This window comes from Suricata suricatta, chromosome 8 (assembly GCF_006229205.1).
Source record: "Suricata suricatta isolate VVHF042 chromosome 8, meerkat_22Aug2017_6uvM2_HiC, whole genome shotgun sequence".
In the NCBI taxonomy this organism is placed as follows: Eukaryota; Metazoa; Chordata; class Mammalia; order Carnivora; family Herpestidae; genus Suricata; species Suricata suricatta.
The window spans coordinates 62,528,182-62,600,270 of NC_043707.1; the positions used below are offsets into that span (position 1 = coordinate 62,528,182).

Here is a 72,089-nt window from a genome sequence, read left to right on the forward strand (position 1 = left end):
TGTTATTCAATAATAATATCATAGTAGTCATTAAAATTCTTTAGAAGTTTTATAATTCTTATTCATGTAGTCATTGTATTTCCTTTTCTAATGATTTTCAAATACACAAGAAATAAACAAGAGGTTGCATTTTTTTTAAAGTCTCCAAGTAAAGTACATGTAGCCTAATACTTAAGTATGATCAGAACATGCAGGAAAGTGTGCTTCCCTAGAAAATGGACTGTCTTAGGAGAGGTCTGCATTTTAGTGTTCACGTGGTCAAGGAAAGCAATTTAATAACAAATAAAGCTTGCTGAATTTTGCATCTCTGCTTTTTAGACAGCAACTCTTAACTTTCAGACATGCAAGCTATGAAGACTTTCCAAACTCTGGGGCTGGAATTTATTTTATTTAACACATTTTTAAATGACCCAGAAAAAGGGTAATATTCTGCAGTGATCATTCAACTTAAGCAAATATGGAAGGATAGGCTTGCTAATAAACTTTGGAAAGACCTATTGAAGCTGTGTGACAGAGTGTTTCATTTGTCAGTAGAGACACAGGAGGGAATATTATAAGATAATATATCCACATTAAAAAAAATTGAAATCAGGTGCTTGGGTGGCTCAGTTGATTGAGCAATTGACTCTTGATTTCGACTCATGTCATGATCTCAAGATCATGAGATTGAGCCTCTTGTCAGGCTCTGCGCTAGGTGTGGGGCCGGTTTGGTTTCCCTCTCTCCCTCCTCCTCTGCCCCTCCTCTGCTCTCATGCTAGTGGGTGCACATGCTCTATCTCTCAAAAAAAAATCTGAAATCGTTCATTTTTGGTTCAAAATTTCTCTGAATTCTAGGAAAGAAGTAATTCTAGAGTGACTCCTGAAATCAATTAAAAAAGTAAAAACAAATTAGAAGGCGTAAGAGTGGCTGAGAAGAATGGCAGTCAAGTAAATGTGGATCACACCCAGGGAGAACTGAAGCCACGGAAAGACCAAGAGAATATGTACAGAATGAAGAGCAAATAGCAGTGCAGACATTAAGGTAATGTAGTGTGTCAGAGTTGCCAAGACAGGAAAGAATGTAAAGAAATAGAGTACGCTCAACAATGTCATATGTGGCAGAGAAATAAAAAGAACGATCCCTGGAAAGGGCTAATGTCTTGATATTTGTCAGGTCATCAGTGACAGTGACTATAAAATATATTAAATAAATAGAACATCTCAGTCCAAAGGTGAGAGAGGTTTTAATCAAAATTTATTAGATGAAAGATCCAAAAAGGGTAACTCTCACGGACTTGTTCATTGCCTCCTGTAGAACTGGAACGGGGGGCATCCTTTGGGATTTAAAAGAAGAAAAATGTGAAACAAGTAAATGGTACTAGAACTTTACATAACGGATATTGAAATTATGGAAATGTATTACTTCAAGATTCAATATAGGTTGAAATAAGAATGTATTTTAAAAGGTTTAGCTACATGCTTGGATGATAGATTTCTGATGAGTTCTCGAGGAAAACGTCTTGGCATTCTGCTGTTAACATAATGGAGAGCAAACATGCCCTCCCACAAACCATTTGTTTACACCGTTTTTAGAGACAGAATTCTCCAGCCAGTAAAGCTGAAATGTGTACCAGTACGACATTTCTTATTAGTTTGTGTGAATAATTGCATATTTTTAAAAGTATGAAAAAAATTACAAATCTCTTACACCAAAAATAGCAGTTGCTTAGATCCCTTGGGAAAATGCCACCTGATAAATTAAAGATGAATCGATGATTAAGGCCAAAGAAAGAACTGCAATAACAACAGAAAACTGTCCTTTCTAATCTGGAGGGGAAGGAAACAAGGTTTCACTTTCTAATTTATTTTCTTTCTAAATGAAAAAGGTTTTAAAAATGTACACAATGAGCAGAACTGCCAGGAATTATTGGTGTGTTTCATTACAGATATTTTAAATTAATCAAACTTTTCTTAAATTAGAGAGGATTGTCAGAGAGCTTTAATTCTAAGGAATTCAGTGTATTTTATAGACATCAAAACCTAATTACTGGTAAGTTTCTTAGCAAAATCTTATGTGAAAAGAAATCACATTTCTGTTTTACAAATTGAGAAATTGAAAAATCGATAGCTTGTTCTGAATTACCTCCTGACTGCCCCCGCTCAAATTTTATTTAGTTGGAGGAAGCAGAGAGAGTGGGATGAAACCCTTTAACAGAGGGATTTAGAAGATTTAAGTGGCATTCAGTCTAACCATGGGTTCCATGGTAACCATATGGGCTATGCAAGCTGTTCAAAGAATAGCCAAAACATTTAGGTGGACAGGGTGTCAAGCCAACCAACGTTGAAATTTGAACACTGTGATTCTCCTGGCCTGAAAGCCAAGCTTGCAGCACAAGTACTAGGTGGTGGAGTCTTTTTTTTTTTTTTTTTTTTTTTTTTTTTTTTTTTTTTTTGGCTATTCTAGCCAATGTGAATCATTTAAAAACTAAAGTATCAGAAAATTGTCCCCTCTAGTAAAAACCCATTCCAGTTCTGGAAAGTTGGTCTTGCTTCAACTCTGTTCTTGGATAAAATTTGGGAGGGCAGCTGGCACGTTTTCCTTCCCTTGGTCAGCTAAAACAATCAAGCCAGGGGCAATTTGCTGTGCTCCGAAACTGGGGAAACTGAGGTGCAAGCGAAATGCCACTGAGATGTAGACAGGCTACAAATAAGACTGAGATCCATCTCATTGAGCAGAATCATCTGTACCCATGTAGTTCTGCGTGCCTTCAAATCAGTCATCTCTAGTCAATGGTTATTGTGAGTCTACGCAAGGACGTGTGTTATAATGTGTCTATGGGGCTGAAGGGTTGGGGAAAGCATTGTTCAAAGGATAAGTATAATTCGAAGAGCTCATGTTCCAACTGGGGAAGAATAGAAGGGGAGAGAAACACTACAATATAATATAATGAATACTTTGGGAGAAGTGAGTACAAATTGCCAGAGGAGCACTGAACAGAGAGTCACTTTATGTTTGGGCAATCTGGGGAAGATTTCAAAGAGAACGGGAATTTTGAAAAATGAGTTGGAGTTTCTGTGCCAGAGAAGTGGGGATGAGTGGTGGAGTTGGGGTGTCTAAAGGTCTTGCCAGACCAAGAAAAATACAGATAATTTTACCCTCTATATCTGCTCTTTCCTGTTTTAGATAACAAGTATTTTGAAGGCAAAGACCATAATTAAAGCACCTTTCTATCCCCTACCATATCTAGTCTAGGGCATTAGAACTAGTAAGTTTCTAGTAAATGGATATATTTTTCAATAATTGTGGTTTAGATGATTTCCGAATCTACCACTTTCACAAATGTGAATATTTTCCCCATTACTAATAGGATAACACATTTTAGGTGACTAATACTTTTTGTTCAGTTGGGTCTTAGAGATTAATGGCTCTGATCCTGTGTGAGAGTCTCTTTATCAGCACAAGGCTTTTGTTACATTTCTAACTTGAAATAAATTACCTGAAATTTCAATTTGTCTTGAATTCTGTGGAGGTCACGTTCTGTCACCCTTGAATAGCAGCAGCTTTGATGGTACCTGTCTCAATAAGGAAAAGGTGGGGCAGTCAGTGAGATATGAGCATCAGCCAGAACCTAATCCTTGGGGCCCTCGTCACACTCATCACACAGGGAGAAACAATGCCGTCTCATTTCACGGAGCCCTCCCAAGGCAAGTCCTGCCCCCCACCTCCCAGCCATCATACAGTAGCAATACTAAGAATAAAAGAAATATGGACATGTATAAACAGGCATATGTCAAAGGACTCCTAATTAGAAGAGGTTTCATAACTTTTCATCAAAGAAATATATCCAAATCATCCAGTTTTTGTCATTGGAAATGGGCTGATTTAGTAAATAATTTCAGACTACTGTATAGGTAGTCAGTTAAATCCATCTGATTTACAGATAACTGCATTTCAAGATATCTTTCTCTGATTATATTTGAAAAATTGTATGATTAGGTACATAAAAAGACACTGTACTGTGCGGATACATATACAAACTTCTGTATGTTAAGACGTTTTGACATCCTAAAAGTAATCTTTCTGGCTGAGGGCAGGGACTGCCTCTCCCAGGGCTAGCCAGTCGTGAAAGGGGCTCAGTGAGGAATATGCCTTTGAGATATAAACTACCCAGCGTAGAGCTGCACCTCCTCTGCGTGGTCTCTTCATCCCAGGAAACAATACTCCCCTGCCTTAATCATTCAGGGCTAGGTACCAGACAACTAGGAACTGCCCCTTTAGTTTAGAGCCCCCCGAAATTATTCAAACTAGCCAGTCTTAAGCTGTTTACCCGCCTTATCTTGCCTTTCCTATGGAAACAGCACGAAAGGCTCTAGTCTCAACTACGTCTTGCCCCTGTCTTCTGTCTCCTGACCACTCTGTGTCCGTCCATGTGTCCCTGCACGCCATGCCTCCCACCTCTTGGTCCTGTGACCAGAATAAGCTTCATTTTCCTGAGCTTCTCCTTTGTCTCCTTTCATGGCCATACCCGACTGACCATCTCATAAAAGAATACAAAACACCTGACAAAGAGGAAGGTTTAAAATTTAGGATACAAAATAGTATCTGTTATGTGACAAATTTTAAATTAATTCTTTTGGAAAAGCAGTTACCGTTGCTATTTGAGATTGAAGCAATATATTCTAGTGAAGATTAAATTAAGTGACAGTGTCAACCAACATCAAGGGACATTGTTTGAGTCCTTAGGCTCCCAGTTACTCTTTGACAAATTCTACTCAGAAACTTGTGCGCACAGGCAAATGTTTGTTACTGTTCACCTGTCAAATGTCTCCCCACTCCTAGTCAGTTCAGCCAGTACTGGGAGCGTCACTTGGAGCTGATTATTTCTTTTTTCACTTTAATTGTATCTACCTTGATTTTCTTTTTTGCCACCTTCATTTCATAAGCAATATTGGGAAATGGAAAGCATGTGAAGTTTGAAGTTAGATACCCTTGAGTCTGAATCCTAATATATTCATTCATTTATCCATTCATGGTTTTTGAAGTCAGAGGTACAGTGGTTCATGCACTGGCTTTGTTACATATTAGGTGAGGATTATGGAAAAGTTTCATAACTTCTATGAGAATTTATTTTCTTGTCTATAAAATGGGGATGTAAATCTCAGTTGACATTTATTGAGTGTTGTCAGATGTCAAACATTGTATATACATTATCTCATTTTATACTCACAGCAACCCTATGAAGTAGTTACTGTTTTCCCCCCTGCTTGGAAAAAAGTGAGTCTTATCAAAGTTAAATAATTTCACCAAGGCTATACAAATAATAAGGGAGATGAGGATTAGAATCCAGGTCCATTTTTCCAAAGTATTTGTTTTTATGCATTCTCCTTTTATTTAGCAACAGTGGCTTTTAACCTTCTGAACCTTGTAGATCAGAATTACCTAAGGAGGTGTTTTTTTTAAAAATCATAGCTGATTTGGGGAACTGTAAGCTATCTAAGTAGGCCTGGTTAGGTACTGCAAATTAATTGTTTTTAAGTTTCATTGATGATTCTAATGTGTATCTAAGATTGAGAAACATTGCCTTAAAAGAATGACATATTTTATGTGTAATGGAAAGGAGAATTTGAAATGCAGAAGTGATATTTATGCTTTGACAGTATTTTTATTGACTAGTCTAGTGAGTCCAAGGTATCTACCTGCCTTGGAAATGGTGTCAGAACAGAAATGCAGAGAGGAATGCTTAGTATTCAGCCCTATTACCCAAATAGGATTTGTCAGAGGACAAAGCTTTAAGAACCAGGCTATGTCAGGACAGACATCAATGGACAAAGCACAGCATTTTCAAAACTGTCACATCTCAGTATGGGACCCTGTCACCAGCTTTCTGTTTTACGTGAATGACCACAATGTTGAAGGCCTGATAGCTTTGCAGAAATATGCTTCTGGTCACAATGTGGAACAGAGATATAAGGCATGGATAGAATATGGAAAAAAGTTGTAGTAAACATCTCTATAAAAAACACAGATTATTACAATTTGGGATATGCTATTACATTCATTTTCTAAAAATTTTGTTACCACAGAATAATTTTAGAATGCTACCAGTTAAAGCAAAGCAAGGGGAAATGTTGGCTAATCATCATATTTTTATCTTTTTATAATAATAAATGTTAATGAAGTTCCTTATTTAGCTATTATCTAATGCACTTTAAATAAGTGGTAATTACTTTATTATTAGCCAACCTTAGCTCTTTGGTTAATCAATTCAAATGGCATGCCAAGGAAGAGATATTTAAAAATTCAGCACTGAACATATAAGCAAGTTAATTTGGTAACATTATAGTCAAGCTAAAAAGTTCTTTTGATCATATGGCGTAAAATAATGAGTAAATGGCTATTTAATAATTAGTTTGAATTTTACCTGTTAACAATAAAATGTTTAAAATTTCTTTTGAGTAAATGCAGAGTTTGACTGCCCCTCTCAAGTCTTGACAATGTGTCTTTTCCTGAACGTTTTACAAAGGCATCTATATAATTAAAACAAACGGAATTGAATTTTTGTGGGTGGGATATGATTTTCCAAAGATTTGATACAAAAAGGATTTCTCAGAGTGTGTTTACTTACAGATATAAAACTGTGAAAAAGCCTTTGAAATTCATATACAAAATCGTCTGATACACTTGTTTAAGACTTCAATACAATGGGTGGATGCAAGTCTCTTGAATAGATTAGGTGTCGAAATATGCCAAAACCATAGTATTGGCAGCTTTCATCCCTTTTAATATGTTAGAGAATGAAAATATTTCTGATGCTTCTGTCAGAAGCTTTCTTGAATCTTGACCTAATCTGTTGGGATGATTTAAGAATTTAAAACTTGCTGTTTCTGTCTCTGGCTAGTTAACTTCATCATTTAGCTCTCTCCAAGGCTAAAGACACATAGCAAAAATAGCTCTTACATATCAACATTTAAATGAAAACAGCCTCTATATCATGCAGAGTAGAATATTTGCTAATCAAATGTTCGCTGTGGCAATACTTATAGAACTGTAGCGGAGAACATCTGACCAAGTGTTAATGCTTTGCAGGAAAAGAAATGATGTTATTTGCTTTGGATATAAAGTCATTTCTTTTTAAAAATTAGCCTATTTAATGCATGGGAGATTGCCATATTCCTTCATTTAATGTTGCATTCTCTATAATGATTTCTGATTACCAAAATGCATAGTACAAATGCTAATCAGGACCCTTTTCACAACAAGTGCGGATGCTGAGTGCCTCCTACGAGTTTAATCACAGTGTGTGATTCACACAGTAATGGGTCATAATTGCCCCCCACCACGCTGTCTTGAGGGTCCCGCTTCATTTTATTACCAGTGGACCTTATCAACCGCTGAAATCTACTGCTATTGCTTTGAAGGTTGCAACCAATCACTACATGCATAATTATTCCCAAATAAGGATGCCCAAGAAGGGTGAAGGATTGTATTTGTTCTCTCCCCAGTTTTATAATAGATTAAAAAATGAATAGCAGTATTTATATAATTTTCTATTACCTTTAATTTTTTCTTACCTAGAGAGACAGTCTGATTGCCATCCAGGTAATTGAATTAAATCTAGTTGGTAGCTAATGTACAGATGCATTAGGACTTTTTTTTTTTTATCCCTGTTAGCTTCAGACATCTTAAGGTTCATTTTCTCTTTAATACCTAGTGAGCTATACATATAAATCACTATCACTTTAGAGACTAGCAGCCTTCGTAATTTTTTTTCTAAATGAAACTTGGAGGATTCCAAACTTTGTAACTCATTTTTGTAAGTTGTTAGGAGTAAACTGGCCAGCTGTATGGCCTGGGGAACTGTGGTGTCCACTTGACAAACTAGTGTGTGCATCGAGTAAGTGGCTGTCCAGGTTAGTAGTATCTCAGCGTTCCCTTTCTCCTTAAGTAACTACCTTTCATCTACACACACACACACACACACACACACACACACACACACACACGATGGTTTGTTGATTACTAAAGCTATTTTAACAAGCACAAGCGATTTGGGTTTCATAATTAGAGAAATCAGGCAATAAATATTTATTGAGCACCTTCTATGTGCCAGTCATTGTCTAAGATGCTGGTAAAAGAGTAAAGAGCAAGAAAAATGATTTGGGGGTGTAATTATAGAGTGTAAAATTATTTTAGAAATAGAGAAGGAGCATTGTAAATGTACTAGTTTACAATTCAGTAAATTGTTTCCAACTGTTCCTTATTTAAAATTTTTTAAATGTTTATTTATTTTTGAGAGAGAGAGAGAGGGAGAGAGAGAGAGAGTGCAAGTGAGAGAGGACCAGAGAAAGAGGAAGACACAGAATTCTAATCAGGGTCCAGGCTCTGAGCTGTCAGCACAGAGCGTGACGTGGGGCTTGAACTCATACCTGGAGATCATGACCTGAGCCAACGTTGGAGGCTTAACTGATTGAGACCCTCAGGCACCCCCGAATTGCTCGTTATTTAAAGTTAATGATTAATTTTACATTATATAAATTTCACTTCAACAATAAAAAAAGAGACATCCCTGCCCTCTAGGATCTTATAAACTAGTAAGGGTAGAGGGAATACACAAAAGTAATAAGGTAGTTTAAATTCACAATAATATATAAATGACAGCAAGGTTGGATGGGGGTAGGGCTGGGGGGCAGCAAAGGACTACTAAAGTTGGAATGAATAAATAACAGAAAGCTTTAGAAAGAACAAATATCCAGGAGAAGGTGACTCCAGAACAATTGCCTACTTAAATTGTATCTCAGACTCACTCTGCTTTTTCTTCTTTATATTTGGGCAATAGCAGAATTTTAGCTAGGTTTTAAGATTTTGACTTTGTAATTTAAAAAAGTCTTAATTATCAAGAGTATTGCTGGTAGTTCCTCAAATATTAAAACACAGGATTATCATATGACCCAACAAAACTACAGGTAAGTATACATTCTATAAAATTGAAAACAGGCACTCAACTCCATGTACACGTGTGTTCCTAGTGGTTTTATTCACAGCAGCCAAAAGAAAGAATTTGTCCAAATGTTCATCAGTGGGTAAATAGGTAAAGAAATTGTGGTATATATACACACATTAGAGTATTATTCAGCTATGAAAAGGAATATGTATACATAACACAGTAAAAACACACTCAAAACACGCTAAGTAAAAGAAACCAGAAGCAAAATATCACATATTATGTTTGTATTTATGAAATACATATAATATCTAAATCTATAGAGATAGAAAACACATTTGTCACTGCCAGAGGCTGGGGATTGGAGGAAGAGGACTGGGGAATAACTGTGTAATCAGTATAGGTTTTTCTTTTGGGGTGTAAAATTATTTGGGAACTAGAGAAGGTGGTTGCACAATGTTATAAATGTACTAATTTATAATTCAGTGAATTGTTTGGAATCGTTCACTTTTGAAGGTGATGATTAATTTTGTTGTGTTAATTTCACTTTGATAATAAAAAAAGTATTGCAAGATGTTACAGGTAAGGTAGCTGTGCAAATATGGAATGTTGTGGGGTACCCTCATTTACTTATTGATTCATTCATTTATTTAACACATACTCATTGTGTGCATACTATTTGCCAAGTACTGTACTAGGTGTACTATGCATCTGGATGTGTCCATCAAGGTAGACTTAGTTGGTGTCTTCTTAGTTCACTGTGTAGGTGGGATATAGACAAATCCAAGTATTTTATATGGAGCATCGAAATTTTCCTTCTTGGAATGCCCACCTCATGCTTTACAAGTTAACTATAAGTTTTCTAGTTATAAATAGCAGTTTTTTTTCTCTTTAGTGCATAGACGTTTGTTTAGGTACCAATTTTCAAAGCTAGATGCCACAATCACTTCTTAAAATTCAGCACTGAACCCACCATGTTAGTAAACAAAATGGATATTTGGGTCACTAAGGATGTGTCTACACAGCACAAATTTCTGCAGATGTAAATTCCAACCCCCATTCAATCAAAATCTATAGCACTGCATTTCCCCCCCAAATACTTTCCACAGAGAACTCACTTAGCAAGTTTTATAGTCAAGAGAGGGAAATACTCCATATAATATTCTCATGTTCTGTATTGTAGAGCCCCAGTATAAATTAGTATTCCATACCCTCTGAAGAGCTGTACAGAAATACATTTATTTTACCTTACTTAAGCCAAGATTTCTTAAAGTTACTTCACCATAGGATTTCTTTTTTTGTTTGTTTTTGCACAAATACCTATAATTATCTGAAAGAACTGGTATTATGTGGGTCACAGACTGTGAAATGCAGGTTTAGTCCTCTAAAGCTCTTCCATAAGTTGGCCCTTCCATTACAGCCAAATAATTTACTTAGCACTGTCACAGAGTAGGCTAATGCTCCCATCCGCTGAGTTGGCTTTCTTGCTCTACACTGCACTTATCACTGCTGAGATTATATTACTTACTGTTTTGTGTAATCACGGTTGCTTTATCTAGAGCATAAACACTACAAATGTAGCAACTTCCTATGTTTTGCTCACTGCTATATCTCAAGTTTCTAGAACAAAGCCTGGCACCTAGTAGGTGATAAATATACCTTTGTGGAATGAATGAATGGAGGAGGTGCTAAAAAATACAGGTTTATTTATTGGTTAATTCTTAATACATGAATCTTGTAAATATTACGTTCTTGTTCTGCTAAGAGGAGATTTGAGCAGATACGTAGTATAATCAGAATGGTTTAATAGGATTCTGAAAACAGCAATTTCACTTACCAGTTGGTCAGTAATTTCCTTTTCTTGATACTATGATTATAACAGATAATAATATTAACATTAATAAAAATAATGTAAGGATGTGAACTGCCAAGAACATCTTGGGGAGTACATGAAACAGGATTGGATTTATTGTCTGTCGGTGACTTTATTTTGCTTTATGACTAAAGAGTTGGAGAGAGCCTGGGTAAACTGACATTTTCTCCAACGTGACAGTGAAAGCAGCCATGACTAAGCATTAGATGACCCCAGTCCAGGTCCAACTCTGCCATTAGCCGCTGGGTAAATCATCGTGTAACTCATGTTTCTGGGCTTCTCTTTTGTCATTTGTAAAATAACAGGACTAGACTAGCGTGTCTTTCAGGGACCTTCTATATTCTACATTCCAGGATTCCCACAGTTCTGGATCAATTACTTTTCTCCTTTATAAATCAACCTAACTGCTTACTTTTATCACACTGTTTTGAATTCTTTCTCTGTGGCTACATTTGTGGTCTCTTAGGAACTGACTTCAATAGGCCATTATCTGGGTTCACTGGGTCCTTGTTGTTATTCTGAGGTCAGCTTCGGCCCACTCATTTGCCATCCATCACCAGTCTCCAGACCTCCCAAACAAAACCTCTTGAACAAATCATCACTTTCAAGGGTCAGGCTGAGGGTCAAACATCCCTAAAAGCACATTTCCCACCAACTAGCATTTGGTGTACAGACTCTCATCACTCAGAGTCCCAAATCAACTGAGTCCTGGGGGTTCCACTTGGGAAATCAGTCACATTGTCAGCTCTGTCATTTCATTCCTGCCCATTCAGTTTATGGAGAGGATCTGTGTGGCGCATATAGATTAAACCAGGCCGCCTTCTCTGCCTCTTCCTTCGAGGACGAGGCCGGGTCAGTCTTGTCTCCCCACGGGAAATTCCGTCCTGTCCTGTTTTGCTTTAAGAGCCCCAGGATCTCTGACCAGGGGTCTCACGCCTCTGTTTTCTGTTTCTGTTTTTCTCTGATGGGGATCTTCCAGGGCCAGCTCCGCTGAGGTCATTCAACCTCAGACTTGAGCTTTTTTTTTTTTTTGAGCAGCGTCCAAGTGGGAGGGGAAGAAGACAGCACGGAGCAGGGGAAGCTCTGTGAATGGATATTTTGTAGCCACATTATCTTTGTTGTCTCTCAATTGCAAAGGTCCTTGTGACAAAATGGCTTCTTTGTGTTGGCTTATGTGGAGGAAGCCTCCTGTGTTCAGTTGTCGGCACTAATGTTGAATCAAATGTTAATGTGAAAGCAGTATGTTAAAATAAGAACTATTCTAAATCTATGAGAGGGAAGACCATGAAGCAGTGAATACCCCTTTAAAATAGTGTCTTCTTGTTAAATACCAAAAATTAGTACCACTTTGCTGGTTCTAAACATCGAGTCTAAAGCGAAAACCATTTTGAGAGTCCCACAATGGATTTTTCGGAGTTCTTAAAAGCATTATCATAAAACTTCCATATATTCTAAAATAATTAAACACAAGTTCTTCGAGATTTCTTGCCAAGGTCATTTGGAGATTATTCCCTGAGCTACTTTGTTTGAAATAAAAAAAACTGTAATGTGAATTGTAATTACTTAGAACATTGTAGAAGAAAGCTACAGTAAATTCCTTCACAGTTGAACTAAACTGTTTAACACATGGAATGTCTAATTGACAATTCTGTACCAAAGTGTAAATTTGTCAAGGAAGGATACACAACAAGTTTTTTTTAACATCTCAGTGAGTGCTGTTGTGATTTGGATCTATTACTTCTGAATATTGCATGAAGCTGACAAGCACTTGTCATTTAAAGACCACATGGAGGCATTTAGTTTTCCATTTAGACATAATAACACATTATGCAAATAAGCTTGCAAAGGAAAGCTGGAGGCTGACATGAAATAAACTGTCAAACACAAGTTGCTAATAAATGAACATTTCTTTATAGATTGTCTTAATTTGGGGAGTTGAAAAATACATTTGGCTGCGGTGAATCAGGGACCTTACTATCGTGTACTTCGCTGAGGAAGCAATTTTTGACTTTACAACAACATTCCTTCCCTCCAATTATAAAACAAGAGGTTTTCGCTTAAAGAAAACTCCCCAAACTTAAATGAGAAAAAATACATTTAAAAGTAATTGTGTTTCCACACTTTCATGGTATAGAGATACCTTAGCTTGATTTATTCTCACGTGATTATTTGCTTCTCAATTTTGTGCTGTCTCTAATAGGTTTGACGCTTTTAATTTGGCCCAGATAGCAGGTTATTGGAATTCAGAGGAATTTTGACACTTGTGATTTTGATCAGACAGGGAATACATCAAGATCTCCTAGAAACCATCTTGACTTTGGATTATTTCTGGGAGCCTCTTTAAAAATGTGTATTCCTGGGTCCCGACTAAGACTGACCTAGTCAGAATTTCACAGAGTGGGGCCTAGGAATTTGCATTCTAAAAAAACAGCATAGTCATTCAATAGATATTGAGAATCTCTGGATCAGACGGTCCCTGAATGTCCATGACAAGTACCATTTCAAGATTGCTAGCACTGGAATTTGTATTGCAAATCATGTGTGACATGCAGTTGGGGATTGAGTTGTTCAGAGTGAGTCTGGCTCAAGACGGAGCATCTGCAGCTCAGGGAGGCTTTGTTCTCCGTTTGTCCTCATGAATCAGTCACTCCCAGGAAGAAATACGAGAACTACAACAAGGCTGAGCTCTTTCTCAGGGGTAATGGCGCATCAGGGCAGACCTGGTGGGGGATGGATTGATCCAACCGGAGAGCATAGCCAGGAAAAGGGGAAGGTCTACACCCCAGCTACAGGTGTAGCTTCCTCTCACCACCTGGAGTCTCTGTCCAGAGATAACCTTGAGGGCTTTTGGTTATTTGTTTTTACACATAGAATAGATAGTAAAAAGTTTCTTCAGTAGCCTTCAGACCTCTTCGAGAACCGATAAACCATCAGAACCAAGAACAGTTTTTAGATCCCTGGCTCTGCTGTGCTATTGGCTATTTGAGCAGTGGGGTCCAACTTTAATGCATTCATTTCTGCATCCTTCTATTTGACTTTTGAATTAGTCCCACTTTTTGTCCCTTGTTCAGATGCCTGAAGGAAGTCTCCCTTTGCAGGCAGCGTCTCTAACTCTGAAGTGCACTTGTTGCTTCTTCCAGTTGCAATCTCTTGTTTGCTTTAGTGTCTCAACCTCCATATTAACCAGACATTAGTCAGACTCCTTGGAGTCCTCTTCTCCACAAGGCTTCAACCTCAACCCTGTCCTTGCTGGGCCTCCATAGCCCAGTTGTAGCAAGAATCGTGCTAAGTCAGTTTAGTGAGAATCCTCCACCCTGGATGATATCTGATCAAATTCCTCACCCCCCAGGATCTGATCACCCTGCTATCCTCTCAGCAAGAATCGTACTAAGTCTGTTTAGCAACAGCCTGCTCTGCCCTTGATGTCTTGTTTTAGTAATATTTTGTTCACTGACCCCCCTCCTTCTCTTGGTTAGCTATCATCCCCAGCTGCCTTTGCTGTATTTGAGTGGAGTTGGGTACCATATCTCTCTCCTATTGTGATAACACTGAATAAAGACTTCTTCACTATTTTTACAAGTGTCAGAATAATTTTCTCCTTAATATTATGTGCACAGAGGATCCAAATTCCCATAAATAGAGGTTAAGAAACATCTAACCTAACCTTTTGTTTTACAAACAAAAATGGTGCCCAGAAAAACTGAGTTATTTAAAGATATTTTCTTCTTTTTGCAATGTAAGCCAGTTCCTTTTTGTACTACAGTGAATCATATCAGAAAAGCTGCTAACTTTCCCGGATTCACGTACTGTACTTTAAAGCCATGAATGTTCTGGTCATCCTGTTCTTTCTGTTTAATAGGTTGGAGAAAAAACAGCCATTTATCAAACTTATGAAGCTCAAACTATATAGTTAGGCAGAATTTCCAAAGAAGGTTTATGTATCTTCTATATATGAAATAGTATCCTGAAGCCAGAATTCTTCCATTAAAAAAAAATTCTCTCAACTCCTTTCTTTTTGATTGTATTGCTCTTTAGCAGAAGTTACCCAATAAAAGGCCTGAAGAGTAAACATATGGCAAGCAATTGTGATCACTCTTCCTTGCCCTGGCCAAAAGCTTATTAGATTATATTGATTTATCAGCTCTTTCCTTGCAGAAATAGCCTAATTAAATGCTTAGTATAGCCTTTGAAGATGAGTTCGGCTCAATAGATATCTTGGGTTCTAATTTTAGAAGCCCTCCCTTCCATGATTATATTTTGGATAATGAGAATTAAATGTTGAGGTCTTAAATTGACACACTTCTCATTCTTTAACATTTTATTTCCTAGAGCAGAAATGTTGTTGGAAGTCCAAGTTTAAATTGGGTCCAATCATAGAATATTTTTACCTTGAGTGCAAAGATTATTCTCTTGTTTACTGGGAGGTATATATGACTATTCTAATGTTCCTTCTTTCTCAAAAAGTTACTTGGGAAAATTTTCAAAGGCATTCTCTCTTAAGCTTTAGAGTGTGTATTTGCTGCATTCAGAACACACTATCTCCTTTTTTAGTAATGGATCAGTCTTTTTTTTAATGGACATTTTGTCTTTATAAAGACAAAGATAATATTGAGGACTTTTTTGTTTTGTTGTAAAGCCATGAGAGCTAATTTGTGGGCAAGTCTGACTTGGGCAGGGTAAAAGATAGGCTTGTAGGGTTGCTGTTAGGAAAAGGTAGGATATATATGGGTTTAGAGTAGTTGTGACTTTTTCTCTTTTCCTTCCCTTTCAGGAATAACAGGACTCAATTCTGTGGTAGTAAAGGTTTGGCAAATCCATATGGCACAATCAATCTTTAATCTAAGATAGTCTAAACCTTCAGGTTTTTGTGGGTTTTTTTTTTTTTTTTTTTTTTTGGCAGATAGTTTATCCCAGAGTAAATGTGAACACTGTTTTAAAAGTAAACTAAGCATCCCAAATACCTACCTTCTCATGGTTAAAAAAGTCTTGACGAGCCTTTGGTTCACAATGGTTCCTTGTTTTAAATTGTCCATTTGAGAGGTCTCTGTTAGAAATAGTTTTCTATGCTTACTTTCCCAATGGACAGTCGATTATATTTTAATCTCCTGGGAGATGACTGTGAGAGATGTAACTGCATTTGTACAACTGAAAACCAACAACAACGAAGAGAGGTTTTATTCTCTCCCTTTGGTTCCTGTGAAATTAAGGGCATCATCAACACTCCAGGGCATTTGAAAACAAATTTCCTTTTTGGAGGCTTTGATGGCCAGTAAATGGGCTGCGGATTTACCACGCTTCATAGAGCTGAAGGAACCTTGCTTCAGCTCCTCTTGCTAGACATTCACACATGGTATAATGCTGCCTCCACTTTCAGTTCAAAGCAAGCGTCGTCTCCTGGGTTTTCACTTAGCTTCTATTGCTGCTTCTCATTTATTTTGAGATAACAGTTCACTTCAAACTAGATAATCTTCTGATCAGAAAAAAAAAAACTCGTTCTTTTCCTTCATAAAATAACCTTTTCTTTGAAGACACAGTTCAGTAAATCCAATAAATTTTGAGGCAGCATGACTTTTCATTGGCTGAGTACTACGATAAAATATGAAAAACAAAGTCTTTTAAAGACGCTTTTGGCAAAAGACTTTCTTTTGCTAAGTTTAGAAAACCCATTTTATACATAAAATGGTTTGATAACATTAGCCCCCAAGTATTTTAGTTGTATCTGAGCAGTTTCAGCTTTTGAACTTTGTATGTGGAACAATGGAAGAGAAAGCAAGACATAACGCATGTGGTTTGTTATCGAGAAGGATAAAGGAAGTTCAAACATGTATTCAAAATGCTGTTTATTAAACAGCAGATCCTCAGAAATTCATTTTAGAAGTTGAAAAAAAATATCAAGATCCACTTTAAAAGTGCAACTTGAATCCATGGTCTAGAGGATGACTCAGCTGCTTGAGCCTGAGAATGAGTGTTACTGATGGCTGTTTGGGGGTGTCATCCACTGTGACTGTCCGCGAACCAATGATTTCTTTCAGAGGTTAGCAAATAAAGTCCACTGAAAACAATCCTAGGTGTGCTTGGGAATAACAAAATCCACACTAAAAACAACCGTGTGCTTTCTGCATGGGAAGCCTGAACATGAAGCTCGTTAAAAAAGTTGTTTTGAGAGTCACAACTTTGGATTCTGCCCAGTCTCCTGCAAATGAGAATGTAAATAAACATCTATTGGTAATATGTATGCAAAATTCTGGGCAACATAGTTTGAGATTCATTGCAAAGTCCCTGAACATGCTGATAAATGATCTGACTGCATGCAACTAGAATCATAATTAAAGTTAAAGTTTAAATTTATACTAATGCTTTGTGAACTCCTGGCTGATAAAAAAAAATACCAGTGAATATTCAGTTGGAGTTTCCGTTTATGGAATGATTCTTCATTCATCATGATATGATTTCTGTAAGGTTCTGTGAAATAGATAAGGCAGGTTATATAATCTCTGCTGTGAAGAGAGGGTAAATAATAGCCAAGATTTATTGAGGATCAACTATGAGCTATACATTGTTTGAATATTTTGCATATATTAACTCATTTGTTTCTTTTCACGGCCCTAAGAAATAGATGCTCTTATTGTGCTATTTTGCAGGTGAAGAAATGAATACACAAGGAGATTGAGCAGTTTATCCAAGGTTGTATGGCCAAAAATGGTGGAGCTGGGATTTAAGTTAAGGACCAATTCCTACCCCATTTTGCAGATGAGAAACCTGAGGCTTAGAAAGGCTATAAAACTTCTCTAAGGTCAACAGCCTAGTTGACCTTGGTGCAGAAGTTCAGACAAGATCCAACTCTAAAATCTTATCTTTTCACCATTTTATTACAATACTTCTTTTAACCTTGGTTTCTCACGTGATTTGATGTTAGGAGGTTTACGCAGATGTGTCACTTAATTCTGGCCATGGTACACAGAGGATATACCGTTTTGGTTTCTTTCTCTTACTACATGAATTTTAGTGTCCATTTCTATTTTGCAGTTTTAATTATATGCAGATAGATGGCTTTTACTTGGGGTATTGACAAAAAAGTTGAGGGTGGTGTAGGCATGGTGCTAGGAGTAGAAGATGCAAGGTGTAGAGAAATGTATTGGGGTCACTGGGAAACCATTATCAAAATATATCAGTTGAAACCTCAGAACAAATGTACCATACCTGGTGGGGTGGAGTGGGGGGCTTTCAGAAGAAAGGAGCATAGCTCTGTGGAATTTCAGAAAGCTTCCGCAGCTGAACCTGATACTGTCTTTAGTTGGGTAGCAAACTACAAGAGGTTCACTTTGCACACCTTTCACAAGTGATCTCTCTCCTCTTGGAAAAATGTTCATGTTGTAGATATGACCTGACAGTTACCAAGTACAACATTAGGACTGTTTTCCTCTATCTAGATAATGTACTTTATCTTTCATTTGTGGGCAGCATTGTCATGCTATCTGTGGCCATTTAAAATCTGTAGGATATTTTTCCCCCTTACTGTGACCAAGGTAAAAATAGGTCTTTCTCTTTACAGTAAGTTCTCTGTATTAGATGCATCTGGTTTGGATTCTTTTTTAGTATGGATTTAGTATGGATTTTGTAATTCAGTACATTGCTATCTTTTCCTCCCAGATTTATACCATATGTAAATTTGAAAAGTAGATCTTAATAAAGCAAATGATATGAGAGAGAGAGAGAGAGAGAGAGAGAGAGAAAGAGAGAGAGAGGAAGTGAAAGAGGGAGGGATCTGGGGAGAGGGAGAGGAAAGGAAAAGAAAGGGAACCAGGAAAGGCCAAAAGTGAAAATTTGTGTTTAAGGCCTCTCTCTGGGAGAATACTAACTAATCACATCTATTCATATTCTTTGGAGGCAGCTGTTTAATAAACTATTAAGATTTCCAACTATCATATTACTTAGTAATGTTTAAGGATATATGTTTTGAATCAGACAAGCATAGGTTCACATTCTGCCCGCCTACTTTGGCTATGGCCAAATAATATAACATTTTAAAAACTTGGTTCCCTTCACTAAAAAAAATGGGGATAATAATACTAGTCTTGTTTTAAAGATCAAGATTTTATATATATATATATATATATGAGGGAGCACATATGTGTATATAGACTAGAACGTGACATACAGTAATTATTCAAAAAATGAAAGCTATTATTATTAAATTTGTTATCTATGAGGATATTGTGAGCGAATGTATGTCTTTCTATATCGGACTAATACTGATTTAAAAAAGTAGTGAAGAAATTTTGGCTTGGTTTACTTTGTAGATCATCGATATATTAACATTTATGTCTCTTATTCTGGGAATAATCTAATAAACAGTTTTAATCTACTCGTGTTTCTTGGTTTGTAAAATCTTTGGCTGATGTTTTCATGTTTCTGTATGTGGTGGAGTAAAACCTTGCTTTTCTAACTCTGGAGTTAGGTGTACCAGGTACTGGCTACCATCTCTAGGGCCCCAGGACTAAATAGCTGAGGAGGTCAGCTTTCCTGCATGACTTTCTTTGTGGAAAGTCAACCTGGCTTTAGTTTTCTTTAGCAGCCACTTTCTAAAAGTTCTCAAAAAGTTGGCTTCCCCATCAGGTTAAATGAAATGAGCCAGAAAGTTCTCAATGCTGGTAAAAAGTCAAAAGAAAGAAACAAAGATTCTGTGGAGGGCAAGAAAATGAATGATGAGATAGGATTGGTCTTTTTTATTCAGTAGCCAATTTCACACAATGTCATGTTTTGTTGTGGATGAGGGGTTAAAGAGATAGTAAAGATTTATCTCAGATTAAATCAGATCTTACTGCTTTTGACTACCAAGTAGACAAACTGGAGAAGTTTCCTGTGATCCCCAGAGGAAGTTTGAATGGGTTTCTGAGTGTGTCAGGAGATAACTTTCCAGAAGTAAGTTTACAAGCAGACTCAACCAACATTTTTATTTCTCTTCCTGTAGCTTCTAAGATGACAGTAGTTCTAAGATGTTTAATAACCTCAAGAAAATATGTCCTCATTTATTATATGCATTTTATGTAACATTTTATTGTCACTTTAGACTTCAGGAATAACGTTCAGTAATTTTAAAACTCAATGCAGTGACAGAAAACCACTGGCATTATTAACTTTCAAATCAATGAGAAGAGTAGAAAAGAATGTTTTAACAAAAGAGCTAATGGCTGTTTTCTTTAACCTATGGTTGGAATAATTAAATAGCATGGCCTTTTCATGTGACACTGAAAGTGAAATGGAGTCAGACTTTTTATATCTGAGTTTTGTAGAGAATGTCTTTGGCAAATGTGCAATAGGTTTCAATTTTATTCTTCTCTTCTTAAATAGTGTTCTTCGTTTCAGAATGGTATGACTCGTGTTATTCAACATTTATTTAGCACTGGCAAGAGACTCAGCTCTTCACTGAATATCATAGGTAGGAATAATCTCTTCCCAGTGGGCATTGTATAAAAATAAGGTAAACAAAACCCCAATATTATGAGATAATTATCCATGACACGAGGCAGAGGTAGAACACTACACAAGCACTGTGCTCTTTCAGAAGGCGTTTTAGTACACAATAAATGGAAGCAAGAGCGCCCATACCTTGGTGCTGTCATCTGGAATGCTGGTAAGACACCCCCCTAAAGCTCTGTTAAAAAGCACAGCTGAATGGAGCACAAAGAGAAACCCATGGATTTGAGAATGTTACCGTGCCTTCTGTAAAGCTTTATCTCAGCACTGTGAGGCTTTAAAAGCAGTAGTGATTTTCCTAACATTGCTACAGTTTCGACCACCCGGCTATTTTACTCCTTTGTGATTTCGAATGAATTATTGATAAGGAATACTTCAAAGGTGTGCAAAAATTCTTTTACACTTAACATTTATAAAACAATGATGTTGATGGAGGGAAAAAGAAAGCCCCTGTCAATATTTTTCTGAGACTAAACAATAACAAAGTGCCTTCAGGATTCATTTTAATGAGAAATACTAGGTGGCTCCGTGGAAGTCTCGAGACAGGCAGTGCACACTAGGAAATTAATTATCGCTTGGCAGCCAGGCAAATGTATGCGGCTTATGGTGGCATTGTCGAAAATAAATATTCTTTTAATCAGCGATGCTGGCTTATTTCCTCAAAGGTAACATCAAACTTTAAATGCATAAGTCACATATATTTAAGAAAGGATTTCAAAACAAAGGGCTGGCTTGGCTTTTCCGACTACCATTTTCAGGTTCGTGTTTGCACAAGGCTTCCTCCACGCAAGGTACAACTGATCCCTTAGTCTTGTCCATGCTCAGAGAACAGGGCTATCATTACCGACAGCATTTTATCTAAGCCTGACTCTGATCTGTGCTGGAGGAGACATTGACTTTCATGATGGTTTTATGGATCGATGATTCAGGTGGTTTTCCAGATAGCTCTGTTGGGTTCCTGGGCCACGTTTGCAAGTCAAAGCTGCGTCTCCTCCCCGAGGTGGAATTTCTCAGCTCAAGGATTCACTTCTTAGCTGCCTCCCGCTCATGCAGTTGGCAGCTGACCGGGCAGTGCTGGTAATGCAACTGGAGTCTTCAAAGCGGCAGGTGATAAGAGACGCTGGGATTTTAACAGCATAATGAATTAATTCACAAACTCACTGAGCACAGACGATAACTTTGGTACAATTTCCAGTTACAATTAGGAGGGGATTGCATTGTTTTACAGGATAAAGGTATTAGTCCTGATTCTTGTAACGTAATGTGTAGCATACTGGTATCTTTGAGGAAAAGCCAGGTTCTGGATGTGTGAATTTGCCCGTGACCAGGCTCCTGAAATGGATGCAAATTGAAATGAGTGATTTCTGTGATAGCGAAGTGTGCTGTAGCGTAGCCTCTGTACCCAGATCCTTAAAAGGGGCTGGCAGAGCCTCAGAATCTCATTTTGCCTGAACTTTTATCCAAAAGCAACATAACTCTTCTTCAAATGTATGCCAAACTTGTTATTATATTTTGAGTTCATTGGGGCTGAACATGCAATCTTCATTTTGTATGTGAACCTCATAACCACTTCAGTGACTGCCTTCAAAATCAACAGATCCAAGACAACTTCGAATTCTTAAGTTCATTATGGAGAGGGAATCATTCATATCTTCCCTATTATTTCTGGTGTTTTCTCCAAAACTGTCTCTTGTAGAAGAAATACAATTTTAAATCTGAGAGACGGTGGTCAACAAAACAAGTTCCCCTTTTTTCAGCATTTGATTGCATCACCAACAGTATTTTCAAAAAGGAAATTGCGAGTTTATATGTTAACAAATGAGTATGTATGTATGCTAATGTCTATTTTAGAATTATTTCCTATCATTTTTCTTCTTTTTCAGATTGTCAAAATCTATTGTGGTTACGTGTAGAATGCTCAAAGTACATATGAGGTGTACAGGGTAGTTAAAAAGTATCACTTGGTGATAATAGAGGTGATAGGTATAATGGTAAAATACTCTTTCTTTCATATGACTGACTTACACTGAAATGATATATTTATTCAATACAATGAATATTCAATGCGATTCAATAAATATTCATTGGACACCTGTGCTAGGCCCTAGGGATATTAAGATGAGAAAGATTCAGTATTGGTTCCTTATGATCGTAGATTGTATTGTTATTCTCAAATATTCACTCCCCTTCATAGAATAAGAGGATTGTATGTATCCCTTGCACTATGTCCTAAGGGAGGGGAATACACTTCCCTCCCCCTTCTTTGGCCGTGACTGACTTAGCCAACGGCACATGAATGGACATGACACATGCTATGTCTGAGCAGAACGTTTAAGAATCATCCAGCATTTCCATCACCACCCTTGCTCTTTTCTCTTTGCTGTGAGAATGGCATGTCTTAACAAAAAGCTGTTTCTAACTCAAAACGCAACCCTAACCCTCATGTGAGTCCTGGAAGGAGAAGACTGAATAAAGCCCCAGCAGATGACCCGCAGCTGCCAGTGTGCGCCAACACGTTTGTTGTAAGTCGCTGAGATTTTGAAAGTTGTTTATTCACCACACTAAAGCCAGCTGAAACACTTTGCATGGAGTTTGACTACAGTATGTTAATCTAAGACATTAAAAGTTCTGACAGTCTGCTTAGAAGTTTATGACCAAAAAAAGAGACTAGTTCTAATCCAAGAATCCTACAAACTAAAGTTATGTAACAGTCTAGAGATGGACTGTGAGCAGATTACATCTGGGTTATTGTGGCCAAATTTGGATACTGGTAAAGTTTAGTGAATTAATCATGTATCTATCTTCATTGAATTTGGGTCACCAAAAGAAATAACTCTGCTGTAATTTAATTGTCTCAGATGTATTGACCGTGTCCAAGTCAACTGGTAGTTCAAGGTCAAACCTTCCATTTTTTGTTTATCCGGTGGAGTGAGAATGAAGGTATTTTTTTCAGGGCAGTTAACATGTCAAGATTGTCCATGCCTAATATGCTATTGCCTCTCAGTATATATTAGACATCAACAAACATTTGTCACTGTCTTAGGGTCCAGGCTGATATGGGTAGAGAGGATTCTTATGTAAACTAGTATATGAGAAAGTGTGTGTATTATAACGCATGTGAGAGAGAGAGAGGGAGGCAGAGAGGGAGGGAAGCTAAAGGTTTAACTCAATTCACACTGTATTGTGCTTTTTCATATCTTTACTATGCACCTGCACGTACCAAATACCAAGTGAGAAGCCCAATGATATTAAGGTGAAAATTTTAAAAAACAAGATCATGTAACATATTTATTTTTGTTGATTCATTCTAGGATATATTTTACTATACATCCTTTGCCAATTGCCTTTCCTTAGACTTTGGAACTAGGACACGTGTTGTGGTAGACATTACTAGTGTTCTCCTCTCTTCACTTAGCACACAGCACATTCCATTTCCCACTCCCCCAGCATCTGGTTAGGTCCTGGGCTGGTCCTAGCCACTGGATCTGAATAAAAGCGCTGTATGTCACTCCTAGGCTGAAGCATGGCTCCCTTGTCTGATGTCTCTGATGCTCTGATGTCTCCTTCCATGGGTACTCTAGAAACACATGTTCAAGGACAATGCCACCTCATGGCATCTAAGTGGATCCCTGACTCACTGCTTGCATGTACAAGGGAGTTTTTGTGATCAAGAAGTGAGTTTATATATATTTTTTGTTACTAATCCATTGTCAAGAACAACATATAGTTTGTGACTGCTTCTCATTCTTTGCCTGGGGCTAGAGTTCTTTTATCTTCTAAAGTCTATCTTTCCTTCTTTTTTTCCCCCTCTCTACCTTCCTTCCTTCTTCTCTTTTTCCTTCTTCTTTTCATTCCAAAAGTATATATGGAACAGGAACCATATGCCAGGATCTGTACCAGAATTACAATGCTAAACAGCAAGACAGAGATCCTGCCTCATGGATTTATAGGATGGTGAGGATAACGAGCATTTTTTAATTCCTTTACCCTGTAGCAGGCACTCTACCAAACGGTCTCATTTAATCCTCATAACAGCACTTATAAACTAGGTCCTGTTGTTATCCCTCATTTATTGATAAAGAAAATGACCTTCAGCAAAAGAAGGGCCCACAGCCCAAACCATACAGGTAGTGAAAGGCAGGGTTGGGCTTCAACCTTGAACTGTCTGTTGCTGAGGTGCTAGTGTTCAAACACTAGATGACAGCAAGGGGTGGTTTTTGCTTCTCTGGATGGTTTGATGCACACATTACTATTATCAATACTGTGAAAAGTAGACACTTCTCCCCTCTCTAGGCAAGAGTATGTGCTTTGATGTGATCATAATGAAAAAGGTATCCGGGGACTGGGACAAGTCAGAGTTTCACTCCCCCTGACTTGCTGTCTGGAGCAATGCCAGGCCACGTTCCCATATGGCCCTCAGCGCTTTCATCCCTGAGCGGGAGGTGGTCCTCCACATTAGTGTGGCCGGCCTCAGGACCCATGCAGGTGCAGTGTGCGGGAGCGCACCGACCTGTGTGGACACGGGGGGGGGGGGCCTCCTCTTCAAGTCTCCAGGCAGGCCCCTGTGAGGACAACAGGGCAGTACTTCCAACAAAGGAAAGGACAGTAAACACTCCCTTTCCTGGGAAGATCTGTGGACCCATCCAACCATAACTTCCACAAACTATTCTTTGCAATAAAAAGGAGAGCTTTTCCCCAATTTATTTATAGGTTTGTTTTCCCACGGGAGCTAGCAGGGTTTTGAAACAAATCAGGTTGAAGTAAGGATTCTCATTGTCGCTGCTCCTGCCTCACTGATGACACATAGCTTATCTTTTTCGAAGAGGCACGAGAAACTTCTTAAGCCTTCTTGCTTAAGAACAATTAATAATAATAATAACAACCGTTTGTTAATTTCATTTGCTTCCCTCTGAGCTGCAGCGTCACAGCATCTCAGGCCACTCCGTGGAGCCCACCACTCCTGAGCCACTGAAACAAGCTGTGTTTTGCAAAGTATGGTCCACCGATTGTGTGCATCAGAAATACCTGACGTGGTTAGTAAAGAGGCAGATTCCAAGTCCCATTGCAGATCCACAGAATCAGAAGCTCTGGAGATGGGATATAGCACTGAGCACTTTAAGAAGCTCTGAGGAACTTTGCACTCACCCACTAAACTTTGAGAACAGTGGATGGGAGGCAGAGGCCGTCTTGGCTGGTTCTTGGCACCGCCTTGCTGACAGCTACCTTTTACTTCTGTTCGACCCCTCGACCTTGAATAACCTACGGAGCTCCCAGTAATAAATTTTATATTACAAATAATCCACTCAGCATGAGATAAATACTTTTTTTTACATTATTGTTATTTTTTTTAAGAGACAGAGAGGGACAGAGAGTGAGCAGGGGAGGGGCGGAGGGAGACACAGAATCCAAAGCAGGCTCCAGGCTCTGAGCTGTCAGCACAGAGCCCTATACATGGCTCAAACCCACAAACTGTGAGATCATGACCTGAGCTGAAGTTGGACGCTCAACTGACTGAGCCACCCAGGTGCCCCTACTTCTTTTTAAGGCAGGAATTGAGATTCCAACCTTTAGGAAACTACAGCTTCGTCTGTTGCTCTCCATTGCGCATTTTCAAATAAAACTTCCTTCTTGAAAGAAATTTCACTTACAGCCTTAAAAAGCTCTTTTTAAATAATTTTTAAAATTAGGTTTGCTGCCTAGTGCCTCCATATTACCTCATGCTGGCACCTGTGAAGATGCCTAATGGAAAGTGCAATGGAAAACCCAATGAGCCTAGGGAAGAAAGTGAAATTTAGGCCCATTTTACCCATCCTTCTTAGATGTTTTAGCACTATGATTCCTCTTGGGGAGTTTCTTCTCCTTAGCATACTTTTTTTTTCTCTTTTGTTCGATCACCTCCTCACACCCTCTTTCTATTATTTTAAGCAAATATTTAGGTTTTAGGGCTGAACATCTCTTCAGACCATTTACAATAAAGCCTGATTCAGAAGGCTCGTCAGTAAAGGGGAAGAGAAGGCGGGAAAGCAAGGCTCTCCCTGGTGCTTTTGAAGATGACGGGGTTTGCTAGAAGAAATGTCATGACCAGAACTCACATGCTTGTGGAAGGCTCAGCAAGAATGTATCATTTCAAATGTGCAGCACATATCTTACCCGAAGTTACAGGAGGAAAAAAAACCCAACTCTTTCTAGCTGAAGCAAGTTATGTAGGCTATGAATTATTTTATTGAACAGCGTTAAGTGCTTTCCTGTTGGAAATGAGGAACTTATTAATTATTTTAAGTTTGAAGTAATTAAGCCAGGCGCTGTCAGGCTGACATGGTTTTCTCAGCAGGCGGCTGGATTCTTCTAGCAGAGTGAAGGAGTTTTCCAGTCCCATATGCTGAGCTACAGGTGAGCCAGTTGGTAAATATGTGACATCTTTTAATTATACCTCGTTGCAAGCTGTAGCTTGTCTCGTAAATTATTTGATCATTTGTTGCCCTCTCATGAAAGAGAAGATTTGGTGGGTTTCCCTAGGTGAGGGGGTAAGGATGGAGGAGTGCACGGAAAGGAGGAAGATCAGCACTGTGCTAGGTGCTCTGACATCATTTCAGGGCCTTCAGATGACTTTCTAGTACAAGTTCTGGAAAGGTCCTTGTCTCAGCTGGCTGAGCAGTTTCAAGAATGCAGATAGCACTGGGCACAAAGGTTTTGTAGCAGGCCCCCATAGGGCCTGGGTAGTAGGAAAGATGGACTTTACTATTCACCTTTTTTCTGGGCTTTTCCTATATGCTTTACCAGCCACCAGCTGCCCAACTACATTCCAGGTGCATGGTGGAGAACTTCTGAGCTCACATCTGCTCAAAAGAGGAAAGAGTGAAAAATAAAATAGCAAGAGGGGGCTGAGATGGGAATGTTTCAGCTGAAGAGACAGACTTTGCATACCTCGAAAAGTTTTCCAACTTATTTATTTTTGCAAGGCTAAAATTCAAAGGCCTCCTTTGGTAGCCATATTTCCAAACCTTCCTTGCATCAATTTGGAAGAGTTTAGAACAAATTTGTCTTTGGCATTCTACTTCACACTGCCTACCACTGCCACCTCCATATCCAACAGCAAGTTCCAACAAGTCGCTACCCCTACATCAGCCCTCCATGAAACAGCATGTTTGTAGCCTAGGGTAGCAGTATGTTCCCCATTTACCTCCTGTCATCCAATGATAGGGAAATTTTCTTTTCTGGGCTCAAAATTTATTTGTTCTCACTCTCTGCCTTCTGCTGGATAACAACTGGCTAATTTAATAATGACATTTTTGCTAATGTGTTGATCCAGTCACTCATTTATTTAACCATTATTAATTGACTGCCTATTTTACGCTACTGTGGAAACATTGCACAAAACAAATATGGTCCCTTCTTTCTAGAAATTATCTTCTAACGTGAAAGAAATCCTTTTTGGCTTCCATATGCAGTGAGCCTGAGTCTCCATCCTCAAATTTCGGTGGGCAAGAAATAGATTAACTTTTGAAAAAAAATCCATTTAATTTCAAATTCAAATCTCTATGTTGCTGGCTTAGTGGAAAATTCAATCTCAGTGATTTTCTTTCATGGCCTATATACTTTATACAGAGAGAGAGGAACCCTGGGTCCCTGCATTTCCTGCAATAGGGAGCTTGCTTAACAAAAGTGAGCTGCCTGTAGTAGGCAATGCCGTGGGGGTGGGGTCACAATGTGGGAGAGGAAAATCCAAGCTGCTGCCCTTCTGTAGAGTGGGAAAGGCGGGGGGGGGGGGGGGGGGGGGGGGGGGGGGGGGGGGGGGGGTAAGGGAAGAGGGCCTGAAGGCAACATCAGCAGTGACAGTGTTAGGGGCACAATGAGGGCAATAAGGGGGTGACCCTAGGGTCGAGGATGCCAGAGGCGGGCTTTTGGGGTCAGTGTTGGTGAGCAGTGGGGTGCACTGATCCTGGAGTATTACAGGTATAAATAGGGCAGGGACAGGGGATGGGGGTAGGGACTTCCTGAGAACACTTCCCCAAGAACCGAAGGCAGGAATGGAGTGAGAGAGAGCGCATCCAGGAAGGAGGAGGAGGCGAGAGGCCTCAGAATTCTGTTCTCCTGTGGACTGGGGTGCTCGCAGGTTCAGAGACTAGCAGGGTAGGCTGAGAAGGGAAAAGGGCCAGCTGGCTGTGAGGCTGAGGGTGGGGGAGGTGGTTGCTGGAGGGACAGTATTTTACCCAAGTGCCCCAAAGCCCTAGATTCAGAAAGATTCACACACACACACACACACACACACACACACACACACACACAGAGTTGCTTGGAAACCACTCATCCCCACCTTTTCTCTTAATGTGGACATGAGCACACAGCCTTACCCATTCCCCGGGGAAAGAGCCTAGCTACAGCTCCGGCCTGGGCATCCAGTTGATTTAAGCACATACCAAGTCCCCTGTCCTCCACACAGGTGCAGCCTGGAGGCTGCTGCCCGGTTTGCTGGATGCCTGTCCTGCTTGTTCCCTTTCTCCCAAGTGCCTTCATGTCTGTCCTTGGTCCATCTGGACTGTCCACTCCGTGGTTAGGGATGAGGTAGGAGGGAATGGTAGGTCCTCAGAGATGGAGGGGGTCATGATCTTCAACAAGGCACTTGAGGAGGGGGCCGGGACATGAGGCTGGGGTGGAGAGAATATCCATGCAGGCTCTGGGGAGCCCCCACCTCCTTGGGCGGCTCAGTCCTCAGCACCTGGTCCAGCCTCTACCCTCAGTGCTCACTGAAGGGCCTCCTTCTGTTTTGGCATCAGCAGATGAAGATGGGGCTGGGCCGGAGCACAGAGGAGAGGAAGTGGCACCTGGGGAAGGCTGAGTAGAGACGGAAGCACAAGTTGACAGTGCAGAGAGAGAGGCAGGCAGCTTGAAGAGCAGCAAGACGACAAGGAGATGAACACCATGGAACGGAGTGCCAGTAAGATAATAATTGAATGACAATCCAAGAACTCTTAATCCAAAGCACAAATTACCAGGCAGCTCTAGACAATATAATTCCTTCCCATCAGTGACTATTAGATCATTTTCATTTCTGCATTATGTACAAAAGAAGAACACTACCATTGCAGCAGAAAATTCTGCATTGTTCAATGCAGCAAGTTTATATATATAAAATAAAGGCAGCCATCACATTTATAATCAAAATTTGTGAACTCCATGGTTCTCATCTTCTAGTTCTATCCTAACTGAAGAAAACTATCCTTGTATCTTGAAAGACAACATTAGCACATAGCATTCTTCAAAAAGCAAAATTTGGTTACTTTCTTTTGGTTACTTTTAACATAGTGGTTAAAGTTTTAAAAAGTTTTTTTTATTAAGCATACTTTCACAGACTAATTTGTTTAAACTATTCACATATTAAAACGTTAACATGCTTTTTGTTTCCTGTCTGAAACACAGACACAACTGCCAATACATGTTTTTAATGGAATCCTATTTTATAATATTACCTTGCTGAATATGTTTTATTGTAGTGATCATTAACAAATTATTTATGTCAAAATTTCAGCTCAAAGCCACCAAACTTTCAGTTGAAAATTTAATAATAATGTTTAGAGTTGGGCCTACCTATACATGTTTTTCTGGTTAAGCCTCCTAAGAGAGTGGAAATTTTTAAAATTTTTAAAAATGTTTTTATTTACTTTTGAGAGAGAGAGACAGAGACAGAGACAGAGCACAAGTCGGGGAGGGGCAGGGAGAGAGAGGGAACCCAGAATGTGAAGCAGGCTCCAGGCTCTGAGCTGTCAGTGCTGAGCCTGACCAGGGCTCAAACTCAGGAACCGGAGCTGAAGTCAGATGCTTAACTGACTGAGCCACCCAGGCGCCCCAAGAGAGGAAACATTTTAATGGAAAGCAAAGTGTCATGCAAATTTTATTCAAATTTAAAGCATGTTTGCAAATATTGCTGCCTGTTGGAAAAAATCTGTAGGTGCAGGAAAGTTGTGGATAGAGCCTGTTTTTCATTGTGGTTGACCTTTGCTTTGTGGATGTGAAAGCACACAATTTTACAAGCAAGCTTAGAAAATCATGCTAATGTTATAAACATCAAGTGGAATAAAGTTAAAATAAGTTATTATTTTTCATTTAGTACATTTTATTTTTTTGAAGTATTTATTTATTTATTTTTAATAGTTTATTATCAAATTGGTTTCCATATAACACCCAGTGCTCTTCCCCCGCAAGTGCTCTCCTCCATTATCACCACCTCCCTTCCCCCTCCCACATCCCCTTCAACCCTCCGTTCATTTTGAGTACTCAGTAGTCTCTCAGGTTTTGCATCCCTCTCTCTCCCCAACTCTCTTTCCCCCTTCCCCTCCCCCTGGTCCTCCATTAGGTTTCTCCTGTTCTCCTGTTAGACCTATGAGTGCAAACATATGGTATCTGTCCTTCTCTGCCTGACTTATTTCGCTTAGCATGACACCATCGAGGTCCATCTCATTTAGTACATTTTAAAGTAATCTCTCATTTCACAGTAGTACTGATAAATAAACACCTTTTGCAATATTAAAAATTTTTTTAAATTTATCTAGTATATACAGTTGGGTCAGATTACTTGACTCTGTGCAGATGCTCACAGCTATTTGTTATCCTAGGTGAATCTGGGCTCTGCCAAAGACTAATGAACCAAATTGTAAGACAGTCTTTTTCCTTATACTCTTGCTTTTCCATTAGGACATCCTAGTTCATTATTTTTTAACTTATTTTTTTCAATTTTTTAAAATTGTTTTTTATTTATTTTTGAGATACAGAGAGAGACAGCGTGAGCAGGGGAGTGTCAGAGAGAGAGGGAGACACAGAATCTGAAGCAGGCTCCAGGCTCTGAGCTAGCTGTCAGCACAGAACCTGACGCGGGGCTTGAACCCACAATTGTGAGATCATGACCTGAGCCGAAGCCGGATGCTTAACCTACTGAGCCACCCAGGGGCCCCTTAACTTATTTTTTGTAAGTCTGTTTTTAAAATTACTTATTACCAAAAAGTAAAGATGCAATGTATGTATAATATTAAAAGGAAGCCGCCCTAAAGAGACATTTAGAACAATGACATGTCTGAAATATACACATATTTTGGAAAATATGAAGGTGCCAAATGCAGAAATTTATGAAGAAAAATAGGCACCAAATAGTAGGTTTATTTTTAGTGTAGTGTTTCTGGAATGAGTTGGTACTAAATAAACAATGTATATGAATAATAACATATAAGTTGAACAATGAGTCCAAGAAATCTGAGTAATAATTAAGGAATCTTTAATGGACCAAAGTATTAACTAATACCCTTATCAAAGGAAACTAGATTTTCTCAAACTTTTCTTAATGTGTGTGTGTGGGAGGTGCAGGGAATGTTTGTCTTCAATAAAAAGTAGACATAAAACCAGACAAGATGTTCTTATACGTTGAATTTTATACAAACATGGATATTTTACCTTCCAGAAACCTCTTCCACAAACATATTGACTACCCACTACCAAGGATATTTGATAATCTATCTGGTAAAGATAGAAGATTAAACAATGGTATATCAAAACACATTAGATGTTACTTTATATAATAAAAACACCCCTTTTCCATGAAAAGAAGGCATCAAAGTTTTTTTTTAATTATAAATTTCATAGCTGTAAAACAAATATATTTTCCCAACTTTTTCAAGAAGTGTTTTCAGGAACAAGAGGGAAAGGGATCCTGTAAGATTCTGAGTTTCAGGGGGATGCCCTTTGGGCACCAATCTGAAGTGGGTGCCGTGAAGACAGCTGTCATCTTAGTCCCCATGATGCCCTCATTCATCAACGACATGCATACACTGTGTGCCAGCCTCCGAGGTACCTGCTTTATAGGGTAGGAATTTGCTAAGGTAAATGGTAGAGTGGCGACTGGCTCTGATGGATAAAAGTGTAAGATCTTTGTTTACGGTGATGCTGTTGAGATGTAGGAGAAAAAAAAATTAGGAGGATATGATAGAGCCTGTCAGGGCATTCTAAAGTGCCTACTATGTTCAGACTTCTCACCAGCCCCCCATCCCGCAATGGATAAGCCACCGGTGAAAGAGAAAAGAGAAACAGGGCAGAGCCGCGTTGAGAACGACAGCTCTTTTGGAATGAAGTGAGGCAAGAACTCTGTGAGAGAATATGATCGGCCCAGAGGGAAGCTCCAGTCAGTTCAGAAAGCCTTAGGAGAGAAGTTCTTGGGTTCTTATGAAATCAATCCATAGGCTGATGTCCATTCTGCCTATGCCCAGAACTAGACTGTGCTTATAGAATTTGCACACTTGAGAAAATGTTCTAAATTCATGGCAGGAAGAGAAAGCTTTCTCTAAAGGCTGCATGAGTCCAGACGCTGAAAGACAGAGCGTATATTAAACTCTGGAAATCTCTGTATGCCTTTCGAAAAACCTTTACTTACTGTGTCATCTATGTACAACATTGTACTGAGTATTCTTTTTTGTTTCATCTCGATTTTGAATCAGGATTTCCTTTTCGACAAACTAAATTACCTGAACGTAAGCAGGGTAGAAAGAGTCCATTTGTAGTTAAAACCATTTTCTCTTCAACCTGAATTTTGTGGACTATATTACATTTGTAACTGGTAACCTGTGTCTCATCCAGCAAGTTAAGCCCATATTTCCCTGAAAACTCTTATGCACATTTATAGAACCTTCAAGATAGAAACCACTTCACGCTCAAAAAATGCCCTCAAATGCAGCCATGTGTTTGTCATCCCACACAGGCAGCGCTTACAACCTCTACTCACTTTCCACTAACAAGGTGGCATCCTGGGACATTTTATATTTTCAGAAATTCTAGAAATAAATGGACATCTGGCCAGGCATTGTCTTTTGAGAACTGACCTAGGCACCCATCAAATTCAGAGCATCCTCCTTTCCTTGAAAAGTGGAAAGGATAGTCATGAAGGTTGTGAAGCTAACTTTGGCTTACCTTTTGAAAGCACTGTTGTTTGAAGAGTGACATCTCTTTCTGCATCTGTCTTGGAGAGTCTGTTTTTTTTGCGCTCTACCTGCCTTTCTATGGGTAGATGCACTCATATCTTGCATAATGACAGCATATTCATATCGCTGAACTGTGTCTCTCTGTCTCAGCTAGAGAACTCAAGGGCAGCTTTGAATAGGACACATCTTGTAATAGCCTAAAAATTGAGAACAACAACAAAAAAGAATTTTGTAATTTCAGCTGGGATAAAATAGTCTTTTGTAACAAAATTAAATGTTTGGTTTAGCTTGGCCCCTAGTGATAGTGATGTTCATTTTCATGGTGAATTGGTAGACTTTGCTCAAACAAGAGGCAGGACCAAAGGCCCTGGAGACTAAATTACCTCTTAGCTCTGGAAATGAAGTTTACCTCAAGCCCCAATTGAGATGAATGTGTGGTGAGTTGACAGAAAGCCTGGAAACATTTGCACACTTGGTACCAGGAGTGCAGACAAGCAGAAGTGACAAATTAAGATGATGAAATCTTTCCCATTCCTCATAGATTCAGAGAAAATATTATCTAATTAGCATGAGTTTGGTGAAAAGGTTGGTCATCTTTTTGTTGCCTAAATTTAAAGAATAATTTGCTTCTGTTTTATGAACAAGAGCTGTGTTAAAAAACAAACAGCCCAGTGTCCAACCTAGGAGTGCTCAAGGCAGCTCAAGGAGAAAGGGTGTCATCTGGCCCCGTGTGCAACAGCTCTGTGCGCGCTCTATGATACCTGTCATCTTTTACCCCAGTGAAAATGATGCCGCTCACTCGCGATTAGAGACTCCTATTGATTTCAGATTTTCACCAGACATGTTCAAGTCCCTTGGGCTCTGGGCGATTGTAGATTCTTATCAGTCTTGGAGTGAGGAAACAATGTAGTAATATAATTGGCAGAATGTAGCAACAGAGACTCCTACTTTCAATTTAGTCCTATATTGCAGTATCTTGATTATATATATTGGCATATATATTTAGAATTATATATATGTGTGTGTACATATATACATATACATTCTATTGGTTCTGATTCTCTGGAAAACATTGTCCATACACACCCACACATGCAGATACGTGTTCTTCACACTCATGGCCTCAAAGAATGCTCAAAGAGCAGACTAAATATTAATAGAAATCTGTGCTTATCTATCTTACCAAACACTTTACCCGCCTCCCCAAAAATCCAAATCAGCACAGTGCTCTGAGTAGACGGCGTTGTGTCATCTTACTCTGTTAGTTGGCTTTGACCTCCATCTCTAGAGTGATAATGGGTCCACAATTACACTGCAGCTGCTGTCTCAAGAGCTACTTATATGGGGAATCTGCATTCAGTAAGTGTTTATTTTGTGTAGTAGAGTGCCACCCAAACATTTCTGAGCTCTTACCAAAAAGTCATCCAGAAAGCCCACTTCACAAACTCTAGAGTGTAATGTGCAATTACTTTCTTTTTATCTTGAAATATCAGAGCAACACTTTTATCTGATCGAGGGACAGGACTTTCTACCAGTTCTAATTTTTCCTGCAGGATGTATGTTCATGTCCTAAACCTTAACTCACCAGTACAGATCGTGAGGTTTGATGTGTGCTAAACTGTAGAGCCATAATAAAAGTCAAAGTGATTTGTCAAAATTCTGAAGAAACGTAAATGGCTACATTTCAATTTGTGTCTGAAAAGAGTAGGTACTAGTAATTGCTTTAGGGAGCTGACCAGGATGAAAGACAGTAAAACATTTTAATTTCTTCTTTATGGGATTGTTACAAAGTCACTGCTTTTGAGTGGCACCTTCCCACACACTAGTGCATTGTGCTGACGCTCCGTTAGAGAGAGTGCATGCTTTCATCCAGCCAACTGCATTGCATGCGCTGTTATGTGAAGAGCATGACAAATCTGCATAGTTTCCAATCGCTCCCTCCATTTCCTTTTATAAAACCTTAGAGGAAAAAAAATCTTTGATAAAAACAAATGTAGCAGTAATGTGATCTTCATGAAGTCTTGTGATTAAAGAAAAAAAAATTAAAACCTCCGGGTTTTAGTTGGGAACACAAATGAAATGATTTACTTTCTTCTGCATATACCCTTTATTTTTACTTTCTGATCATTCTACTGAGACTGGATTTCACTAGAGTCCCCAAGGTAATGGGGCCTGGTGACTAATCCACTGAGCCATACAAACCCCATCTGCTTACTCACTTTGACATTTTAATAATATCCCATTTGGACCTTTGTTCAATTTTGCTTTGTGCTACATCTTTGTTCTAACATTACAGCTGAAAGAATTTATTATAATGAATATTATCAAATCTCACTAATTAAAACACACAGAAAGATTTTTGCGTATTTCAACTATATACACTTTCCATGGGAAATGGACCTACGGAAATTTGTCAATGGACCATCAAATTGCCCTCTTAATTATTGTTCATTGTATATTTTACTTGGAATAAAGAAAAAATATGATATTTTAAAAGAGGCAATGCCCTATTTTATTTCTACCTTAGTTTGAAATACCTGCATGAAACATTTTTCTTCATAAATACCATAAAATACATTATTCTAATGATATAGTAGCGAAGGAGAGCTTCACACAACATTGCTGATTATAGAAGCAATATTAAATGCTGGCTTATGTTGTTTTATAAATATGTGATTTCTTTGAATGAAGATTGATTATGATCTAGTATTTACATACATAAATCATACATATTGTGATAGACTTGTAACATGCTGTATGTGTTGCCCTTCGGGACTTGATTGTATTCAGCATATGCCATAGTCAAAAGCTTATTAATTATTATTAATTAATTCATATACTCCCTTTCACTCATACCAAGATATTGAGGAATATTATAGAAGGAAGAATGAAGACTTAAAATATGCATTAGAAGATCCCAAAAATATTTTGTCAAATCTTCATAGGACACTAAATACACAAAAATCCTACAATGTAACCTAGATTTTAAAGAAGGCACAGATGGTAAAGCAAGTGATAAATCATTTGCAGGATGCTAAGTTGCAAACAGAAAGTTAGGCATGATCCAGACTGTAAAGCAATGTAGGAGTCCAAGTGTGAAAAGATTTAAATAATAGAACAGTAACATGCAACACATTTTCTCTCTTTCCCAAGTGGTCTCAGTATCATAAGAATTTATCTGTGAGTACTGCTCTAATAAAATAATAATCATAGCTCAAATCTATAGAGTGCTCTTCAGAATATAATACCCTTTCACACACATTATCTCATTTAATCCTCTTGACAATGCCATGTGGTCAATATCCCTATTTAACAGATGTGAAAAGAGGTTCGAGAGGTTAAGTGGGTTGTGCAATGTCACACATCTAAGAAGTAGTTGCACACAAGGCTAGTGCTCTGAGTTTCATCACCGTGGAAGGCTGGGAAACACCATGCCCTGTATCCTCATTTTGGAGCTGATTCATTCATTTCAGCCATCTTTACAAAGTACATTAATAGCTATGGCATTAATGACCATCCAGTGATCTATATTAGTCACTTAGAGAGTAAATAAATGGATTTATTGTGCCAAGTTCATTAGTTCTGCCACATATTAATAATCTATACAGGAAAAATGAGGCAGAGACTTGCAATATTAATCAGACATTGTGATCACCAAAGAGACAGCTCACCTGTGTAATGGAGAGGTAATGTAGTATAGAGAAAAGACACAGGCTTTTGAGTTGCAAAAGTTCAGCTTCAGATCCTGAATCTTCCATATACTAGCTGAATTTGAGCAAATTAATTAATCTTTATGAGCTTAGCCACCTTATCTGTAGAAGAGTTTTCTTGAAAAAAAGATTAGACAGTAGTGTTACTGTCACATAAGTTTGAGCACTTAATAAGAGTTATCATAATTCAGGCAGTGTAGCTAAGCATCACATTTACTTCAACTAGAAACTTCCAAGGGACATAATTTTAAGAATTAAACCATAAATAAAGAATAAAGTTATTGGTATCAATTTACTAAATATCTAAACTACTTGAAGGAATGGATATTAATCATGTTATTTTCTAGGTAGTCTGGGTAAACATTCATGATTCATATATAAATTTATACTTTAGAAGAAAGGAAATTACTAAGAATTTAAAGGTTTAAAATATAGTCAATGACATTGAATTATAAGATTTCATAGCACTTGAGAACTGAAAGACATGATGGCATATATCTCTATTAACATTAGAAAACCAATTTAATTGACATCATCAGCATATCAATGATAATTAAAATTTTAAAAGTAACCAAACATCAGTCAGTACCCAAATATCTAAAAGGTACCAACTCATAACATTGAGCAACTCTAACACAATATCATAGAACAAGAGAACTCAAATAAGCCCAAACCAGGAAAACAGCTATTAGAACTATATTAGAACCAACAGATGCTCTATACGTATATATTTAATCTGAAATTTAAGAATAGCCAATCAATAGCAAGCATCCTTTTATAATGAAAACATCAGTTCTCTTAGGAGAAGAATCCAGATGGCAATTGATTTAATTTTGTGACTATATTTTCACTAGATTTTAAACTGGTATGATTTATGAATGAGTAATACTTGTCTGGGTTGAATTAGGTCCACCAATTCATGAGCCTACAATTAGAGGAAAATAAGTCTCCACGGTTTAAATCTAATGGGTAATGACTGATTAGTCCAATAGAAAATCTTCCTCAGATTCTTATATTAACTTTTGCTCTTTTAATATAATAGAAATGATCAATGGATAACTAAAATTGGATGAAAAAAATCCAAGAAATCAGATGATGTCAGATATTGTTTGCTATAAGAAAGGAAAGAAAAAGAATTCTATGGAGAAAACCTAAAAGGAAAAGGTATCTGCCTGACCTTGACAATAAAAGTAAAGATACTATTCTCTGAGACCAGGGGAAAAGAATAAATGAAAAAGATTAAAAAGGAAAAAAAAGACAAGGAGTCAGAAATGTAACTCTGGAATTGTAACATCAGGTATCTTGAATTCCATCAGTTTATATTTTCAAATGTAGAAAATTCACCAGGCAAGTAGACTGGTAGAGATAAAAAGAAATACTCCTAAATTCCAAAGATGTTTTAAGTTTAAGAAAATTTTGGGAAAAAAAATGTGAATCCAGCTAAAGTCTTCAATAAATGGATCAACAGAATGTTTCTCTTTTGCAAAGATACTTACAAACTAAAAAAAGATTTGAAAACTATTCAAGTCAACACAAGTCTAGACTCTGTCAACAATCCCCAGATCCCGAAAGAAAATTTTCAGCCTGGCATGTAAAAAGCTTGTAAGTCTCCATTTCATCCTAACAAGTAAAAGCTGAACAACTGAAAAATCAACAACTTTTCTTAGATCCATAAGAGAAGTGAGGTCACAAGACAAACTGCTGTCTCCCAAATTGGAGAGACATACAAATAAACATAGGGAACACATTTTACCAATGGAGATACCCATGAGAAGCAACCTCTATGGGATCCACTATTGAGGTAGGGAAACCTAAAATGTAATTGAAAAATTGCTGGAGGCTTAATGTGTACAGCTCAGAGTTTAAAAGTCCAGGAGGACCTAGTCATAAAGAGGTCCTCATACTTTTGTAAGTTTTACCTTCAGCTTAACCTGGTTTTCACAGTGAATATTTGAGAAAAAAAATCCCTTATGCTTTAAAAAATTTTTTTGAATGTTTATTTTTGAGAGAGAGACAGAGTGTGAGTTGGGGAGGGGCAGAGAGAGGGGGAGACACAGAATCTGAAGCAGGCTCCAGGCTCTGAGCTGTCAGTATAGAGTCCGACATAGGGCTGGACTCACAAACTATGAGATCATGACTTGAGCCAAAGTTGGATACTTAACCAATTGAGCCACCCAGGTGCCTCCCTTTATGCTTCTGGCAGTAGTAAAGGGAATATGAGATATGTCAGAGCATTATTCTTCACAAAGTCTGAACTAAGGATCAATTATCTAACCAGAACCTATCCTTCTGGGATTTTACTAGAGCCTAACTGGCCCAGGATGAGGGAAATTCCTAACTCCAACCCAGTCTAGTCATCCTGTCCCACCTAAGAGGCAAAGAGAGAGGAAGGGAACTAAAAAAATACATACTGAGTTCACAAAGCAAAGATGCAGTGATGCTAACAACCTGAGACCTCATCAGAGGACTGTAGAGTGTTTCCTCTTCCCCTACAACTTACTACACATTACTAAAGGCTTATTTACAGCAGTTCCTTTTACCCAGTATAACATGCCCCTCTACCAAGAAAAAATTACAAGACAAATTAAAAGGCAAAAAACTTTGAAAAGATAGAGTAAGCATCCAAACCAGACTCACATACAGCAGAGATGTTGGAATTATCAAACTAGGAATTTAAAACAACTATGACTAAGATGCTAAAGGTTCTAGGGGTACCTGGGTGGTTCAGTCAGTTAAGCATCTGGCTCTTCATTTCAGCTCAGGTCATGTCCCATGGTTCATGGGTTTGAGCCCTGTTTTGGACTCTGTGCTGACCATATGGAGCTTACTTGGGATCTCCTCTCCTCCCCTCTCTCTCTCTGCCCCTCTGCCACTCACTCTCACACACTCTCTCTCAAAAATAAATAAAATTTTTAAAAAAGATGCTAAGGGCTTTAATAGATAAAGAGGCAAAATGCAAGAACAGATGGGCAACATAAACTGAGAGGTGGAAATTCTAAGAAAAACAAAAAATAAATGCTAATGATTAAAAAACAATATAACAAAAATTAAAAATGACTTTAACAGATTTATTTGCAAACTGGACACAATTAGGATTTTTGAGCTTGAAGATATCTTAATAAAAAGTTCTAAAACTGATAAGCAAAGTGAGAAAAGACTGAAAAAAATCAGAACAGAATATCCAAAAAGTGTGGGAAAATCATAAAAAATGTAACATAGGCATAATGCTAATACCAAAAGGAGAAACAAACAAACAAATGGACCCAAAAAAATATTTGAAACAATTACGACTGAAAATTTCCTCTGAATTAATGTCAGACACCAAACCACAGATCCAAGAAACTCAAAGAACACCAAGTAGAAAAAAATGACAGAAATGCTGTAGATAAGTTCATCATTTTCAAACAAAGATACAGTTTTGAAATGAGCCAGACAGATAAAACGCCTTACCAATAGAGGAGCAAATATAAGAATTCCATACAACTTCTCCTCAGAAGCTATGCAAGCAAAAAGAAAGTGGGGTGAGATATTTAAAGTGCTGAGAGAAGAAACCACCAACCTAGAACTCTGTACCCTGAAAAACAATCCTACAAAAGAGAAGGAGCAAAGTTTTCTCAGAGAAGTAATCCTCATATGCCTGCATTAGTCAATTTATCATGTAAGAAAAGTTAAATAATTGACGCAGGGGTAAGGGAATAATGTCCTATAAGAATCTGAAGAGATGAGGGGCACCTGTGTGGCTCAGTTGATTAAGCATCTGACTTCAGGTCAGGTCATGATCTCACGGCTGATGGATTTGAGCCCTGCATCGGGCTCTGTGCTGACAGCTCAGAGCCTGGAGCCTTTTTCAGATTCTGTGCTCCCTCTCTCTCTGCCCCTCTCCCTCTCCCTCTTCCTCTCAAAAATAAAATAGAACATTAAAAAAGTAGAATCTGAGGAGATGAAAAGGAGATAGTCCTAGCACAGTTTCTCAAAATGTTAGATTCATTTGCAATGTTTCATTGTAAACTAAAATCTTAACTGAGTGATAGCTTTAGTTAACCAGAGTCACCTATAATTACAAGGTAAAACTTTTAATAGGAAGGGATAACTTTCAAACAAATAAGCTTCTACATGAATATATATAATTATATATAGCCCCTCACTTCAATATGCATTTGAACCAAACAGCTCCTCCTTCGTTATCTAAGTGTAGGTAGCTCTGGAGTGTAATGTTCCAAAGTTTATCTCTCATTTGGTTATTTGAAATTCAGAATTCATTTTTCAATAGCAACAGTATAATATGTGATGGTTTGCATATCAAGTGTACAAAAGACTTGAACAGGTGATATGCTTACATTTATAATTTTTTAAAAATATAGGATTTCAATACCAATATCTAAAATCTAAATTAAGTAAAGGCAATAGTCACCATCTTTGAGTTACCACATTAACACACAGGTAAATGTGTTTGGTTTTGTGATTGATTTGGATGTTTCAACTAATGTCTAAAGTCCTTCTAATGTCTTAGAAGTCAACGACTCTTTGAAAGCTTAATCATATTTGCTATGGCAGAATATTAGTTTCAGATCGAATTTATGAAACAGCAGGTTTACATGTTTTATGAGATGTGAATTCTCTTTACAGTACAATGGTATCTATTCAGTAATCAAATATGCAGTCTTTTTGTATGATTTTAGTATTTTAAAATCCTGTAAAATCTTATTTTGGCAGCTTTGCTTTTTAGAAAGATATTGTTTATATTTATAACTTATTTGATTTTCTTCACTAAGAATATGGCATTCAAATCATAATGTTATTCCAAGTTGCTTTATAACTCAGTATCCAGAAATGTATTGTGGCAAATAAAATAAAATTCAAAGGAGGTTCCATGTAGTTTATTTTGAGTTTAACAGGACAGCTGACGAGGAAGCTATCTTTCTATATTATGTAACTTCTCAAAATATGTGCAGAAACAAGGATGTTAATAAGTATTAGGAAAAAATTTAGTCCTGTGGTAAAATTAAGTCTCAAAAATGCTAAATTAAATAGTTTAGAAAGCTTTTTTAATTGTAGTACTCTTCAAAGTTCTTGATATATTATTGTACATATGGATCTCTAAAAAAGGAGGTGATAATATCTATCATTTCTAAAACTAAATTGACTCCAGAGTATCTTCCCAATCCTTTATTTTTCATGAACATACTTCAGGAAGTTCTCCTAAAACTGAAAGAAGAAATGATAGATGTTATAAAAGACTATGGAGGAGGGAAAGATTAGTAAGGGAGGCAGGATCCAGTCGGTTATTTGAGGCCTGATGGCTTCAGGGTTGGACTTGAGTTTGAAACTCACTTCTAGCCCTTTCTAGGTCTGTAAACTTGGTCAAGTGACATCATCTTTCTGTACCTCAGTTCCTTTATCTGAAAAATAGAGAAATAACAACCACAACCTTACAGGGTATTTTTGAAGACTACAGTTAAATTACTGGAAAACCAAAAAAAAAAAAAAAAAGAGAGAGAGCCTTGATCTGAAGTTGAATTATTTGGAACATTTGTTCATGGTTGAATGAGGAACCAGGAGAAGCAAAAGAAAACCAGCTTTATCTTGAATATACACAATGGGTCTCTAGCAAAACCAGAGTCTATGATAGTGGGGAATAAGGAACAAAGACAGTTGTATTTCCTCAATAGCTAGACCAATCCTTCTTTTTTTGTTTGTTTTTTTTTTAGAGAGAGAGGGAGAGGGAGAACAGGGAGAGAGAGAGAGAGAGAGAGAGAGAGAGAGAGAATAAAGTATAAGTAAGGGAGGGAAAAAGGGAGACATAGAGAAAGAGAGAGAGAATCTTATCATCCTCCATGCCCAGTACCCAGCATGGAACCCAATGTGGGGCTCAATCTCAGGACTGTGAGATCATGACCTGAGTTGAAATCAAGAATTGGACACTTAACCAACTGAGTCACCCAGGTGCCCCTAGAGTGATCCTTTTGAAGAACATGAGTGAAAATGTTGGACTGGGTATATGTATTGCTAAGCGCTGTTATATATTTAACAATCAGCTTTTTAGAAAAAAAGTGCCCTAATTTCTTATGCTTGTCAAATTTCATGGTGTAAACACTCCCACTATGGCTGATTTTGAGATACCATGCATGTCTTTGAATACATAGTTGTGAAGAGATGTTAACAATTCCACTGTAGGAGCTGGTACAAGTCGGCTCCAGCACACTGGTGTGTATGTGTGTGTATCGGTATGTATGTGACCTTAAATGGATGGAAGTGCTGACAAAATGGTATATCTTATCAGACTAAAATCTATATAGGGCTAAACATTGATGCTGCTTAGAGGTCACTTGCTGAAGCTGGAGACTTTGAGCTTTAAACTATGTGGTCTCCTGAGCTTGAGGAATGGGAGAAAAAGCCTCTGACTCATACACAGTCTGAGTTAAATCCCTGTAAAGGGACCCTCAGAGCTAGATCTTCAGTGTAATCAAAAGTAATTCTAGTCTCTGGGGACTAAATGGAAATTTGACATTAAGCTAATCAAATGATGAGGTAAACCAAAATCGCTTCAGAGAAGTTTTAACCACCAGCTAGCCCCAAAATGGATTGGTAGCCCACACGAGTGGTTCAAAACACTCATGTTTTGAGAGGAGAAATAAAGAGTAGCAGAGTCCATCTTTGAAGAAATGATGATTGAAGATTTTCAGAAGTGATGAAAGATATAGTTCACAGATTCAAGAGCTGAAATAAATCCCAAGTAGAATATTTTTTTTAAAAAGAAAGAAAGAAGAAGGGGGGCAGCCAGCAAAGTGACTGGCTAGTTACCTTGCATTCAGGGATGGAACTGAGAAGAGACAAAGTGTCACAGTATCGAGGCGCTTCTCCAAGGAGCTGGTTCGGGATTCCTTCAGGGGCAGCTCTATGTCATTAGAGAATTCAGGGATCTCAGAGGGCTAGTATTGCTTTTCTTTGTATTTTTGCTGGAAACAGGAAGCAAATGTGTGTTCCCTCACTTCGTTCTACAGATAGCTGGGATGATTGTTTTGCCTATAGGAGGTGTTGTGAGAAAAGATTCATTTGTCTTTAGAATCACACTTGAACTTGGGGGTTGAGTCATGTTTATTTTCCTAAAGCTCACATATTATGTACGATCATAATTTAGTGTAGTTGTAATTTAAAGGGGTTGCCTGAATATTTTCTTCCTTTTGTGAACTTGCTCCAGGTGTAAGAGCCTGTCTGGACTGGACAGTGCAGATTGGTATTTAGAAGCATTTAGGGCAGTGTCATCGCCCTCAAATTCGCTGTATGTTAAAAAGCTTCTTCTAAAGGAAAATGAAATCCTTTATTTTGTAGACATTTTTAATAATAAGTAACAAAACAGAAGTATTTTCTGTTAACCCTCACTGGGTGGGAAAATTACATTAACAGAAAATTCCATTCTCTGAGGCACTCCCGTTAACCTAGATTTTTACTTTAATTTGCCTATGTATTTATCTTCCTACCATCAAAGGACTAGAAAATTGTGTTAGTCTTAAATAAATGGAAGCAACTGAAGACTAGCATAGAATATTCTCTCTTCACTCCCCATTAATTTTAGTAAATTAATTTTACATCAGAATAAAATCTATTTTGGTGATCTCATAGGATAAGAATATTACTTAGCTAGAATAGTATAACTCATGGAAAAGGACCATTCTTTCAATCCTTTGTTAAATAAAGATTTACTGATTATTGGAGACTTATTATTTGCTAGGTACATATAAGTACTGGGGATATAAATAAGAGAGTAGATTTCTGCATCGGGCTATGCTATTATAACTGATACCAGACTACTGCTCCCGCCATAATCAACTGTAAGACTGGAATAAATGAGGTAACTATTTCTAGGCATTGGACAACAGCCAGCACAACACTGCAGTTGTAGAGACAAGGGAAATAAAAGATGAGCCTCATGATTGTCTAACTCTGCCTGGGGATAATTTCCTGATAATAGAGCAGAAGGCTGCTGTCTGAGAAAAGCATGGTGACCTCACAGAGCTAAAGAGACTGAGATCAAAGTTTGAGTCAGCTGAAATGGCTGGATTTTGCTGGATGAGGTATCAGAGACAGGAAATTATGCAGAGTAGGGGTTCCAGAATGTTGAGTGGTATTCCCCTGTGAGTTTGTGGCTGAGGATTGGGCTATATGCGTGAGGGTGGAAACACCCAAGACTTACTGGAGAGTAGAGAAGGGACACTGGAGGCTGAACACCTGTGGGAAGAGCAGTGCCAGGAAACATTGGAATTCTGGCACTGCCAGAATGGAGAGATCATTTTACTTCAATAACACACTGTACCCAGTTGAGACAGTAGAAAGGCCACACGTAGTAATAAGGGCCACAACCCAAGTAAGGCCTACACTAGACTCTCCCTAATGAAGCCTAAAACCAAAATCCATCAGATTTCTAGAGGAGGCAGAATTTGGATATTGAAGTAATCAGGAAACACAATAGGTTTTGCATGGATCTAGATAGTGAAGCATAAAACCAAGCTACATCAGTACACACTAATCAGCCAGCAATGGAACTGTCTGCTAACAAAAGAATCAATATTCTTCAGAAGATGACGGAATAGTGTCTCTACAATGTATTAGCAACAGTATCCAGTACCCAATAAAAAAATTACTGGACATACAAAGAAATAGGGAAATTATGATTTATAGTCAAGAAGCAAAGCAGTGGTTAGAAACTAACCCTGAGATGGGCCATTTATTTGGCATATATGACAAGGATTTAAAGGTAAACAATGTAAGTTCCTGCTCTCAAAGTCATTATAATTTGGTAAGGGAAGCAGATACGTAAAACAAAAACAAAAACAAACAAAGACCGTTGCAAAGTATGAGATGAACAATACGAAGGTTTTGTGGTTGGCAGTTATAGTTTGGGCACAAACAAAGGTAATAATCAAGTCTTTTGGGTGGATTCAGAAAGAGTTTACAGATAAAGCCAAGATGGCTATTAAAGGTTAAGTAGAAGCTTGCAAGGCTGAGGAGGGGAATACGGGCAGCACTGGCTATAAAATAGAGGGAATGTGTGTAAAGGCACCAGGGCTTGAAATAGTAACACTGTAAGCAGAGTAGTGGTTAAGAACATGGTTCTTCTTCTGTAAAATAGAGACAATGATAATAACACCTCCCCCTTTGGGGGGCTGTAAGGGTTAAACGAAGCGATCCAGGAATAGTACTTGATAAGCACTTGATAATGTTAGTTATTATCTTGGGAAATTGCTTGGTGTATTTCGGAAGAGGCTGTATATATCAGTATAGCTACAGTATACACAGGAAAAAGGATGTAGAGCCTCGTATGGGGGTCAAAGCTAAATGAAATAGAAGATGAGCACATTCCTAGCACTGCTGGTCCTCAGTGAACTCAGGGAAAATCAGCGGCGAAGGGTTCACTCTGGAGAGGCAAAGCCAGAACCAAGAATGAACCAAGTGCGTTGTCTGAGGCCTACAGAAATGATAATAGGCAGAGAACAGTTCTACTTTGCCCAGTGCAATAATGTCAATTCTTCTCTATGTGAAAGGCTAACAGACCAAATCAGGGTCACTATTCAAGCAGCTTAGAGATCAAAGAGAGGCAGTTGCAAATAAGAGTTACAGATGAGAAATAAGGTCAACAGAGAGTAAAATTGCCAATTAACTCAATATAAGCCAGACGAAATGTACCCTTGAGGATATGAACTGGATGCTACGTTAAGAAATATTAAGTGTGATCAAGAACGTAATGATTGATAAAAACTGAAGTGTAAGGACTTTCAAATTCCAGGTAAAATAGCAATGTATCCTTCCTTCTCCTAGAAAAAGCTTTTTGATAATTTCCTAAAATGACACTTTGTTGTTAATATTTTTATTTTTATATATTTTCTATAATGGCTAGGCCACAGAACTTTACAAACAGTCACACAACATTCAATTGCAAACATTTCTATTGCAAGCATAAACCCACCTCTCTCCATCCATCAAAACTTGATTGAATGCCAGGACACTGCATCATGTCCTGAAACATTTGAAATTTGTCAAACAGGAGAGAAAATGAATCCCTGAGATACGGGCTTCCCTTAAAAAATGACTTGTTCAAATTCGGAGACCATCTGGAGAAGGACTAGCCTCTTTATCTACGCCCCCACTGCTCATTCATCAACTGTTCTCCCTAGGCTGTGAGGGATGAAAAAAATAAGTAAATAAATGAGAGGAGTTGTAGCCTCTGTCCTTAAAGAACTTTTGGTCTTTAGTTAATATCCTACCAGCATAAGGAATAAATGGACCAGTTTGATTGATGATTAATCATTAGTGTGCTTCAAAATACATAAATAGCTCAGATAAAAATAACTAAATCTATTATGTTAAATGTGAAATAATAACCTCAAGAACAAAACTGTTTATTCAGTTGAACAATGATCAGCTTGTTGCTGATAATTGCGTATATATGCTTATGTGTGATTGTATATATGTGTATACGTATATAGATGTGTTTATGTGTTACATCTATATACACGGAAATATGAGAGAAATTCTGAGGTTATAGATTTATCAGCCTAACCTACATATTCTAGGAACAATTAAGTGGCAAAACCTTAGTCTCTAAAGGCAGGGAGTTCTTTGATACGGCTACACAGGAAGTATCATAGAATCAATGGCTTTTGCACAGTGGGAAAACAATTTCAGTTAGAATTCAGCTTGGAAGGTTTTCTCTATCCATCAAAAAGCCAGGACTGGTTATAAAGCCCTTTCCAATGCCACAATAGTCTGAGGGAGACAGTAAAAAGTGCAACATAGAAAGAAAGAGATGTTGCTATAAAGTGCTTGGGTAGAATTCAAAATCCTGTCAGATTTACTCAGAGCCCATACTCTTCCTCTCTGCTTTCCTCTGGGGGAAAGATCATGGGATCAGAAAGGTAGGAAGTTGAATCCTGGCCCTTGGGCAAATTTCCTAATCTTTCTGCCTTTCATTTCCTTTATCTTTAAAATTCCAATCCTTAGCAAAGTACTAGCTGTGTAGCCGCACTTAATAAATATTTGTTGAGTGAATGAATAACTGTAATGAATAATGGCTAATTGTGAAGTTGTGAAGGTTAAAAGAAGCACAGTGTCTTTTATATTTGTGTAATGCTTTGCACATGGCAGGTGCCAAATAAGTACTCCCTTCTATTCTCATCCCTTAGGGAAAGAAGCTGTATGTTATACTTCTTTTGATTAATCATAGGAGCTAGCACAGTATTAGATCTTTATTGGTTATTTAATAGTACTCATTTTATGTAACAATAATTGGAACCTGGGGATTTATGTCAGGCTGATGTATGCTAAGTGTATTATAGTAATCTAGGCAAGCAGTGTTTAAGACAGGGGCTGCAAAGTGCAGACTTGTAGGCTGTATCTGCAGATGTGTTAGATTTTGTCATGCACAGTGCTTTAAATAATGATACCCATTGGAATGTCTTTAGAAGGGCGTATGTGCTCTGGCTCTACTGGAGTCCCCAATATGTCCTGCTATCTCATAGGCTGAGTTCATGCACATCTTTCTGGCTGCAGTTAAGCGTGTATCTCTGGATCAAGACTAAGGTAAAAGTATCAAGAATTGCAGTAGGGACACTTGGGTGGCTCAGTTAGTTGAGTGTCAACTCTTGATTTCAGCTCAGGTCATGATCCCAGGGTTGTGGGATTGAGCCCCACATCAGACTTTGTGCTGAATGAGTCAGGCTCCGTGCTGAAAGCACAGAGACTGCTTGGGAGTCTCTTCCTCTGCCTCTCCCCTTGCTTGCATTTTCTCTCTCTCTCTCTCTCTCTCTCTCTCTCAAAATAAATAAACACAAAAAAATTAAAAAGTAAATTAAAGAATTGTGCTAGAGAAATAGGGATATTGCCTTTGAATGAAGCACAGATGGAGAAAAGCTTAATTGAACATAAATACAAGCTGAAAATTCCTGGACTGCTACATATCTAGGTGTGGTCTAATACCACATATTAGTTCATTGATAATCCATAGATTTCAGGGAAACAAAGGAAATTCTGATAGAGGTACTTTAACAGAGCATGTTAAGTCTGATCCAATAATTTTTAGATAAGATATAGCTTGGCTCAAGAATACTTGTAAAAATGAAATCTAGATAAATATAATCAGATTATATTAGCCTCAGAAAATTGACATGACTAATAAAAAATAAGGTTCCAATTTGCCTGGGAGATGAAATGAGAATAATAATAATAATGAAAAAAAGTTATTTTGATCATGGAGTACATCAGAAAATGACCTATCACAGGTTCAATAGAAATATTAACAACAATTGAGTCATTAAAGCTTCCTAACCAGGGACATCTTGGTGGCTCAGTTCGTTGAGTGTCTGACTCTTGATTTTGGCTCAGGGCATGGTTCCCAGTGTCGTATGATCACACCCTGCACTGGGCTCCATGGGGCCTGCGTGGGACTCCATCACTCCCTCTCTCTCTTTCCTCCTGCCCCATCCCCTACTCACATGCTCGCTCTCTCTCTCCCTAAAAAGAAAAAAAGCCAGAAATATGCATATTAACTAAATACAAGTAAATGGAAATAATGCAGAGTTTAATATTACCAAAATAAACTTCTATTTATGTATTCAGTCAATTGAAATATTGTTTGTTGTCTTCAGCCTTAAATGTACCACTTGTGAAAAAGCATCAGAGTTGCCTTTTAATTTTAGTAGACTGTGTTTTTCAAATATGCAGCAGGTTTGTGTACTCTCATCTAAGACCTACATTTGGATTTAGAAGAAAAATCCTAGATTCAATGTGAAAAGGAAATTTTGTCTTTCAGACTAAGTTAATCATTATAAACTCTTTTTCCCCCCATAATTTAAAAAAGAGGGCAGGAACCTTAATTTTGTTCACAGATGTATGCCAAGTGCCTAACATAGTTCTTGGAACATGACAGGCATATCTATTGACTAAATGAAACGGCATCATTCCCATGACACTATGGTAGGTTTCCCGAGTCACAGCAAAATAAGCAAACAGTCCATCCTTTGAAAAGATTGTTTTAAATTCTGTAAGTGCTATAGTGTGGATGTTTGTGTCTACCCTACTCTCAAATTCATATGTTGAATGATGAAGATGGCGGTATTAGAGGTAGTGTCCTTGGGAGGTCATGAAGATAGAGCCCTTGTGGTTGGGAATAGTGCTTTTATTTATATTTATTTTTTAATTCATGTATTTATTTTGAGAGAGTAAGAGGGAGGGGCAGAGAGAGAGAGAGAGAGAGAGAGAGAGAGAGAGAGAGAATCCCAAGCAGTCTCTATGCTGTCAGTGTAGAGCCTAACACTGGCCTTGATCCCACGATACTGGGATCATGACCTGAGCTAGAATCAAGCGTCAGACCCTCAACTGACTAAGACACCCAGGGGTTTAGTGCTGGGTTTAGTGCTTTATTTAAGAGGCTTCCTAGAGCTCCTGAGACCTTCCTACTAATGTGAGGACACCTGGAGACATCTGAGACCTAGGAAAGGCTCATGTCACCAGGTTGGCTCCCTGATCTCAGACTTCCAGCCTCCAGAACTGAGAAATCAATTTCTGTTGTTTATAAACTCCCTAGTGACGGTGTTTTGTTATAGCAGCCCGAGTGGACAAAGATCTTAATGACATACTTTCTTCTAACTAAATTTGTAATAGATGATGGTACGATTTGTTCGTTTAATGATTTTATTTAGAAAATAAAATTTTGCAACATATATCATATGGGAGGAAAATTCCATCAGCTTATGAAGTCACGAAGACTGCCCAGTACTGCTATAAAGCAAAGAACACAGTATGTTGCCCTCACTTACGAGACAAGCTTGTCCTTAACCTGTTAGTTCTTTGGACAACATTTGCTATCGACTTAAAATTTTTTTTCTATCTATAATTCCATGTGGTCTTAGAGTCTCTGTGTTTAAATTTTCTTCTGTGATAGAACACTTTTCATTCCTACTGAATAATTTGTTTTCTTTCCATTAGTTTATCTACCGTGTGAAAAAATGACCTGGTGTGCTTAAGAGTTCCCAACCATTGTTTGCATGTTATTGGTGCAGGATGAAACTTCGTCCACTGAATGAACTAATGAATGAGTTGATGGGATGGACTGAACAAAGTCAAGGAATAATGAGAAAATGGAGGTTGGATTATTTGGTGCTTTTACAATAAATTCATTTCTTTTATTGTTTGAATGGCCCAAGCAACCCTTTTATAGTTAGCAATGTAATTTTTCCCGAGTGTATTTTTGGAACCTAAGGCACCTAAATGTAATGCAAGAATATGAATAGCTGAGTAAGTCATCTGCGGTCCAAACAGTAAAATCAAAGTCTTAAATCCAGGTTTTCTTACTTTCTAACTAGTCAAACCTTCGGCCTTGACATCAAACCCACACTAAAGGGCTTGAGGTGAGGCAGCGCGCCACAGGAAGCTGTCCGAGGGAGGAGCACAGCCGCTGCTAGTTCAGGTTTGAACTAGGTGACGTAAGAGGCAGAAGTTTGCAACAACTAAAGCAAACACAGAAAGAGGTCCTTGGTTCTAAAAGGACGGGAGCTCTGAAGAGGAGAAAAGTACGATGGCCCAGCTTCGAGAAGACCAGTGACGGCCTTCTCTGTTGGGATTTATGGCTTGATTTGTGAAACTCCCCCAGAAGGCACATTTTCTGTATTTACCTCTATTTGATAAAAGTTGCCTTAACAATATAAAACAAACCAACACATAAACCTTGAGGAAAAATCTTACACCATAAAAATTATTTGGAAAAGAATTATAAAATATTTCAAATTTTAGAAAAATACAGAGAATATTTGAAGAATCACATGTGTACCCAGACTCAGCATATATTAACATTTCCTCACATTTACTTCTCTTCTCTTTTTAAAATTAAAAAAGCAAATCCAGTTTTAGTTGAAACCCCTTTCAGCTCTAACCTGATCTCGTTCTTAATCTCTTCTCCCCAGTAAATTGTACGTTTACTGTTTCCCCTCTTACAATGCATACATTAAGAATATAGAGTTGTGCATGTCAAAATTATTTCTTTCACAAGGAGCCTGGGTGGCTCAGTTAGTTAAGCATCTAACTTCAGCTCTGGCCATGGTTTGCTCTTTGTGGGTTCGAGCCCCTGCGTCGTGCTCTGTGCTGACAGCTCAGAGCCTGGAGCCTGCTTCAGATTCTATGTCTCCCTCTCGCTCTGCCTCTCCCCAGCTTATATTCTGTCCCTGTCTCTCTCAACAAATAAATATTTTTAAAGATTCTATTTAAAAATTCTTTCTGTTGCAGTTGCCTTTTTAATATATTTTGGGGGTTAAAAAATATGGGCACCTGGGATCCAGTACATTTAATAAATTGCTGTGCAGTATTCCAAGGTCTGAGTATGCCATAATTTACTCACCATTCTCCTACTCCCAGGAATAAGAGTAAATATAAAATATATATATTTATAATATATAAATAAGAGTAAAAATATTTTGACCATTACAAAAAAATTTTAATGTCACTGCAAATATTTTAGCCTATCTCTCTATGCATATGTGTGAGAGTTTTTCTGGAAATAGAATTGCTTGGTGGGAAGGTAAGTTTCACTTCAATTTTGCTCCATTTGGCTAAATTGTTCTCCAATGTGACTTCACTCTATAAAAGGTTCCTGCTGCCCCACATCCCTTGCAACACTCAATACTATTAGAAATTTTAAGACTTTGACAATATTTCCAGTGTGAAATCGTATTTCATTGGGGTTTCCATTTTCATTTCCCTTAACAATGATGGCTAACTCACTTACAGGGAGATAATCTATTTTATATACGTTTACTGTTTTACATCTTTTACACATTTTTTCTCTATTAGGTTGCTTGTCTTTTTTTAAATTGATTTGATGGAATTCTTTTTATATTCTGGATACTCTTCCAGAAAATATGTTTGTATGTTAAATATTGGGGGGAAAACTTTATAAGAGGTCAGTTCACACAAAAAAATTGACATCTATACTGTTCTGGGTTTTATTTTTTTAATTCCTATTTGACAATGAGACTATATGAGACCACCACTTTGATGATAGGGTTTTAAAAATGGCATTTACCAAAAGATGTCTTAGTTCAGATGCAGAGAATAGACTGTAAAATTTCAGACAGTATTAATCTATTACAGTTGGAAGTTTGTATTTTATACACTTTTTGATATGGGTCACTCTTGCCTAAAAGAATGAAAAGCCTTGGTAAGTAAAAAGTGCCAAAGTGGGGGACACATTGCCAAATCACCCACTGTGGCTGTGCAGGAACTTTACTACTAAGTAATCACAGATTTTGCAGATTATGAATTGGGAAGAAATGTAAGTGCCTGTGATGGTTAATTTTTTATATTGCCTGACTAGGCCATGCATGGTGCCCAATAGATATTTGGTAGAATATTATTCTATTGTATGTGTGTATTGTTTTTCAAGGAGATTAACATTTCAATTGGTGGTCTTTGAGTAAATCCAATGACCCTCCATAATCTAGACGGTCTTCATACAATCAAGTGAGGACTTTTGCAGAACAAGACTGACCTCCCCTGAGCAAGAAGGTGCCGGAGCCGCTCAAACTGCCCGCAGTTTGAAGAACTGATGACACCGGGATTCGTTGCAGAGACTTTTACTGGTTCTTTTCTTCCTTCTTCTTCTCCCCCTCCCCGCTGCTTGCTCCCCCATATATACCTGCCGCCCAGGCTGCGCGGCAGCTCATGATAGGCTGGCAGAGGCAGGGCTGACCCATTCCATGGCCTCGCATTGGTCGCTCACTCATCGCGGTATCTGGCCGGGGGGCGGGAGCACTAGAGGCCAGCAGGCCGTACCTCGCCATGTGCTCGGGCAGGGTCTTGCATCTGCCTCCTACAAGAAGGAATTCTGCTAGCAGGTGATCTTAGAACTTGAACTCCAACATTGGCTTTTCCCTAGGTCTTCAGTCTGCTGGCTACTCCAGATACTGGACGTGCTGGCTTCCATAAGCACAGGAGCCAATTACCTAAACTAAATCTCTCACTACATATACACATCCTAATTTTTCTGTTTCTCTGGAGAATTTTGACTAATTCAGTGCCATTTAGTATATGGTTACCTAAGTAAATACCTTTCCTGTTATCAGAGCCTATCAATATATTTCTTGTTGCAGCTGTTACATTGCACTGAAACTATACTTTTGTCTTCCTCTTCTATTTGGAAATGAAAATCTACCATAACTAAGTGTCTGTAATTATTTCTGACTTGAGGTTGTTAGAGTCACAAAGATGGAAGGCATCTGAAAGGTTTATTAGGACGTGGTAGATGCTTTACCCCTTTATCCAGGCTATAGTCTGGGTTAAACATATTTGGCCCTGAGGTCAAGTTGATAAACAGGTATGTTTTCAATCCTAATTTCTAGTTCTTGGTGATGGCCATCAGGAGGGGTGACTTGAGAAAAATTCTCTGGCCATTTCTGAGCTCAGCGAGAAAAAGCCTGTGATCTAGTAGTGACATTTATTTTACCAGGCAGAGGAATACATATGCTCTGTATTTGCCACTTCTGATTTAGGCTAGAAATGTAAAAGAAATTCTTCTAGCTCCTTGTGAGATAGCCCACCTCCCCAGGGCCAGGAATGCCACCGTTCTAGTTTACATTGATGTCGCTCTTTGTCTGAGTGTCCCTTGAGAATGTGCAATAACAGTAAGATTCTGGTCAAATATTTTACCACTGAATGGCAACTAATAGAAGAGATAATCACCTAATTCATTTTATTCTGGCCCATTTATTTTGAATAATTTTATTACTATTACTATACCCTAGCAATATATTTGCTTTAGAATAAAAGTACTGGGATTGTTTTGAATTTCTACAATATGTACAATCTAATCTATGATACTTAATAGTATGTTGCTTTGTTATTTAAGGTGTTCATGGCTTCAGAAAACTACTTGGGGACAAGACTGAGTCCTTTGCTTCTTTTGTGGTCCTCTACAAGAGCTCAGTAAATAGTGGCTGGACTGAATTGCTTCTAAGGGACTATGGAGTCTCAGGTCTTGAAGTCTTTGTATGTTGCTGCAGAGTGGGGGAAAAAGGCCAGAGTGTTCTTGGCATCACCAAGAGGTGTATTAGAATGAAAATAGAATGTATTATGTTACCCTTGAGGAAGAACATGTTCTAGTCACTACACTTCCAGAAAGCTATCACCGACCTTGGAAAAGGGCCAGAGATGGGGCAGTTTGGGTTTGATAAAGGTGCTGGAATAGCTTCCATGAGAACAAACCAAACTGGCTACTATCATGGCTCATTTAGAAAGCTTTGCTACCAGAGAAACATCTATAATAGGATATAAAGAAAGAAGATTCCGGTAAATAGTGAGAAGCCCAGGGGGATAGCTTCTCTCGTGCTGAATTCCTGAGAGATCCTTGAGACTGGGTGGCGAAGGCTCGCTGGGCCGGATTGGCATGTGTAGCTTTATCACAGATACAGCTGTCAGTCATCCTGAATAGATGGGGAGATCACCTCCGCCTTGAATGGCTCCCGCCTGCGCCTGTGGTAACAGACGCTGGTCACTTAAGGTGGAACACACCTAGCTTGCCTCCAAATAATCAAGTTTAGTTTGCTCCATGTCTTTGTTAGAGCAACCAGCTACTTTTAGGATTTTCTACCTACATTCAATTTTTTTTTCCTTGTAAGGGACTTTAGTGTTTTCTCTTTTTTTTAATTTTTTTAAAAATTTTTTTAATTTTTATTTTTTTACTTTATAAAGTTTCATATTTTTTTAACATATGCAATTATTTTCCATCATTGACAATACAGTAGTTACAATGACACTCCAAACAGAAAAGCAAAGTAAAAAATCAAAACACCAACTTCTGTTTCATGTAATTAGACTTATACAGAAATTAGAAGGTTAAGTAACAACTAGATTCAACTTTTTAATCTATCCAGCTTGCTAAACCAGGCTTAATTCTGACATGTACCTGCATCTAGACTCGGTGTTTCTTCATCTGTTATTCCTATGTAAGCACTACTGGGTCAATTACACCCATGTCAATGTCACTGTCATTTTTAATCCCAAGAAGTCAACCATGTCTTTCCTATGACATTGCCTTGGCCTTGCTTGCTTTGGTTCATTGATGTTTTTGGTCACTCGGCTTTGCCTTTATACCCAAGACAGAGATATTAGCCTCCTTTTTTTTTTTTTTTGCCTGCCAAGAGAAAGGAAAAGTAAGTGATGGATAAATCCACAAAATTGTGATTCATTCAGCAAGTTTCTTTTTTTTTTTCAGCAAGTTTCTAAAATTTAAGAACTACAAGAGTCAAAATTATGCCCTTTTCACAGTAGATAGCAGGCCCAAGGACTATTATTACCCCAGAGTTATACAAAACAGATAAAGAGAGCCCCAAAAGAGCTTGAATCAGTTAAAGAAGGATTGATCCTTTAAGTCACTGAAGGAAATGTATTATATACTCTGTGTTTATAACATTTGGAGATGATATTGAAAGGCAACCAGGTTTGTTTACTAAATACAACTGTTGACAGGCTGAATAAACAATTACTTTGAATGAAGCACTTTTGTTGTGGTTTTTATGTTCATTACATTGTTGAAGTAGTGTGTTTTTTAGGTCTCTTTCATGTTTTCAGCAGCGCATTCCAAAAGTACAGAAATTAGCTCTACACTTTTTCAGCTTCACCGTAATAATAATAGTACCTATTGAGTATGTATTATGAGCTCAGTCTTGATGTACATTTTCTTCCAGTGGATCCTCAAACCAATCCCATGTGGTTGATACTATTACTGTACGCATTTGCAGATGAGGAAACTGAGGCACACCGAAGCTAAATAACTTGCAGACATTCTCAGAAAATGGCACTGCAGGATATATTTACAGAGTCTGTGCATGTGGCCACTTGGTGACATTGTCGCAAAGTGCTGCAGGCCTCCCTTCTCGATTGTGTGCCTGCTTTGGAGGGTCCAACATAGGAGGCTGGTGACTCTCTACTCTCTAGGCCTTATTTCAGGCCAACACTGTTGTCAATATCTAAACCTGTCTCTTGATGAGATTATTCCTACTGGAACCAGAGCCACAGAAAGTAAAGTTAATAAATCTTCTGCTCGTGCCCAGGAACTTAGTAGACTGAATGTGAAAGGGGCCAAAGCAGATTTAAAGTGATTGAAATGACAAGAGGTGAAATGTGAGTGAAGTGAATGAATTACAAAAGCATGTATAAATAGTATTACACAAGTGCAGCAAATTCAATATCAATTCAATTTCTGACCACGTGCAGAGGGAAAACAAGGGCAAAGGAGCAGAAGAGTCAAGGGTAATGAATAGCTTTATTACTTTTTTTCATTGTGCTCCTGCATATGGGTTTGCGCTGCTATTTATTAACATGCAGAGGTTAAAGTTTGTGTAAAATGCTGATCATAACATAATGGAAGGCTAAGTGCCACCGTGCGGTGGAGAAGGCAGTTGGAAGTCAGATTCTAAAATAAAACAAACAAAACAATAACAAAAAAACCCCAAACGAACTTCTTCCCAGTATTGTAACGTACCGAGGGTATTTTAGAAATGAAAAATACAGTCTTTTTTAACACTCAGGTTGGGTTCTGTCCAGGGAGACAATTGTTCTGCGTAGGCAAGTTTCTTCCACAGTAATGAAAGGGGAAGTGAAAGTAGTGTGCAGATTCAGACTAACCCATCTCTTCTGTTCAAGGTGGGTAATATTCAGCTCTGAGTAATATAGAGAGACTTCACCATCTAAGCAAACAGGTAGTCAGATACTGATATTCTATTCTCTTGGGAGATAATAATGTTTGAACTTAGACAGGCCCAGGCCTGAGTCTCAGCACCAAGGGTCAAGGTGTGTCCATGGGCCACTGGTGTAGCTTCCTGAGCACCGCTTCCTTTCTATAATATGAGGATAATCTCTACCTTGGAGGATTATAAATAATACAGTACCTGTAAAGGGATTGGTAGAGAGCCCTGTCCACAGTAGGCCTGTCACGAATGATAGTAAATATAATTACATAAAGTGCACAGTTCCATGCCAAGCACATGGAGGAGCTCAGTACATGTTAGTTGAATGAGTTTAATAGCATTAATAGCAGCAATTGCACCTGTGCTGTTGTGGGGAGGGGAGGTAAGGCATGACCCATCTGTTCAGGGGATTCTTAATGAATAAGGCCAACTTTCATTGGTTCTTCAATCATAAGGCACAGGTACCTATTTATTTGAAGCATTTATAGAGCCAGACCTGGTTGGAGATGCTTATCAATCTTTCAGGCTAGGGGCTGGATCAAGATAGCTATAAGTGGGCAACGTAGCCAGTGTATAAGAAATACTGACACACATACATTCTGCTTATTAACTATGTGAGACTCTTCTTCCTTTACACATACCCATGTACACACATACACATGACAGTCTCTCCCTTATGTATTTCTTCAAATACAAGGACTTTTCTTTCTTCTGTTCATTCTCCTACTTTTTATAGAGACAGGGATACAGAGAAATGGTTCTGTTAGAAAAGCATCAGTGCCAGGGTAACACTAAATAACGTTTGCATCATAGGGAGCATGGAGTACTGTCATGTACTGTGGAACATGTGTCCTTTGGGGGAGCCACTGCTCAGCTCCAGCTGCCTGCTCCCATGATGAAATTTGAGCCACTACGGGAGAGTTTCTGATTTCTCAAGAAAAGCTGGAAATCCGAAGATTTATGTGAAATATACCAAGGTTCAAGATTGACACAAATATTTCTAAAACACCACCTGGGTGAAATAGTCTCTTTGCCAGCTGAGTGTGGTCCAATGGCTTGTGTGATTTCTCTTCCAGGTCTGGCTTCTCCAGGTCCTCCAGTGCCTTGATCAGTGAGATTGAGATTCTCCAGTACCCGGGTTGGAATCTAAGTGACTCCATTGTCTGAACCTGTATTCTGGGCTCAGTAGGCAGTGGGATGATCTAAACATTAAGGCTGATAACTAGAAATGAGGCACAGCTCTGAGGATGAGGCAATAGTTCCATGGATGGAGACTTAGTTAGCAGTGGGGGGGGGCATATGTCCCAGAGAGTCATTCAGGGCATGTCTGGAGTTCAGCAAGACATAATAGATGGGAGAGGTGAGAATGTGAGAGCAGACGGTGGGCGCAGAGTGTGTGTAGCAAGGAGGAGGTAGTCGATGTCTATCTCTAAAGCTTGTTCACATATGCTTAGCAGCAAGATTCCTGAGAGGAAAGGGAGGGAGAGGGGCAAGACAGACATGAACTAGAACTGATGTGAAATAGACGCAGCGTTAGAATAGATGGCACAACACAGTCACTTCAGTTACTGAATTAGGGCTCTCTTTCCACTCAGCAATCAGAGTAGGCTGAGCTCCAAAACCTAAAAAAAGGGGTAAGCCTGCAGGTCAGCTAGAACTTTGACTAGAATTCAGCTGTAAGCAAAGGGGACCAGGAAGCCCAAAACGTCAAGTGTGTGGAATGGCTCGAGGGGCCACCCACCTGTCTTTTCAGTGAGAGTAAACGTATTTGTGTTGAGAACATGTCTGCAATCTCCAGCAGGCGGTGAGAGCCCACGGCGGAGGGCTTGAAGGACCGATCCTGGGCTGTTCCTAAGAGTCCTCTCTGAAAATGACTCCAGACCTCAGGCCTTTGAAAAGCAGTAGACATGCTGACGACTTCGTAATTGATTGTTGAAACCCAGCATTTCAGCTGGCATTCACACCTACCTGGTGAACTGATGGGACGGGCCTCCCGGATATCATTTTATAAGAGGGACTGATAAGCTTCTTGGGGAGAGAACTCATTTGAAATGAAGAGCAGCCAAATAAGACCCCATTGACTCAGTAAGAGACTCTGAATGCCAGCAGAGAGGGGAAGATACCATATAGTGACTGCCCTGGAAATTTGGCTCAGGGATTAGTACTGACCCAAGTCCCACTGGACTCATGTATGAGTCCCATGGAAAGCAGAGGGTGTTTTCTTTTCCTTTTTCTTTTTTAATATAATTTTTTGGGAATTGGCTGACATACAGTGTATACTGCATGCTCTTGTTTTGGGGGGTAGATTCCTATGATTCCTCACTTACATACAACACCCAGTGCTCATCCCGACAAGTGCCCTCCTCAACGCCCATCACCCATTTCCCCCTCTCCCTGTACCCTCTCCCCATCAACCCTCAGTTTGTTCTTTGTATTTAAGACTCGCTTATGGTTTTGATTTCCTCTCAATTTGTAACTATCTTTTTTCCTCCCCTTTCCCCATGGTCATCTGTTAAGGTTCTCAAATTCCACATATGAGGGAGAACATATGATAATCTGTCTTTCTCTGACTGACCAGAGGGTGTTTTCTAAAATGCCCTTAAAAGCTGTTTCACCAAATATTCCAGCCCCAAATACTACTGTGTGAGTAAACTCTTAGGGGAGGAAGACACTGAACAAGGAGATTCGTTCCCAGCTCGTACTAGTCACGGGCACGGCTTGGACACGTAAGAACCCTAACTCGCCGGCTGCAGTGCTTGGTGGCAGACCTGGCGCCTCGGGGCGAAGGCGAGCAGCGCGGCAGGAGAAAGACACGGTTGGCGGCACAGCTGAGCAGAATTTCCCCAAAATCACGAAAGAGGCACACCTCGCGGAAACCTGGAAATATTGGGGCGATAAGGGCTTGGAGGAGAACCTGAGGTCTTATCTGAGTAAGCAGGAGGGAGACACACAAACTATTTCTGTTCACATGACCCCTGGGTGCTTACAATCTGCTGAGACTTAGTACAAACTTTTGTTGCATTTTTAAGTCAGAACATGGAACACCTGTGCTTTTCTACTATCAATTAAGTGTAGTCAGTGGATCCTCGTTTCTTGTATAATACCCAAGCGATTGTGACATCATTAAGCATCAGTGTCCTGAGGTTCTTTGACACTTGGAGTAGAAAACTATTGCAAGAGACCATTTTGGTCTGTGACATTCTTTATTACTTAGGAAATAAATAAACTAATTTATTTAAAGACATAGATATACATGCATGCATGCACATGAGTGTGCACACACACAGATAAAGAAAAACAAATACGTAGAAAGAGACTTAAATATGAACTGCTAATCATGAGATTCATTGTTTGAGACGCTATGGCTCACTTATCTCACTGATAGTGTTTATTGAAAAAGGGACTTCGTGGACCACAGATGGAAAGGAAAAGGTGTAGAAAGTGAAACAATGGTTTTTTTGTTCCCCTTTTAAAAGCAAGCCTGAAATTAAGTGGCTTGTTAAAGGGCTCATGTCAGAAAAATGCCCTGGTTTCATAAAAACAAAAATAAAAACACTGCAGATGAAGCACATTATTTATTTATTTATTTATTTACGTATTTATTTATGGATCTATTGCTGCAACCCTTTTCCGGAATAGGGTTTAGATCAAGAAACAGCCAAGAAAGGAATAGTAATGCACTGTTAGGTACTTCTATTATAAAATGCTTCCCCATATAAAGGGTCTGTTTGGCAGATACTTGCAGTCCTGTGTTTTTCATTGCAAGTGGCTTACATCAGTACTGACATCTTCCAGATGTTAGTAGCTTTGATTTTTTCCCCCGTGTTGCAAACGAGTTGGCATGGAAACAACTCTTCGCTGGCAACATGACATATGATTCAAGGCAAAATGCATTTTAACACAGATGAATAGTTCAGGAATCTGCCTTTAACAAAAGTCATTTTGAGAGCTGTTTTGAATTTGTTGGTGTTTTGTGACAACTTTTTCAACTTAGATGGGAGGAATCAAAGCATTCTGGGTTATGCAATGTAGCTATTGCTAAAGTGTGATTCCCCTCTCCTACTGAGTAAAAGCTTCAAGTTTAGAAATGGACTTTAGGTATAAGGAATCTATGTGAAATTTTTTTTGCTCATTGGAAAGTGCCTATTTGTTTTGAAAACTGAACCCTCTAAAACAAACCGAATGGGGATTGGGAGTCTGCTCTTGATACTAGGAAATAATGCTGTAATTATTTCAGAGAGTGTGGATTCCTTTCCCATAAAAGGACTGTGGAGAGACGGAGAACATAACAGATTCTTTTCTCTTGGCTTTGCTAGCTCGCATTGTTCACCTACTTCTCAATCTCTCTACTAGAAAGGCTGGGAGCACAGGATGTTCTTCTAAGATGCCCCGATATAGTTCCTCGGCTGGCCTCAGATGCTAGAGACTGCAAGGTCATCATTTCCTGTTCTCCCCTCCGGAGAGAGGGACGCACTGCCCCTCCCAGCCTCCTTTGGGGAAAGTGGGCTGCGTGACTCGTTCCAGGCATGGGCTGCGAGAAGAAATGACAGACACCGCTTCCAGGTCCAGGCGTTTAGTTGCCGGTGCAAAAGCCTTCAGCACCTCTTTCCCTGTCCTGGCGACGAGAAGCCACTCGTTCCAGATGGTGCAGCTGCGAACCACAGAGCCTTCATTAGCCCGGGTGCCAGCGACGACGTTGTGCGGCATCTCATAAGACTTCCCGCGAAGCACATGTGGTGGAGTGTGAGCAAGAAGCTTTTCTGTGTTTGCTAAGATTTGATTTTTTTGGTGTGTCTGGGATTTTGAAATTGTTCATTGCCTAAGAGTAACTCAGAGAAGGTTTGAGTTAGGACATTCTGGATTACGGACTCCCCAGGGTCGGGAGCCATTTCAAATGCACCTTTGCATCCTCAGAGTCTTGGTCAGGGCTTGGAGCCTAGTTGACTGAAGTTCTGACTAAAATATACATGCAATGGCTATGCTTATTTTTTTCCTGTTGCAATGCAACTTGAGTCACTTTGCTGACTGTTCTCTAAATGCACAGTACAGCTTTCTAAACTAACAAGAGGCCCAAGACACTACTTCTTTTCCCCAAACGTACCATTTAATTGCAGTTACATATACATTTTAAATAAGGACCTCTAGGAAGTGTGTTGTTTCTTTCACAACCTGGCAAATTTCTACAGCATATACCTGGTCTCATTTGCAAAGCCAGTTTGCACTAAACAATTATATTAATGTAGTTTCCATTATGTGTGACATATTAGAATTTAATACTCTATAAAACATGGCCACTGTCTCAATAAGGCATATTACACATGAACATGTAGTTCATATACTGTATATACTCTGATCCTTAAAAACACCACCTGAGCAGGAAAGCATAATGCAGCTACCACCCTAAGATGTACAGTCAGAACGCATGGCTCAGAGCGAGTGTTGTGGCATTTCCTAGCCTTATCACCCTGGACAAGTCATTTAACCTCTCTGAACCTCAGGCCTATCATTTGGAATTAGTAATACAGCTGTCCTGGGGATTAAATGAGTTTATATGTTGTAAAGGGGTTACAAAAGCATTTGTACATAGTAAGTGCTCAATATATTTCGCTTATTACTCGTATGTCACAAATGAAGCGATGAAGGTCAGAAGAGTTAACTAGCTTTCCAAAGATCACATAGGTAGCACTGACACCAACATCTTTTCTTGCCTGTGTCTCTACAATGCCTCGCTCTCTAGAGGCAGGATGGCTCAGTGACTTAAAACCACATGTGGTTTTATCTAAACTCTAGTCTATTTGGGTACAAATTGATGGTGTGCACTTTACCCTTTGCCACCTCCGTTTTCTCATACGCAGAAATAAAATGACCCAAATGTTCATTAGACTGTTATCAGAATTTAAATGTTTTCTATAAACAAGGATCAGTAAGCAGAGGGGTATCTGATGCTGAACTTCAGTTCCCTCCTCTCTAAAATGGTAGTAATACCCGGGGCAGGATGGTTGTGAGGATTAGGAGGAATGCAGGGTAAATATATGCTTGCACATAATAGGAGCTCCATAAATAACAGCAGCGGCATCCTACCTGTCACCATTTGCCCAGAAGTCTGGAGAAATTCTCTGTATGGTCACTCACAGGGAAAAGAGGAACTTGCCATGTGTCTTAGGGCCACAGCTCAGTGAGCTACTGCTTAGCCTGTTTATTTAGGAAAGTTCTATATTCCAGTCAGTGGCTAGATTGCGGCTTACGGGAACCACAGTGTGCTTCTCAGTGTCAATTCCAGAGCGATGCTACAAACTGACGGTGCAGGAGGCTCAGGCCACCAGCGGTACAGAGCGACTCCCTCGGCCACCCGGCTGTGAGCTCAGTACCAAGAATTCACGTAAGGAGAGACAGCACTAGGGGGCTGGTCTTTCTGCTCCGTGGTTTCCCTGCCGCAGAAGGGGACGCTGTGGGGAGTGACTGGAGTCCACACTGCCACGGCGAAGCGGAGAATGATTTCTTATTAGTAGTCCTTGCCGCATTAATAATAACAATAGCCATGAAGTAACAAAACAGTCTCTGTGTTTGAAATACAGGAGAGAAGTAATTGGCCCAGAAAGACATTATCAGTTGGAATGTTCCATATTCTCTTGATTTACCATCTTCAAGCAGTTCAAACAGCTTTGCCCAATAAACTTAAATGCCTAAAATGTCCTGCTCATGCACTGAAGCATCTTTTATATACTTGTTTCCATAGTTTGGAACACCCTTGTTGCAGAAATAAGAAATCAGAAGAGACCTAATTTATTTTACTGATATTTGAAGGTAATTTTTCCCTTAATGAATGCATCTGTTTGGATGAAAAATTGTCCATTAGACAATGCTCAAGTGTTTTTATGTTCTCTGTTTTGATTATGGAGCTTTTAATATAGTGCTCCATCCACTCTTTGAATTTTCTCTGCAATTCAGTCATCCACCAAAGAGAATAGACTGGAGAAAATGCCACACTGACTTTCCTTCCTCAAGTATTTTAATTTATTAAATAAATGACCTAATAGATGGCATCAGGATATATTTCTGTACTTTGTGCTGACTTTATTGAGAGCTAATCAGTTTCATAATGCTAATTAGATGTCAGCATTAGTGTCCTGTGCACGCATAGAGATAATGGCTCCAAAACACAGCACACAGTGCAGATCACATCCAAGACTCACTCTGTCTCTTGTGCTGAACACGATCCCAGGAATTTCTTTATTTGTTTCACTCTTCAAAGGGGCGGTGTGCTGTTTTTTTTCCTTTCAGACTCATGAGGGAGTATGTTCAATGTCCTGTGAGCAGAAGATACCCACAATGTGGGGAATTAGTTACACAGTTGCTGTTTCTGTCATATTGTTAATGGGAATTACACCCTGTGGCAATAGTTCACCATGGGCACTGGGAGGATGTAAAAATGCATGAGGGAGTTCAAAGAATGAAGAATACGGCATTGTAGTTTGGTTGGATTTTAAACTACCTTTGGAAATGAACACATCTTTGTCTTACATAAACACTCTATATGTTTAGACTTACTGTCAAAAATTGGTATGTGTTTCACTTCAACATGGGCTCAGTTTCCTGTGCTAGGAAACCATTATTTGTTAGTGATGCCGAGTTCCATCGGATCCTCTTGGAGAAAACTAAGTAATGATATTAAGTTGCCTGGCCAAGTGACTTTGCATTTCCTAAGTGTTTAGCCCACCATATCACTTCGTACTCTGACCTACTAGAGAAGTAATCTTCATGACCCTAACTTGCATAAACAAAGGCCAAACAAAGATCCACAAAGAACTTTCCCTTATATTCTGTTTACATCATTGAAATTCAATATGTCTCTCATAAAGGAATAAGTAAAAAGCATGTGCATATGTTACAGTGTTTTATTTTTTAAGTCATTCGTTTATACACTGTATAAAGCTCCAGGACTCCCTCTTCCCCTGACCCTCAAGAAACCTACTTCCCACTAAACTCTAAATTTAAGAAAAAATTAAATGGAGCTTTTCAAGCAGAGGTAGGGAGGCTGGACAGGAGAATCCTTTGACCACCTCCCAAGGCTATCGAGAGGGAGCCCTGGAACACATTGGCAGGATCCTAGGACTCCCAGAAGCAGTTTTAAAACCACAGTTGAAAACAATCGTGTGTGGAAATAATATTTTAATGGTTCTTCCTCACTAAAAGAAAGAACAATGAGTAAAACTGACCTTTTGGATATATACCAATATTAATAATTAATTCAGTCCTTCTTTTATAGCCCCAAACACTCATTTCCCTATCAAAGAGTTGCTGATCTACAAAGATAACAGTAAAGAACACTCCTTCAGTAGGTCAGATATGAAAAGTCTCCAGTGTTAAATATAAAAGATACTTGGTGTATGCCAACCCTATCATGGCCCACATGTACTAGTTGGGCAGGGTAGCCCTTATGGCACTCAGTCCTGAAAGGGCAGATACCTCTTCTTGATCTTCCTTGCAGCCCAGTTCTAGCACACTTTGTTGAATGAACAGATGAATTTTCTGAGGTCTGATCTCTGGCTTACACATTTCCCCAATCATGTTGCTGTAGTCTTTCCATTGGGTTAAGAGTATTCCTAATTTTCTCTTTTCTTTTAAAGTGATTCCTGATTGGTACTTTGAAATGGATAGCTCCCCCCCCCCCCCCATTTAATGTTGAAATATGTTGAAATTCCAGGAGTGGGATTTAATGGGATCAGTTGGAAATAAGATTTCCTCATTTTTATTTTTATGGTTCATAAAAAAATAATTTATTCAATCAGGGTGAACTCCTGCTGATTCATTATAGTTGCAGCAGGTGTCTTCAGAATGGCTCCTGAAAGGAAGTTCAAAATAAAAAAATCTGCAAAATAAGTAGACTTCCTGTGAGCAAGGCACAATGAAGTCTTAGTCAAGGCCTTTGTGCTCAGGAGTTTATAATCTCTTTAGGCAGAAAAAACGGGTACATAAATTATGACTAACAGTACAGGTAACATGTAAAATACCAAATTAATGATATCAAAAGTAAGAGGAATTCCGGGGTGCCTGGCGGTCTCGGTTGGTAGAGCGTGACTCTTGGTCTCAGCATGGGAAGCTCAGGTCCCACAATGGATGTAGGGACTACTTAAAAAAAACTAAGAGGAATTCAAATGTAATGATGCCATTTCATTCGGTCCCTTATGCCTCTTGTTCATAATCATGCAGATCTTGAGGAACTTAGACCCCTGTGCCAAAGATGCTAAGCAAAGAGAAACTGGATTGTCGCTCTCCTCTGGAATAGAGACCCCAGGAAGAAAACACTTCCTTATTTTCCCATCACTAAATCCCTGGCAACTTGTGCTTGGCACATAGTATCTGCTTCTTAAATATTGTTCAGTGCAAGAATAAATGAATGAACTGCTATGGTGCCCAAATATGTATTTGTTCTTACAAACCTTAAGTGCTAATTAGTAATTTTCAAATGATAGCCATGTTGATAGGCAGCTAGAAAGTGTTTCAGCACAGTGTTTCAGTGATTAGCACCTATAATCCAGGTATAAAGCTGGAAGTGTTTTTTGAGGTAGGGTTAAATGGTGGGAGGAGTTTGTTCTGGAATATTAGTTGTTGTAAGTATTTTGAACTATATACAGAATTTGTGCTTTTGGAATGCAGATTTTGAGGCAGTCTGGTTTTGACATGGAGAAAGGGTTATGGTAGCTCATAAAAACCTCCTCCATCTTAATTCAGGGTTTACAAAAGTGAACTTGCAGAAAGACAAGGACAAAAATTATTCTCATGAGCGTTGGTCCTTAACTTGAGAGTAAATATGTTTTATTTAGGTGGGGGTCCCGATGAGGGATAAAGAGTGGACAGAATGCTGAGGCCAATGAAGGGTGAGAGTTTGCTTACAGGTTTGAGGTGGGTACCTGGCTAAGTTTTACAACCTGCTGTTTCTCATGGCATATCTACAATTCTGTACATTGTGTTAATAATTACTGTTTTCAGCCTTGCAGTTTATCAACTGCCATTATGCAGAGCTCTTACCATTTCAAAAGTAGATTCAAACCACAAGAGTTAGTCTTCGAAGCATATGATTAAACAGATGCATTAGTATATATGAACATATATAATTAGTATGTATATAATACATCATATATGTATTTAAGCATTTCTTCTGTTTCAATAACTAGATCATTTATGCCTTGAAGTCAGTAAATTTTTCATTTATTTATTCAACAAATATTTACAGAGCATCTACCATGGGACAGCTAAGCACTGGGGCTAAATGATGAATAAGTCAGATGTGGTCCCCAACCCATGCCTGGTGCTGAAAGCCTGGAGGAAAGTCTTGTAAATAAACGCGTACACAAAGCGGCTCACTGTGTAAAGTGGTATACTATGGGGAGGACAGGTTACATTAGTGACATATTGGAGGAGCATCTAATTTGTACTTAGATTTGGGAAAGCTACCAAGAGAAAAGTACTGTATATAAACTGAGGCTGGAGAGATGAGGGGTTGGCCAGGCTGCCAGTCCTTTGCAAACCTTTCTAGCTCCTAGCATGGCATTGTACACAGACAGGATGCCAAATGATTTTATTGTTTTATTTATTTATTTTTTTTTTTTGAGAGCTTGCCACAGATCCAGCTTTGCCTAGCATTGGAAGAGATTCAAGGAAGTTAAGACTTCATTTCTACAAATTAGTTGAGAAAAAAGTGCATGCATTGCTCTTTAATTGTTTATATGTAAGAGGATGTAGTTCACAACAGCATGCATAGTACAGGCAATGAGTATTGTGGAACATTAGGGAAATGAGAGACTGAAATATGGGTGAGGTGCAAAGTGGATATGGGGGATAACAGGGAGGAAAAGAGACTTGAGATATACTATAGAAGAGATAGAATTGATGGACTAGAACTTGGCATTGAGGATAAATCTGGCCAGGGAGAGGAATAGTTGGGGAGGGAATGTCAGGTTCAATTTAGCAGAAGATACTTGTTGAGCTGAAGTTTTGAGTGAATTGTATAGAACATGGTACCCAGCTATAAGTTCCTGAGTAAAAGGATGGCAAAGATGTGTTAATGAGTTGCCAACAAGGCATATCATCTCTCCTCAACTTAAAGCCCTATCACTACTGTTTTCCCCTTGATGGGCATTTTGACTGACTTTTTACACAATGATGAACCTTCAGGGGGCCTCTGACACAAAAGTAAGCTGTTAATGGTCTACTTATAGAAAAAAAAAAGACTTTAGAAAGTAAGGCCTGGCCTCCTGACCACAAAGGGGGAGGGCAAGAGGGAATCTTTTCCTTGTTCAAGTTACTCCAGCATTCTGTCCAGCTTCCCACTCCCTGTTTATACCACATTTCTAATCCTTCAAGTCTCCCATGGCAGTGAGTCCAAGTCACAGAGCAATATCCTAACCGATGATCCTATCTCCGTCTCACTGTTACTAGAAAAGATATATAAATCTTTGAAGAAATGAAGATGAGGCCAGAGGAAGGAGTCCAAAGATGCTGGTTAATACGTATCGAGAATCCAGAGCAGGTGACAGGGGATAAGATTTATAATAACTCACGATTTATGAAAAATTTAGAGAATATTTTTTAAAATAGATAAGGTATTCACTGATTTTGAATGACCTCAGTTGTCTAAGGAAAACAGGTTCCATTAATGTGCTGCTCTTTTCCTTGAACCTGCCGTGGGGTCTTAGCACATGCAGTTCCCTCTGCCTGGAAGGCTTCCCCACTTACCCACCTCTACCTTTTGCCTGGCCTTATCCTTTTCAAGCTTCACATGTCAAGTCAGCTTAAATACAACTTCCTCAGAGAGACGTTCCATGACTCCTTTGAGTGCCTTTTATTATTCTCTTTTATAACACTCCACGCAACTTACCTTTCAGAGCATTTGTCAAAATGTGTATTTTGCCTTCAGTGTCTCTGACTTCTGCTGCATTGTGGACTCCATAGAAACAGGGAGCATTTTGTGTGTGTGTGTCCACCACTGTATCTTTGGAGCCTGTACCTGTCACAGAAGATGTCCCAACTGAATGTTATTGAGAGCATACATATGTGCAGGTGCTGCATGTAAGGGTGAGGGTTTGTGAAGAAAAGTGATGGGGGCATCACCACAGCTTGTGGACCAGCCAGTCAATGGCCAATGATCAAAAGAAGTTTCTGCAGTTGTCAGAAAATATGGATTTGTATTGAGTCACATTCTGAATTCCAAGATCAAGTTTAGGAAAGCTAGCCAGGTGATACTTCAGGGTTATTGACTTCCTGACATGAATTCCAAGATAGGATTCATATTTTCTAGATTGGAATAGTTTTAATGTTCCGAAAAATTCCTGTCATTTTCTCCAGTAATACTGTGACTTATGACAAGGTGGAACATATTCTGAAGTAAGCATTCTGATTAGAAAATTCCAAAATTACCAACCAGTGAATGAAAGGGGACTTTTATTACCAATAATGAGTCTTTGCTCTTATATTCTCTTCTGACAGAAAAGGAAAAGTGAACCTGACTGGGGTTTCTGCCATAGACAAAGTCAAGATCTCAGAGCTATTAGCTTGCTTGTGTGGAGCCATAAGATTTGTGTTCAGAGGATTCCTCCTCACACTGTTGTCATAGCTTCTCATTTTCAACAGACGTTACACACCACTCATCACTCACTTTCCATGTCAGTACCTTATCAGCATCCTAAGCTGTGGCTGCCTCTAGTGGATGAAGAGTTTCCCAGCTTACCTAAAAGAACATCAATCATTCTTCATTCTTAGTGTTCAAACTTGCTCATCAGTTAGTAACAACACTTCCTGCAGCCTTGAAAATTATTTCTGAATAAACACAGGGCCGAGAACAGCTGAAATGATTGACAGCTCATAACTCCTCCAGTGCTTTATGTTTCAAAACCAGTGTGTATGCAGATGTCTCCTCATTACCAACGTTTGGATGTCACTTAATGTAGCTGCAGCTGAGAGGGGAGCTGCATGGGTTAGATTGTCAAGCATCTTAATGGGGGTTTTGTGCCTGTAGCAGACATTCTAGAGAGCTCTGAACCAGGGCTGAGATTTGAGTAGAAGAGCTATCACTTGCAGATCAGGTAGCTCACAAAATTGTGACATGGGGAAATTTGTTTTCAGTAATTCTTTCCCTTTCCCTGTGTTTTCTTTCCAGACCACCACAACCCAAGCAAGACTCCCCAGTGAGATATGTAGAAGCCTTTTGAAAAAAGCAGATGTCCTTCTAGCATCAAGGATTAATCACCAACACACACACCCTCCCTCGCTGTCTCTCTCCCCACACTCCACCCCCTAGTCTGGGACTTCTCACTACTCGAGCAGAGATTGAGATGGGAATGGGTGAGGATGAACACAGGAGGTTAGGAGGAGAGAGGGTGATGGATTCATTAAATACCAAATTCCTGATAGTGGGTAAAATCTGATCATGAGTTTTTGTTCCAAGAATCTGATGGCTTAATCTGATGACAGTGCCCTTCCTGGAGGGGGTATTAAGAATCTCCTGCTGGTTTGAGGGGCATATATTTAGGACAGGATGAGGTTTTGAGGTTCCTTCCATCATTTGATAGGGGTGTCAGTCTTTTTTGTCTGTGGATGCCAACCACTATTTGCAAAATTTGGAAAGACTGTGATGGCTGCCTTCTGTTTTTAACTAGTTCTGTATTGGATTTCATCAGATTCTGCCACTGCCTAAGGAGTATATTCAGTATTCACTTGGGCAGTGGCAGCAAGCCTATTGGCATGGAAGAATGATCATAGAACTCAACAATGCATAACTAACAGTCAAGCTCATGGCTCAAGTTCTGGGAAATTTCATCCATTATCAGTTACCCTCAACACTAGAAGAGCTTAAGGCCTAACAACCACTTATATGGTATAATTTTCAGGGCACTGAAATCAGTAAGGGCACCAGATTCATAAACAACCAGCTCCGCTAGATTTTTAACTCCTTAAAAACTAGGACTATGTCTTGTTTACCACTGTCTTGCCACAGAATAGCACAGTACTGGGCCTAGAGTAAGAAAATGATAAATGGTGGTCGAATGAACAATACTCTCTTTGACTCCCTTCTTCAAACCCTTCACCTTCCTCTCATTTGCAACTCTGCTCAACCCCTACTTTTAATAAATGCACTTAAAATGGCAGTGAAGTTTTAGATTTAGTAGATATTAATTTGAATAAAATCCAAAAATTTTCTTTACTGACAGCACAGTGATTTGAGTAAATGCCTTCTATGTCTATTTGGAACAGAAGCAGGGATAATGACAAAATAAGAGTAGCAAGAAATAGAGAACACACTGCTCATGGGAAATACCAGGGCCATTATTCACAGTGCCTTGCACTCTGGGTAATGAGGAGAACCCTGACGGTCAAAATGTTATGGGTTTTAAAATGTTAGTTTTTGTATCTGAATAAGATGGTTCTAT

At 38.8% G+C, this 72,089-nt stretch overlaps 1 long non-coding RNA gene across 2 annotated transcripts; it reads right to left on the reverse strand.

The window, feature by feature from the left end:
- Positions 1 to 1,212: 1,212 nt before the first annotated feature.
- On the reverse strand, positions 1,213 to 53,560 carry LOC115299103. 2 transcript variants are annotated; one of them, XR_003911984.1, is made up of 4 exons: positions 53,469 to 53,560; positions 33,217 to 33,424; positions 3,477 to 3,552; positions 1,213 to 1,313 (listed from the first exon to the last, which is right to left on the reverse strand). It is a non-coding gene; the product is annotated as an uncharacterized LOC115299103 (long non-coding RNA). The 2 variants fall into 2 exon arrangements; XR_003911985.1 differs by lacking the exon at positions 53,469 to 53,560 and adding an exon at positions 36,899 to 36,983.
- Positions 53,561 to 72,089: the final 18,529 nt, after the last annotated feature.